Genomic DNA, 66,455 nt, shown 5'->3' on the forward strand with positions numbered 1-66,455 from the left:
AATTGTAGCGCAAATAATGTTAAATTGGAGGTGTAGCTCAATAGGAGAGCTATGTATGCATGCCGGAGGTATAGGGTTTGATTCCTAGCGTTTCGTTTGTGTTTTATTAATTTTATATTCGCACAAATAGAACATAAACATTATTAAACTAAATTATAATGCAACTCAATTCGTGGACCGCTATATATGCATGCTAGAGGCAGGGGGATCGATTCCACGCATCTCCAGTACGGTTTTTTTTAATTTGAATCTATTGACACAAATAGAGCATAAAAGTTATTAAACTAATTATAATGCTAATTAGATATAGTTAAGGATGTAGCTAGATTGGTATAGCACTATGTATGGCATTCTAGAGGGTTGGGGTTTAATTCCTCGCATCTCCAATATATTTTAAAATTTTAAACTATTAAATTGACAGCTCAATTGGTAGAGCGCTAAGTATTTCAATACTAGAGGCAGTGTTCAATTCCTCTCATCTCCAATAATGTTTTAATTTTAATTATTCACACAAATAAAGCATAAATATTATTAAATTAACTATAATGCAAAATTAGACCAAAATTGGGGATGTAGCTCAATTGGTAGAGTGCTATGTATTGCATGCTAGAGGCACAGGGTTCAATTCCTTGCATCTCCAATATGTTTATTAAATTAATGATTAGTACACATTAGATTAAATTTGGGGATGTAACTCAAATAACTGAGCGCTATGTATGCATAACTAGAGGCATAGGATTTGGTTCCTTGCATCTCCATTATTTTTTTAAATAAATCAATATATAGCCACAAAACATAGTATAAACGTTATTAAATTAATTATAGTCCAATTAGATCAATTTTGGAGATGTATCTCAAATGTAGAGCATTATGTATGCATGCTAGAGGCACGGGGTTCAATTCCTCGTGTCTCCAATAATTTATTTTTAAAAAACTCACTCTAGGTTTAGTTAAAGATTGTTAAACTAATATTATAGTAAAAATTAGATTAAATTTGGGGTTGTAGTTTAATTGGTATAGGAATGTATGCTAGAGGGTCTGCTGGTTTGGTTTCTCGCATCTCCATTAAATAAATCCTGGTTGTATGATCGAATGTTTCTATTTTTTCAATAATAGTGGAGTGTTGCCTTTGCATTGTGTCACAAACAAAGACAACGTTCTCACACGTTTGGAACCTTCTTTTTTTTGTCCAAGCCGATTAGAACTAACAAGTCCCGTTTCTAAGAATATCTTAATTTTTTTTTCTGCATAGACCATCAAATTGCATCAGAAAAATAATGCTTCCAAGCGTATGTAATCCACCGGACACTCCATTTATTTATAATAAATTAATAATCAATAAAGCTCTTCTTGCACGGACTGAGCAACTGCAACTACGCATGATGCTTCTGTTCCTCCACGCTGTGCTCTAAAACGGCTGGATCATTTCGAGTATTGCATGGTTCTGCTTGTGTTTTTACGGTAGAGTTGGAAAAGTTTCCGTCACCATTCATTCAAGCATGAGCGTATGAAGAAACCTCTGCCTAATGAATCCACGGGTAATATGTGAAGATGTATCAGACATCAGAGATGGACTCTTCGGTCAAGATCCTTACCGTCTGTGCTCACAACTCATAATTGATAATTCTCTGCTACACTGAACGCACTTGTTGCGCACGTACTGGTAGTGCAGTTGCAGCATGTTGACCATTATTACAGTTTAAACAATTTGCCATCTCAGCAGGAACTTGAGACTGATTCTTGGTGTTGAAGAATTTCCTGTTAATCTGAAGATGGCAACGAAACCAGAGCACCCACTGGCGTCCCAACGCTTTCCTAATCCACAGACGGATTATCCAAATAAGCATTTGGCATGGCCCAATGCAAATCCTTGAAATTGTATCTGTTAATAAACGATACGTGAGAAGCAGGAAACCAACAGCCACGGCCCACTCAAATTCGCCGGCGCCGGTGCTCCTCAAGGCCGCCGAATCGCTCGATTCCACGCCAGCCACCGCGGGCGACGCTGCTCAGCCATCCTCGTCCACGGCCGCGGTGACAGCCCGCCGTCAACTCGCCGCGTCTCCTGTCCAGACATCGAAACCGACAAGGGGATTGGAGGGCGGTCCTGGGCGCCGTCGGTGAGCGGCGGCGGCGGACGGGCGGCGAGAGCGGGAGGAGCCAGTCCAGTACAGGGTGCATTCTGCAAATAACAGGGGTATTTTGCAAATATTTGGATCGCGACTATCAGGAATCTTTTATAAATAGGAGAGGTTAATTTGCCAATATTCGGATCACGATTATTTGTTTGAGTATAGTACAACACGGGATTAGATAGAGTTAGTCGGGATTACGATCCCTTGTACTGTCTTGTCCCTCCAAGTCTTTTAACTCTCATATACACCGGCTGAGGTCTCAATATAATACAATTCATATATTATACGCAATCTATTCCCTCCTACGTTATTGATCGTGATCCGAACCAGAGGCCACTTTGTAAATATTAGGGGGGCCGTGTGCAAATATGGCCACACGGCGGCTGGCGAGGCTGCGCTGTCCCCTCCGGCGCCGCCGGGCATCCGGCGCGAACCTCCGTCTGTCCGCTCTTCTGCGGTATTCCCGCCGCTCAACGCCATAGCTGAGGGCTACGGCACGGAGAGGCGGAGCCATCGGGCAGCCACAGTAACCGCCGAAGCAGGCTCTCGACGCCCATGGCGACCGCACCGGACCGCCCACCCGAGCGAGGAGGTCCCCACCGGAATCGCTGCCAGAGACGCTACAAGCTGCTAGCTCCGCCGCGCATACCACCAGCGGCGCGCCATTTCTTCTTACCCCAGGGCAGTCGCAGCATCTCCAGCCCACACTGAACCAGAGCACATCCATCCTACTGGCCGGCCTCGCCGCCAGCGTCAGGGCATCTTTATCGTGGCTCTGCAGCTGTGGTGGCGCCTCATCGAGCAAAACTTCGGATAAGCTGCAATGGAGGAGCAATGCCGGCTGATGCTCTGGTTTCGGACTTTGAGTTTGTCTGTTACGTTGAAATGGCTGCAGTGTTGAGACATCAGACATGCCTCTGGAGCGAGCATGCCAGCTGAAGGAACATGGCGGGTTGGGCATAAAAAATCTGTCGGTTCAGAACAAGTGCCTGCTGTTGAAGCTTCTTCATCGGTTGCATCGCCCCGGCGACTCTGCCTGGGCCCGTTGGGTTCGCGGACGGATCGACATGGTCAGCATGGCTGGAGATATATTGGGCCCCCACCGGCGTGACCTGGAGGAGCTGCTCCTTCTATACCGCGCTGTTACCTTCAGTCAAGTCGGCAATGGCGAAAACACCTGCTTCTGGAATGACCGCTGGCGTTCTTCTTCAGGAGGTTGTACAGGAAAGGATTCAGTGCCGGGCCAACCTCCTGAAGAAGAACGCAGTGGACGATGCAAGCTGCGAGCTGTGCCGGCAAAGCAATGAAGACTGCAATCACATTATCTTCACCTGCCCCTTCGCCGTGCAAGTTTGGGCGCACCTGGGCGTCGACACAACCGGAGGCAGTGTTGCCTCGCTCTGGACTGTGCCTCGTCCGGCAACAGTCCCGCCCAAGCACTACGACAGCTTCCTCCTGCTGACTTGTTGGCACACCTGGAAACACCGCAACGAAATCGTCTTCAACGGTGCTCCCCCTTCCCTCCGTCGGCTGCTGACGGCATGTTCGCAGGATGCGATGCTGTGGAGCTGCAGATGGCCACAGTCTGAGCGCATGATCGCTGATGCATGGTGCCGAGTTTTTAGTCAAATGTAGATCACTAGCAACACCGGTGAACTCCCCCTGTTTTTTCCCCAAAACCTGCTAAAACCTCTATGATGTAACAAGCTTTTTGGCTGGCTGTAACAGCCCTGATGAATGAATCAGGTGGGGACGCTCTCCCCCCGTTTGACCCTCAAAAAAAAAATATCAGACATGAGCCTGCTGACAATGAACTGGAAAACGGATCTTTCTTAGATGATGACAAGTCATTATAAGTGAGGATCGATCAGACATCAGAGATGGACTCTTCGCTCTTCGGACAAGATCCTTCACCGTCTTTGCTGATAACTCTGAATTCTCTGCTACACTGAATTCGAAACTGAAGGTGGATTCCATCTTCGAACCACGAGTATTGCAGCATGTGGACTGTTACAGTTTAAAAAATTGTTGCCATCATCCATCACAGCAGGAATTTGGTACTGAATTTTGCAGTTGGAAGAAAAGCATTCAGGTTAATCTGCAGACGGCAACCAAGTCAGAGCAGCCATTCTCCACCGCATGCCGTTCTCCACCGCGGGCACCTCTCCACTCCAGTGGACACGAAGACCGTCGCAACTCGCAACGCGGCGGGGGAATCAGGAGAGCAGCGGCCACGGCGACGCTCCATCCGCCGCCGCCTCCGGTGATCCCCCGACGGCCGAATCACTCGATTCCAATTCCAGACCGCCGCGGCGACGCTGCCCAGTCCTCGCCCACGGCCGCGGCGACAGCCCGCCGTCAATTCGCCTCTTCTCCCGCCCAATCATCTAAACTGACACGGGCAGGCTTTTCCGGGGGGGAAGGGATGATGGCAGGAGTGCGGCGGTGGCCGCGGTCGGTGAAGGGCGGTGGCGGACGGTCGGGAGCAGGAGGGTCTCAATCCAATACAGGGTGCATTCTGCAAATAACAGGAGGAATGTGAAAATATTTGGATCGCAACCATTGATCATGAATTCATGATCCAAGACTTGTAAATAATTGGATCGCAACTATTAATCACGATTCATAATTGGAGCGCAACTATTAATCACGTTTCAACTTAGGGGTCACGTGCAAAAACGGTGGCCGGCGAGGCTGCGGTGTCCCCTCCGCCGGGCATCCGGCGCCGGCGGGGACTCCCCGGCCACTCCGCTGCAATTTGCAGTATTCCCGACGCTCACGGCCATAGCCGAGGGCGGCGCCAGCCACTGCAGCCGCCGGAGCAGGCTCTCGACGCCATGGCAACCCACCGAGCCACCCACTCCGGTCAGTACGTCCCCGCCGGGATCGGTGCCCCCTCGACGCGCACGCCGCGGGCTGCGGCCCCGGTACAACCACAGCATCTCCGGCCTGCACTGAAGCTCAGAGTACAATTCCCCAATCACAGAACGAGCACATTAGTTAACAGCGAACCGGCTTGCAGTTGGAAACTAAACTGCTATCTCCAGATACCAACACAACGGCAAACCAGACGGAACTGCAACGTCATTGTTACCGCCGCGACCAAACTATACACGAGTACACATCATACCCTCTCCTACAGAACAGCATGTACAGCATCTACGTTAGGATAAAGTGAGATCTAAATGCTACGCCTAGACGCCTAGTTGTTATCATGCTAGTCCTCGATCGCGCCTTCCGCGTCGTCGAGCAGCTCCGCGCTCTCCTCGAGAAGCTGATCGCACATCTTCAAGAGCTCGTCAGCGAGGGGAGGGATGCCGCGATGGCGGTTGTCGTTGTAAGCGTGCGCGTTCACCGCTATCTGCGCCACGTCAAGCCTGAACGACTGCCTGTTCCTGTACTCCATCTTCCTCACCTTGTCCCTGATGGTAGCAAGGTCCATTGGGCGCTTGACTATGTCAAAGTAGTCAGGGGCATCTTTCTTCATCACCGGTTTGAGAAATAGGTATGATATAGCAGTGTTCCTCCGCAACTGGTCAACTACCTGTTCCAGTATGTTGGAGAGCTCAACCTGCATGAGGATGGAAACAAATTAGTCAAGCTCAAATTTCTCCTCCAGATTAAATGTAATTCAATTTACTATTTTAAGGAATCAAACCAATGCCTAGTGCCCAAAAGATGTCAACCAAATAGCAACAAGTAAGAGCATCAGTCAAAGTAGAGAACATGCTTTTATACAACTAGTCCAAGTTGTGGCCGAAGATACTACAACAGAATCAGCAAGAACAAACTTGGAGACAAATGATACTAAGCATGTGAAGACTAAAAAATTGTACCTCTCCTCCTCTGCGCCGTTTAGATGCTCGGTGTTTTTCAGGTACCCTTCTTTCATTAATGTATGGCCTATGATCAAGGAGGGCATCACCTCCAGATTCAGGTTTTCTCTTTTCCATAATCTTCTGCTTTGCCTTCCGGAGCCCTTTCTCTCTCTTTTCATGTATCCTAGTTTCAATTGGCATCTGTTCCTGTATGTCCCTTTTCCCTTTGAAAGTTATCAAGGATCCATCATTTTCCATTATTATGCGGTTGCTGCTGCTTCTTTCCTCCAGGCTCGACCTACTTCCATGCAAGGAATTCATCTGACCTGATTCTCTATCACACCAGTCTTCTCTGCTTTTGTTCTCAGAAGCCAAAAATTCAACATGTCTTTCTTGGTCTACAAGAACCTTAGGTTGCTTGATGGTGATCATCTTGCAAGGTATATCCTTCCCTAATTCAGCAGGAGGCCGAAATACAACAGATGCCTTTATAGTGTCAGGAGGATAATCATCCCCACATTTGAACTTTACTTGGACAGATTTTTTCTTTTCAATGCATTCTGGCCCTCTGGTTTCAGGAACTTCAGACGAGACCATAGTTGTCAACTTCTTACTTGGCGTCTTTATTTGCATCTGGCTAACTTCATCTAGAGGATTAGACTTGGTTGAATTTGTATCCATTCCAGAGTTTTCTTGGTCCTCCCCATACTTAGGGCACAGTTTGTTGGTCCGAATATGCCCAAGCTATACAACAAAAATGTGGCAAAAAAAACTTAGTCATAATATAATAAAAACGAAGTCATAATATAATAAGATTATTTTGAATTCACTTTACTGTGCCTACCTGACCACAGGCTCCACAGATAAGAGTACCATACTTTCCGCATTGTCTCTTTTCCTGAAAATAAGAAAATGCTGTCAAGATAGGAAGACATGATCAGCTTCGACGTGAATCATAGAACTCTCAACACAAATGCTCAATTTTTTAATTTTAGTTGCAAATATACCCCACTAAAACTTTAATAGGCACCAGACCATGCCAAAAATAAGCGCACAGCAGAATTACCTTACTTAAATTGACAAATTTAAACTTCATTCCCACTACTCAACTTCAATTAGCACTCTCGACTTCTCGAGGCACTTTTTGCGCAGGCTGATGGTAAGGAGTTCACCACCAATACAACATAATCGCACAGAGTACACCGTAGTGATCACACTGAGTATCATTACACAACCAGAGGAACATAATTACATGTAGTAGCATAAGTGGGACTGAAGCAAAACTTGTGTCTAGCACTCAGCGTGACAGATAAAAAAAGCTAATTCAAGCTGACAAGGAAAAAAGTGCAACTGCTTCAAGAGTCACAACGATGGCATGAGCATACCTCAAGCGCATCCATTCCTAGAGCACTCCTTTTAACTAAGAGGATGTCATTTCCATCGAATGTCATCGCAGCCTTCAGTTTTAAGGGCAACCTACCTTCAGCAAAAGAATTCCTGGCCTGCATGCAGTAACATAGCATATTAGTTATTAGAACTTGTTTTCTACCAGTACAGCAACAAATAATAGTAACAGACAAGCAACCGAGGTAGGTCCCAAACTTCTGATGGAGTACTACCTCTTGCACTTCTGTTGCAGTACTACCCTTTGGGGTCAATGCAGCAGAATGAGCAGATGATTTAATCATTTGCCCAGTCTCACTCTGCTTGGATTTAGTGGCACCTCGACCATATATAGATGTGCCATAATTTGTCATATCCACAGGCTGCTTTTTCCCCTTCGTATCATTACCATCATCTGTGACATGATAAACCAACAATAATAAGCACTAAGATAGTCTTTGTTAAGAAAAACATAAAAAAAAGAAATAACCACCTTCAAGAAGTTTTTTTGCCAGAGAGACTTCTTCTACATCGTCTTCAATTTCACCATTAATTTGAGTTCGAGTTGGGCACCTTCTCATTATAAGTCCTCTCATTCCTTCTGCTTTATCATTCCTCAGCCCAGCTTTACCAGTATCTTCATCATCAAATTCTTCGGCATCTAGCAAGTTCTCAAGATCCCCGGCAAATGAGTCGAGATCACTGTTGGCTTCCGTGTCACTGCCATTCTCAACATGATCGACAGCTGAAAGTGACTCAACTTGTCTGTCCCAAATTTCCTGACATTTCTCTCTAGTTTGCTGCTGAAGCTGCATAAAAGACATCCCGTTTCTACGCGCGAACTTACTAACTGGAATTTCATTAATAGTAATTCCCGATATAGCTTTCTCACTTGACAGCTTCCTCACCATAGTAATGCGATCCCACCTTGTTAATTTGTCAATTTGCTCTTCTGGAAGGCCGAATTTTAGAAGCAGCTGTATACAGCAATATGTTAATGAAAAACACTAGAAAGCAAATTGTATATAATTTTGATAGATACAAGAACACAAGAGTCACCAAAGCAAGATGGTTCTCCTTAGAAAAAATATCACATTAATTCACTTTTTCTAACTCTATAGAAAAATATCATATTAAATACTAATCGACGAGAATATAGAAGTAGCTTGGCCAATGTTATGCAGCATGGGAGATCTAATTCTACACTAGTGAAAGCAAAAGTACACTAAATATAACCTGAGTGTTAATGACATGTGGGGTTAAGTGTCACTGGCAATTTTTACAGCCGATAGTATATTGACAAAATGTGAAAATATATTCATCATATCAAGGCAATTGTTTAAGGATCTATATGTGCTTTATTCATAGACCTTAAAAATAAGAATCTCAAGGACTTTCAAATATTAGCACATATATATATGTCCACAGGCAATGCTTACAGTGTGTAGTATTAATAAATCAACAGGCTCTATGGTACCTCTCGGGCTGCATCATTGCTCAACCTGCGGAGATCAGCATCAGTTCCAGTTACAAGGGTACCTTTTGCTGGAGCTGACTTTTTCTTGACATAGCTGAATCCAAGACCACAGCCAGATGGATCACCGAAACCAGTAATTTCTAATCTTTCTATATTTTTTCTGTCCTGCACATGTCCAAGGAAACTAGAATAAAATTTGAGAAAAACGTATATCAACAATAAGTATAGGAACAGGAGGAATTTAACAACATATCCCCACATTTTCCCTTTTATAGAAGAAGGCGCAAGTACCAGTCTGAGTCCTGCAACACTAGATAATTATTAAGAAAGTTGTTTTCAGCCTAGCAAAATTATGAAAGTTGTTTTCAGCCCAGGAAAACACAGAAGACGGAGTGTAACAACTATTCCACTGCAGTTTGCACCAATAGTACTTGGTTTTAGGGCAACATACTGGCATAAAGTGAACAGTAATGATGTCACAGCTCACTAATCATGAGTAGAAGTTTAACAGTATAGTACCTCATTAGTACAAGCAACAAAATTGCTGGTAAGATTCCAGCTAGTAATTTGTAACTCCCTCTCAATATTTGCTGCAGCAGAAAGCTCCATAACTTCATCAGGAAGTTGATTCATGGCGGAAGCCAGTCCAACAGGATGAGTAAGATTTACAATTCCTAATTTCTTGAGACGATACAGACCAGCTTGCATACTGTCATAACAGCATACCTGAAGAATGATATAAACGCAATAACAAGTCATGGCGATAGTTTCAGGGAAGGGCAAAAGAAATACTATTACCAAACATTAGTTTAATTTCATGCTGTAATGATGTAGTTTTTTTACCAAAATCAGTAGGGGAAGCCCCAACCTATTTTGATATAATTTTTTATTCCAAACCCGTTTAATTCGCACCCATAGGGAGTCAAACCCAGGTCTGCTGGATGCTACACAGGTGCTCTAACCATTAGGCTAGAGGCCCTTTCACCTGTAATGATATAATTTCTTTCAACCTTTCAGCATTATCACAATTTCAAGCTTTTGACAATTCAGAGATGCAAGTATGTTTGCTGAAGGCGTGCTTGATTACATTATAGAGACCACTGGCAATATTAACTTGATAATTCTATGAGTTTATTACTTTAGAAAAAAGAAGAAAAATACCCAACAAAGGGTACTCAAAAATGTTCAGTTGTGCCAGTTGGGTCCATGAACTTGAATCGTAGTGTGAAAGAACCTTGAGCTTTCTCAGTTGCATCAATTAGGTTCACCAATCAATTAGTACAGGGATCCTATTAGTATAAATGTGGTAATCCACAAAAAGTTTAATTGGATCATTAGGTCCTTGCATTAGATTATTTTTTGATAAGGATCCTTGCACTAGATTAGTCATCCAGCAAAGGACCCTAACTGATACTGTGTCATAACTCAAAAATAAGAAAGGTCAAGGACCCAACAGATAAAACTCAATTTTAAGGATCAATGTTGCATCTTACAAACTTCATGGTTACTCGGCATCGTTCCAAATACAGTGTTGATCTCAAATGTTAATATTCTAGCCATTAGAACTGATTAGGGGAATATCTTGGCTATCCACCAAAAGCTTGGTTGACATTCTAACCAACCTAATCTTCTTTTAAAAAAAAGGTCATGACCATCTTTTCATCTCTTTTTAAGCACTGCCTAGAGAGACATGTCTACCACATCTATCTCACAATCTCTTTATAAGAGTCCACAATGTTTGACAACTCCCAAGTAGCAAGAAAAGTTTGGGCACCTCTAAGGCTTTAATGCAATCTACTAACAACCCTCAACGGCATCCTGAAATATATAGGAGCGCTGAAACTGGAATCATAGTTATTTACTAAAAATTAAGAACCATTATAAAGAAACTTAGCAACCACTCCCTCTCTTTAGAATACGAGGAAGCTTATCCCAAAACAGAGGGCATACAGTTGATTCCCTAGTTGCAGTTAATAACTTTTTTCCTTCCCACTTTTAGCTCTTTTATATTAATATATATGAAGAGTTCAAGACAAAATGAAGAGATTTTAGCACTAGGCTATTCCACACAACAAGTGAGATCTGCAAGGTCCAGATTTTCTTATCTTCTCTATTCAGAGATGTATGAAAGGAATTGACACCTTATATATTTTGAAATGGAGATACAAGTAATCAATCATGCAGGTGATCCTTATAACCAATAAAATGTGATCAACTCTCACATTTCCTTGAGACATAAGGCTTGTCATCAAGAAATAAATTATCAACACAAGTGTAATTTGAATTGTGTGGAGGGGTATGGGTTTTATAACTGTTTCTTTTCTGCTCTAATGAAATGGTACACAACTCTCCTGCGTATTCGAGACAAAAAAATGAAGAAAACTCACACTTTCTGGTGCTAATAATCTTCTCAGTTCTTCCTCAGATGGAACCTGGAAATCAGGTCTCTGTGTCCAGAATGAATGTCCATACGGTCCTTTCTGAATATAAAAATGCAGCCAAGGTTAAATCAAAAGCCACTAAAATGAAGGATAAATACTAACAAGATGTATTGATACAACTACAGGAGTAACAACGTATGTGATAGACATCTAACCTTCAACTCTGCACAATGCTTCAATCGTTTTCTCACCATAGCATCTGTCAAAGGACTTTGAATAGGTAATTCATCAGCACGGATCTGAGAAATAACACCAGGCCTCTCCCTAGCACGGAACTCACGATAAACATATACAAGCATTCTATCCAGAAGATAATTCTGCACAGTTTTTGTCCCTGGTGACAATACTTCCATATGAGGTTCCTGCCAGGTGAACACAGCAATCATTTATAAATGGCATGATAAGACTTATTCCAAACAGTACAGCTCCTATAATAGGTGAGTGCAAGAAACAGAAACAAGAATGTATGTATGACAATGATCATAATATGTATTTCTATTAAGCTATTCTAGCAATGATGGAAGTCAAGGGGAAAAACAAGTACCATTTACAGATTGATGCTAACTGAAGTGAATATGATCGGATACAATTTCTTTTCAGATATTACAAAAAAAATATGTATCAAAATCAATGTTCTTCAAGTCATGTTCCACAGAAACAGCACGCAGTTTAACAGAACATTTCATTTATGTTATTTCATACTGTTTTTCCTTAACCAATGGCAACAGCACTACCATTTAGGTGCTGTGTATATATCATGGCAGATCACAAAGCAGCTTTTAACATGCAACTTGCAAAGGTAAAACAACACGCTACATTATTGAACTTCATAGAAGAACCAATAAAACAATATTAAAATTCGATGAACAAAACTAAAACAAAGTAATGAAAAAACATAATGAGCAAACGTATATTTTATTACTGTAACAATCCCGATACCAAAAAGGCGCTAAACAACAAACTCTTCAAGCTATGTTCAAAATATGATATACTTGTACGAATTATACCCTAGATAACGCAATGGAAATTTAAGATTATGATCTGAAAGGTACAGCTAGGCAATGTAATACTTCAAAGCATCCATCAAATGCATCCAAAATCAGCTTTTCATTGACCGTGTTAGGACAAACAGCAGGCAGTAACCTGGCAAGATTGCACATCTTGCTGATAGTGACTACAGAATTTTGGCATGAGAGCTTACTTGTTGGCCAACAGCATAAAGCTTATCAATACGTCGAAGGGAAAGCACCCCTTTGGTTGAACGAACTAAAAGATAATCAGTTGATGAAACCTGGTGAGGAAATATAGGTGACCTGTACATGTTTGTTTCAAGACAAGACTGATGAGACCCAGAATGTATGTCTCCCAGAAAAGGAGGTATGTCAGCCGGATCAATCGCAAGCACAGTACCCAGTCCATTACTGTTCTTTTGAAGTGATGTAGCTGTCTCATCAGCAGGTGAAGTTTTTTGGTAATATGTACATAGCCGGGCTCCCATTCCAGCATTTGAAAGTAGTAAAGGTCTCTCCTCACAGTATCTGAATTCAGTGACAGAAAACAGAATTAGTACAGTTGTTGAGGAGAAAATATGTAAGCAAAAAATACTGCCATTTACATAGCACATACAATCTTGAGCATCATCCTGTACCTGTTCACCACTAGGCTAAACTAACAGAGAAAAATTTCAACAAGTAACAAAAAAAAATCCGGTGACTAACCAATTTCCCAAAATTAACAAGCAGATCATATGCCTATTTTACTTGACCAATCACATAATAGCATCATGATCACCGCTTGGCTGAACTAACAATTAAGTTTGCATTTATGTAGAGCCATGGACGTACAAGCTCATTGCCATTAATGCTTCCATCATATGAAGCGAAATAAATTGGACTTACTCCATTAAAAATACATGTCCATCCTTAACGGACAAGTCAGCTTTTTTCCTAAATGCCCCGGGAGGATGTAGAGGCTTGCCCTCACCAGGTAACTTTTGTGCTTTTGGCCATAGATTTACTTCAGAGCGAACAACATGCAGAATCGAGTTAGGATACACATTTTGCATAGCCAACGAGATATCATCCTGAAGCTCTTTTCCAGAACAGAACAACTTTATTCTCTCAGAAGGTTTAAATTCTGCATAAAGTCAGGACATCATAAAAAAGTCAATATATGAAATAATAGACAAAAATAAGCAATAGGAACACAACTGAAAATGAATCCTAACCTAACTTCTTTGAAACTTTTAATTTGACAGAGACCGGAGTTTCGTCCGCGTTGAACACAAGCTTGAATCCTTTTCGTCCCAGAGTCATCAGTATAGCAGTCATTCGCCCGTGGCTAGATGCAACTCCTTGCAGTTGAGCAGCAAGTTTATTTTCATGTGGGTACCACTTAGCTTTTGGTCTGTGAAAGTTTACAATCTCCTTACTGCAGAAAGTAGAAAATTGACAAAAATGATAAGAAATTTAGTGGGGAAAGAACACAAAATAATAGAGTTCAGTAGGTGATATAACATGACAAGTTGACAACAAAGGTCATATTTGGTTCCATTGCCAAGGGGAAAGCATGCAAATTGGGTTTCCTTGCCTAACTTTAGGCAAGGTGCATAAGGATTTCCTTTCTTTTGACGGAGAGCCAAGTTGGCTCTCATCTACTAGCAAGGATTTCTTTGCCCACTATCAAGGTTAAGCAAGAAAGCTCAACTAGGAAACTTGTTAGATATAACCGAGACCCAAGGTCAGAAGTGTCAAGACATGCACCATACGTTGAGCACCGAGCTGTCTCGCAATATGGCATCTGTTCCCATGCTATTGCACGATGCTTCAGCATGTCATCCACAGCAGCAGAAGAATTTAGCTACCATCTTACTCTTAATTGAATTCAGTTGTTAGCATCTTATCTCTAGATTGCATGCATATCTCTGAGTGAATGAAGCAAGAACGGCAAGATCTAAAAATGTAAATTATTTGAGTATAGTTATAACCTAATCTCCAGACTTTTCAAGTTCTAAAGTCACAGACTACAGATAACTTGGTTGTACTATCCAAAAATATGGGGTACAAAGTATCCAAATTAAACTGCGAAATATTTCTCCAAGACAACAGAAGTTTCAAATGTTTCCTCAAGGGGATAGCACCGATAAATACTCTTTGTATCTCACTTTTGAAGTTAATAAAAGAAAATGCAAATAAATTTATTTGCAATTTTGCTGATGCCTAACTGTTAAACATTCGCTCCACTGTAATTCTTATCACCTCAATAAAGTAACAGTACAGAGAAGAAAGATTCACCCTAATAGACGCTTGTGCATACAATAGAAGTTTCAGAGAGGGAAAGGCAGGGTGGCTCATACTTGCTCAGTTTTAGTTTCATGGTTTGCAGCTTCTGGGCTGGAGCAGAATGCACAACCTTTATGTGTATTGAAGCACCTTTTTTAGAAGACGACTTAGCTTGCTGCGACCATTTCCAGTTAGAATAAAACTCGTCATTTGAGATGTTGAAGTGGTCACTCCATGAAATCAATTGATTGTCAAATTTCTCCACCGACGATGCTGAACTCTGCCCTGATTGACTACCAACGCTCATGGCAGGAGCATGAGAGTGGATCAGATCCACTTTCTTTTCATCCAGAATCTCAAATAGCATCCGATCATCCTTAAGATCGAATATAAGTTTAGGCTTCAGAGTATCCTCACAAGGATCCCATATAATGTTGTCCCACCATGATCCCTCTAATAACTCCCTGTTCAGTGAATACAGGTTGTCTAAACACTGCATGGTCTTAGTTTTGAGTGTCCCAGCAATGCTATTTGGTTCTGTGTGGTTATTCTTGTCCTGGGCTGTCTCCTTTGTCAATGCACGGTAGCTGTTCTCAGGGGCATGGTAATTAGAAGCAGCAGGCATTTTAGTAAAACCAAAAGGCTGTATTATTACTGGGGAAACATGGATTTTACTCTTTACATCACAGCACCCAGTGGGATGACCAAAATCCTTAGCACGGTCTTCACTGTGAGTGTCCATGCTCTCTTCATATATTACACAACTTTTTAAGAAAGGCTGACTTTCAGTTGCTGGTGGTGAATCATCCCAAATGATATAGTTTTCCCAATCATCATGCTCAAGTGCATAAAAATCAGGACAAACAGGGGACTGCTTAGCAGTAGGAATATCTTGATGCGAATCTTTCATTGGTTGTTCAGAACGACATGAGTCATTTAAACATAGAGTGACATCAGGAACTGATTCATCACTGTCTCTCTCACCAAAATCTTCATCCATTTTGATATGCTTCAAATTTGAGGAATTATGGATACTGCTTCGAAAAAATACTTCCTCATCTTCTTCAATGATGTCAGCATATTTAGCGATTCGGAGCTCTAGAAGCAATTGCAACCATACAAAGAAGACATCAGATATACTCAAATGTTCTGGCCATGAGCCCCTATCATATCAAGCTTTTAGTGTCCGATAATCTATGATAACCAGTATTCACTCAGCCAGCCCCACCTTTTAAACAGTTTGCTACTTTCGGAACTATATAGTTACGTTCATATAGCAGCAGAACAAAGATCTAATAAATATCATTTTCATGCATGTAGGTTGAAAATTTATCAAATGATCATCTGTCAACGATAGCATTTGCTGCAAAAAGGATCGATCAATACCATAAAAACTATTAGGTCCATAAATGCATACTTTGCAATACCAAGCAATTAAAAGGCTTTATAAGCAATCCACTACATGTCCAGCCAAATATTCAGCGCTTTTAACTTGGATAAAACTATTGAGGACACCTAACCCTCGCATGCAGCATTTGTATTTGGCTTAATGGCTTGGCAGGAATAGCTTTAAAGAAACTGTAAAAACTATGAGTACGTTTTTTTTATTGAAACTATACAGCCGGGGAGACCCCCACTGTGGTAAGATATATTAAAAAACAAAGGAAAAAAAATACTGTAAAGGAGTTAGATACTTAAGGAGTTTAGGGGGAGACCCTAAACTATGAGTACATAGTAAGAAGTTCCAAACACTACTATTACATTGAGTTAGATACTTACCCTAAAGAAATATAGATTGGAGAACAGATAGGCAGTTATAAACACATATTGTTGACACAGCTATGAATAGGAGCAATTAAGTTTCTTTATTTTCAAATTGGATAAGCGGGAAGAATAAGTTATATCCATAAAAGACTGCCATGGTACCTTTCTCAAAAATCAGTCAATAACAAAAAAATTTTAGGGGTGAATAATACCTTTATTTATTGGATGTGTATGGTGATCTGCCTTCCGTTTCCTTGCAGGCTCCTGGATATCAAAAATTTCACAAAACCTCAGGATCACACTCCCATCCTCTATGCACAAAACAGGGAGGGAAACTGCAGTTTCAGACCCGAGATGACCTTCTTCAGTGCCCATTTCTTTCTGCGTCAATATAGACCGTTAAGAAGATGAGATTAAAATTTAGATCCTTATGAAATATACAGGTTGAATAGAAAACGGTGAGTCCATTGGTTACAAGACATAAACTGTATATAACTTGATAAGTAGGGTTTGGTGTCTCATTGAAATGCGGAGCCAGGGCCCACTTGTAACAAGGGCACCAATGTCTTTCATCAACAGAAATGCTTTACAATATCCCCTAGCTAACTTCCTAAAACAACTTTGACGAAGCTGTGAAGGGAAGTTTCATGCATGAATCCCTGACGACCTAAAGATGTACTTAAGCTATACAGGCAGAAAAACACTTCAGTTAAAGATGCCATGCAACAGTTCTAAGATCAAGGTCCGTACTTGACGATACCTGCAAAACTTCATATTCAAAATTCATAATGTTTGAAGGTTCCATAACTGGCTGCTCAGTTAAAACTGCATCCAAAAAGAAAATGACAGATAAAAATATGGCTGTTAGCAAATCAAATATAAATGTAAAACTTAAACTGAAATTCTGTGCTGTTAGCTACAACATTTAGGTTGCTCTGTTTATTTTGAAACATGTTCTCAACTATCAAACTAACTTTTGTGGTTTTAGCAAAAAGTTTCACAATATTCTAACTACATTCCAATCAATAAAAGTGGTATTTATGCTAGGCTTTCACCACAAAAGAAAATGGATAAATGTATGGATAAAGTTCAATTTAGGTTTTATAACATCTGACATTCACACCGGGTCACTACCTGACAAGGGAAAAGGCAGCACATGCATACCCATGAGTAAAATAAAATTGCAAGCTTACATGCGAAGCCTTAAAATATTTGAATTGATAGATGGAAGAAACAGGGGTAATATGGAAACAAAACAGTTGTAAGAAACCGAATTATTGCTAATATAGGGGGAAAAACACAAAAACAACTAGGGGTTTGGTTCAATACCATCTGAAGAGCAATTTTGCGCAACACTATTAACATGGATCTCAATATCATTGGTCGTTTCATCATCCTCGTCATAATTCTCTTCATCAAACACTGATACTGTACTATTGACCAAAGCATAAACTGCATTTGATGAGAAGTAATCTTTTCTGGAGAGCACATTTTCTTCCTCTGTAGTTGCTTCAACTTCAGGTCCATTGTATTCTTCATCAATATCTTCAAAGTCAACAGCATCTTCTGCCTTATCATCATAGTCTAGATAACAGCAAAAAGATCAGGAATCGACTAGTGTGTATGATTAGGTATGGAGAACAGGACAAGGCTGTCAGAAATGGCAAGAGATAATCGTCATTTAGCTTTTATGGAAAAGTTATGCTGCCACTAACCTTGCTCAGAAGGATCAGTCGGTGCTGGAGAAGATCTGATTAACTATATTAGCAAGCAGCACACTGTTAGCATGTTTGACAACAATACAGTGCCAAATTAACTATTACCATGAGATATATGAGATAATAACATATTAACATACATCAATGTCTTCGAGGGATTGAGCCAGGTCATCTGCTAATGCAAAAAGGTGTTCCTTCACATCCTAATGTTATAAAATAGAATTAAGAAAATGCAAAAGTTTGATAGTATTATAATCATAACTACAGAGTTTTGTTGCAGAAAGATTCGATAGAACAGCATATATCAGAAGACATATTCACATATCCCTAGGCTGCATAAGCATAACTGCCTTCTTTCTGGTCACATTTTCTGAAGACCTACGCAGGTTGATGGCTTATACAAATCATGGGAAAATTACAATATATGGACTGACAATTAGTTGCAGCTCGAAGCATAAGGAAAACATAATGAAGGTATTAAAGATTCATATAACCAACTAGATTCCACGCCACACCACAGCAATTGCAAGCTGGCCATAAGTTTTAACATCAAACCCTACATCCATCTCCTAGAGGCATTCAGAAAATGGACATACTCAAAAGAACTAGCTGCATGTCATCTTCAGATAGGATAGAGGTAGCAAGATGAAATAAAGGGACCTAAAATATTCTAATTTTACTCTATCAAAAAAAATAAGAAATCAAAAAGAGAAGAGTTTACCTCATCAAGATAGTCAGCATCTAAGTCACCAGAATCATCTACATTGCCAAACATAAACCCCAGGAAGCCATTCCCGCCACCAGGCTCCTCATAATCCTCTTCTTCATCATCATCTGCAAGGACGGCAATGGCAATAAGCAGGGTGAAGTTAATCAACCTAGTATGGCCAGCATTTCATCAATTGCATACAGCTTGCAATTGATTCAGTTTCAGAGCAATGCTTGTATTAAGACATCCAAACTGTAGATAAATGAATCATGTCAAGTTGACGACTAATGAATACATGGTCCATTCCCAGCAGACAGCAGCTTATGTGAGTTAAAAATTTGAAAATGCCATCCACGAGTGTCAAGTAACGACTCGTCCAATTCAGCACGCAAATAGACACAGAATTGACAGCACAGAAGCACGGTAAACACACGCCCACCAAAAGCACCCCCAACAGAATCATAGTAGAAGTCTAGAACTGCCAGCATCGCAGCAGTTCACGACCCCAGGCACCGACGATCGTCGACTCGAGGCAACAAAGGAACCCAACCACGCAAGCGCCGCACCGGGAGGAGAAGGCGAAGAGTCGAGCTCACCTGCAGCGCTAACGGTCGGGCTCTCGTTGTCCCTCATGGCCGCTGCCTGCGGCTGCCGCGGCCCTACCACTGCCGCCTCCGCCCGCCTCCACCAACCCGCGGCGGCGTCGGCTACTAACCCCGGACCGCGGCGCTCCCGCACCCCCGATCGGCGCCGGAATTTCCGAGCCCTAGCGCTGCCGTGGTTGGATTGGGGGCGAGTGAAAAAGAAACCGCGGGAGGGGAGGGGGAGCTGTGGAGGCGGTTTCGAGGAGGCGGACGCCGAGGCGGTGCGGGGGCAACGAACGGGGCCGGGCTGTCAATCTACTGGGCTTTCGCCGAATGGGCCTCAAAGGCCTGCCGACACCATCGTACCGATAAGGCCCATTCGCACTCCCACTCGGCTACTCCCCTCCCCTTCCCGACTCGCCACCACGGACAGACAGACAGGCTTGGTGGCTGCTCCTCCGCCGCCGCCGCCGCGGCGCGCTTCCCCGTCACTGGCTCACTGCTGGGTGCTTCCCCGTCACTCAAGGTAACAGAAAACCTCCTTGTGCATCCCCCGAGTGCTGGGAACTCAGATCTCAGGGAGCGTCGCTGTATTCTGGAACCATTTCTCACCGAATCTCCCCCCAATTTTTGCTTGGGTTTGGTATTGCGCGCGCCGCCATGGACGTGAACGACGACGCCCTGGGCCTCATCCTCGAGCGGGTCGACTCTGGGTCGACTCGCACGTGTCCCTCATCGCGCCGGGGCCGTGTGCAGGCGGTGGCGCCGCGCCGTCGCCGACGCCGCCTTCCTCCGCCGCTACCGCACCCTCCACGCGCCACCCGCCGGCAACTACCACAACGAACGATCCTCACTGAGAACGAGCCACGGACGACCGGTGTTTGTCCCCTCGTCGGCATCGATGGTGGACGCCCGCCACGTCTCCCTCGATTTCCTCCCGGACGTCGCCGGCTCATGGATCATCGTTGACAGCCGCGGCAGCCTCCTCTTGTTGTGTCACGCGGATTTGGTACCCTTTCCTGTAAAGTTCCGGGACATGGTCGTTTGTGAACCCCTGACCCGGCGCTACAGGAGGATCCATCCACCGCCAGACTTCGGGTGCTTCTTCTTGAAAAACTACCTCCTTGATGGCGAGGCCAATGAGGCAGGCGGTCGCATAAGCATGTCCAACTTCAGGGTGCTATGCATGTTCCAGCACGATGATGTCATGCAGGGTGCCTTGTACACAGTTGGCTCATCATGGAGCAAGAAGAAAATCGACCACATAGAGCCAAGCTTCAAGATCATATATCTTGTTGGCCGCGCGGGGGGGCTGCTGGTATTTCGTCCAAGGCAGGGCGCTGATCATCCTAGATGGCAGCACCGGCGATTTTTCCTCCTCTGAATTGCCACCCTTGGTGGACAATTGGTCGTCTCACGCATGGAATGTTGACTTCTTCATCACCAATGGTCAAGACGGCAAGCTGCGCATCTTCACCGTGGTTGATGACACCATGAAGGTGTTTATAAGGCTCGAAGGTGGCAAGTGGGTGCTAGAGAACAGGGTCTTGCTGTCGGAAGCAACCCGTGGCCTGCCAGGATACAAGCCTTCATTTTTCAGTGGTTGTCCTCGATACGTGTTGACGATTGGCACGGAATTTGTCATCCTTAAGGCCATGGAAGCGTGGACCTTCTCCATCAACCTCGAGACCATGGAGGTGGCGCCCGCCGTTGAGTACATGGGACTGTTGGTGTATGGGTGCGAGCTCCCATGGCCTCCTACTTTGCACGCCTGCCTTGATATGTATAGATGATGCACTGGGCTGGTATGCATACATATGTTTCTGTGATTTTGTGGTTTTAACTAACAAAGGGGGGGGCATTTATTTCTATGTATGATTCATCATTTGGTTTAGAAGATTGATGGGGGATGAAAAACTTTTGTGATAGATTCATGAATCTAGTAACTAATATGAATTTGACGGCTTAGTTGTTGTACACAGAATTGAAAGCAGCTTAGTTGTTGTACACAGAATTGAAAGCACAGCTTCCTATCTATAGATACAGAAATATGGTTTTAATGAGATTTTCACAGCATCATGCATGGACGATGGTCCCTTTAATCATGGTGTTTTTGGTAGAGAAAATGCACGGTATCAACAGTATCTGTGTTGTTGAGTGGTGGAGCCATGCATGGGCTACGAGGAGAAGGGAAAAATTGTACAAAATTTTATGTACTCGTGGAACATGCCGAGCACACACATTGCACGGCTAGCTGATGATCTCTCTCTTTCGTGCGCACAGTGGCTGACTGGCTTGCTGCGCACGCACACGAACCGCAGACGTGCACAAGAGTGTGAACCGTCGGTGTGCCTCATGCATGCATGCTAGATGACATGCACGTTTATGAAAAAGATGATCGATATAGGCCGCTTGGTTGCTGGCCACCGCCTGCCACGCCGCAGGTGGGGCGGCGCCATAGTGGGGTGGCAGCTGCTTGGTTGCTGTGCCACGAAAGCGACATCAGTTAAAAATGCTCTGCATTCTCGCCATAGCTTGTGGCGCCGATTTTCGGCGCCGCAACTTCGGCGGCAGCGTGTGGCTGGGAGCCAAACACGCCCGCCAAGCGGGTTTTCGCTTAATGGGCCTCAGCCCATCGAGTTGGTCACACACAGTCAAAGGCCTATTGGACCGGCCTATAGGCTTGATGTCTGATGTGGCCCAGTTTCTCACTCCACTCCACTCTTTCCCCTCCCCGACCCCCACTCCCCTCCGCCGGCGATAGCCAGGGCGGCTGCTCCTCCGCCGCCGGCGCGGGCACCGCGGGGCTCCTTCCCACTGCTGGCCGGCGGGGCTCAATCCCACCCAAGGTAACAACAGCGCTCCTCTCGCGCCCGGACTGTCGCCGAATTGCATCTCAGCGAACTTCAGCTTGTATTCTGGGGACCATTTTTCACCAAATCTCCCCCAATTTCGCTAGGTTTTGGTTCTGCGCGCGCCGCCATGGACATGAACGATGACATCCTGGGCCTCGTCCTCGAGCGGGTGAGCTCGCACGTCGCGCTCATCCGCGCCGCGGCCGTGTGCAGGCGGTGGCGCCGCGCCATCGCCGACGCCGCCTTCCTCCGCCGCTACCGCTCCCTCCACGCGCCCACCGCCGCCGGGTACTACCACAACTGCTACCCCCCGATCCGCTTCCACAGGGGTTCGGGTGGCCCGGCGTTTGTCCCTTCGTCGCCGCGGATGGTGGATGCCCGCCGCTTCTCCCTCGATTTCCTCCCGGGCGGCGCGTGGTCTTGGGATATCAAGGACAGCAGGGGCAGCCTCCTCCTGATGGATAGCCCGCTTGCCACAAGCGTCCCCTTCGGCTTCCGAGACCAGCTCGTCTGCGAGCCCTTGACACGGCGGTACAAGAGGATCCTTCCACCCACGGGCTTGGGCTTGGACAACAGGTGCAGCTTCGTGGCATCCTACCTCCTAGACGGCGAGGCCAGCGAGGCGGACGGCCTGATCAGCATGTCCAACTTCAGGGTGCTATGCACGTTCAGCCGTGGTGTTGTCACGCAGGCCGCCATGTTCGCTGTGAATTCTACGTGGAGCAAGAAGAGCATCGACCACATAGCTCCAAGTTCTGTGCTCTCACGGTTGTTTGGTCGCGGTGGTGATTCGTGGTACTTCTACGGTGGAGACAATACACTGATCAGTCTCGATGGCTCCACTGGCGAATTCTCTTCGTCGGTGTTGCCAGCCATCGAAGATTGGGATGTCCTCATATTGGGATCCCGATGCTTTGTCACTGACGGGCGAGATGGCAAGCCACGCATCTTCACCGTGGTCAAGAACACCATGAAGGTGTTTGCGAGGCTCAACGGCGGAGAGTGGACTTTGGATAAGAGAGTTTTGCTGTCGGAAGCAACACGTCGTCTGAAGGCATACCAGCCTTCTTCTTTCAGCCGTAGCCCAAGCATCCTGACAAGTGGTGCGGGGCTTGTTGTCCTTTCTCCACAGTATGGAGGGATATGGCCGTTCTCCATCGATCTTGACACCATGGATTCGGCTCCTGTGACACGTGACATGGGGAAGATGGTGTATCGGTGCGAGCTGCCATGGCCACCTGCTTTGCACACCTGTCTTTCATAGTCTATGCACTGTACTGGTATACATAAACACGCTTCTGTGATTTCACAGTTTTGATTAGCAAATGCAGTAACTGTGCTTTGGGGCTTAGAATTGTGCTGATGCATGTGCATGATCAGTTATTCAGTCGGTTTGATAGAAGTGGAAAGATATTGGTGGCATTGGATTGGCCACTGTGTATAGGTCTATCTGTAAAACTCAAAACAGTGTTTAAATCTGTTTCTTTCTATTATTTGCCACGGCTTAACTCACTCATTGGTCAATTTTGCAGAGACGAGGGTGTTTAATCTGCAAGTGGATGGAGACCCAGTAGCATGACAGCTGGTAGCAGGATGAGTTCTGTCTGCTGACTACTCTCAGGAGTGGATTTGTCGAAGAAAGGGGTTTCTGTGGTTATGTGATGTTGGCGTCTCAAATTGAGTCAAGGATTATATATGAACATGAGTTTGCTGTATGACTTCATGCATCCATTTGTGAGTGCCTGATCTACTAACCTTTGCAGTAGTGCTCTGTTTCGCTAGTGGAGTCGGGGGGCCAACCTGGCTGTCCAAAAATATGTCTGAATTTCTGTTCAGCTCTAGTATGCAATGCAACCAGAGAAAGCTCTTTATTTCTGATCGAGTGAACTGAAGAATTCCTACTTTTGACATGTGAGGGAGACTCTACTTTTGGAGAGAAGTGAGGAAGACATAACGGTAAGCATGGAAAGATATTGATGGCATTTGGATTGGCCGCTGTGTGTTGGTCTATCTGTAGAAGAAACTCGAAACACAGTGTTTGAATTTGTTTCTTCCTATCATTTGCCACTGCTTAACTCACTCACTGGTCAATTTTGCAGAGGCAGTGTTTAATCTGCAAGTGCATCGACACCCGGTAGCAGGACGGCTGGGAGCAGGATGAGTTTTGCTGTGTGTTTGCTGAGTCTACACGCAGGAGTGGACTTTTAGAGGAAGAGGTGTGATCTCTGCGATTCTGTGACGTTTGGCGTCACAAGTTGAGTATTCTGAACATTAGCTTGCTGTATGGTTGCATTTATCTCCTTGCCGAGTATTCTGGCTGATGGAACTGTACCTGATGTATTAACCTCTGCAGTAGTACTCTGTTTCGTAAGTGTGATTGGGGGTCACCCCTGGCTGCCCAAAACTGTGTGTGTATTTCTGTTCAACTGTTGCTACTATGCAATGCAACCAGAAAAAGGCTCTTTATTTCTGATGGAGCGAAACTGTGAAAGTGAACGGAAGAATTCATACTCTTGACACGTGAGGAACAGAGGAAGACATAACGATGGATATCCACCGACACACTCGGTTGGTCAGTTTTTTTATTAAAAAAAACAAAAAACTTGGACGAGATTTGCAGAGGTATCTAGTATTTTTTTTACACGAAGTGGAGTATCCAATAATCTCGCTGCACGTTTTGCTGCTACCTTGAGTGCTCTACTGGAAACAGAACACTGGTGGTGGTTTTTTCTGTACGAATCGATCCACGCTGGCCAGTGGTAGATTTTTTTTTTCGTTGCCAAAATTGTAGATTTTGAAAGAAAGGTCTTTAGGTAAAGATAAAAATCGTACAAACATAGATTCTATTGATTGGAATTGCAAAATCAGGTCCTCCAATTTTGATCCCAAAGTTGCAAAATCGGACGGATGACGCAATCGAGATTTTGACGAGGTGCTAAGCCCACTGAACTGGTTTACGTGGGCCGCGGCTCAAAGGCTAGTCGGCCCAACTCCTCAGACAAAGCCCACTCCCCTTCCCTTTCCCCGACTTCCTCGTCTCCAGTCTCCACCGCCGCGGCCGCTCGTCGTCTCCACCGCGCGCGGCGGCGCACCTCCTTCCCGCTACTGGCACGGCCCGCGATCCACTCCCGGTTCGAGTTACGTTCGTCTTGCATCCCCCATTCCTTGGGAATTCAGATCTCAGCGAACTTCGTTGTATTCTGGGATCCATTTTCACTGAATCTGCCCCAGTTTTGCTAGGGTTTTGCTTGCGCCGCCATGGACGTGAGCGACGACGTGCTGGGCCTCGTGCTCGAGCGGGTCGGCTCTCACGTCTCCCTCATCCGCGCCGCGGCCGTGTGCAGGCGGTGGCGCCGCGCCATCGCCGACGCCGCCTTCCTCCGCCGGCGACTACCACGACGGCTCCCCATTGCCATCTTTCAAGAAGGGTGTGGTTGCGAGAGGGAGCGAAGGACCTGTGATTGTCCCCTCTTCAACATCGAAGGTGGACGCACGCCACTTCTCCCTCGATTTCCTCCCGGACGGCGCGGGGTTTTGGAACATCCTGGACAGCCGCGGCAGCCTCCTGCTCATGAGTCGCAGGGGCTTCGAGCTCCCCTTCCTGGTCATGGCCGTCTGCGAGCCCCTCACGCGCCGCTGCAAAATTATCCCTCGACCGTCGATTTTCGACGATGGTTGCTTCTTCTTGGGATTCTACCTCGTTGATGGCTACACCAACAAGGCGGGCGGTCGCATCAGCATGTCCAACTTCAGGGTTAAGTGCATGCTCCAGTGTGATGGCGACACGCACACCGCCATGTTTACCGCGGCCAGTGACACAGACTTGCTTTGGAGCGAGAAGACCATCGACCGCAATGCACCAAGACGCAAGCTTTCGTGTGCCTTGGGCCATGCTGGGGGCTCTTAGTACTTCTACGTCCAGGGCAGAACTCTTGATCGTCTTAGACGGCAGCACCGGCTATTTCTCCTCCTCCGTGTTGCCTCCCTTGGAGGATTTGGATCTTCACGTATGGAGTTACAATTACAACGACTTCTTCATCACCAATGGTCGCGACGGCATGCCACACATCATTAATATGATTGGTGACACCATGAGGGTGTTCGCAAAGGTCGACGGCTGTGAGTGGCAAGGCCTGCAATTGCCAGTGTACCATCGTTGTTTGTTCAAAGTATTGACGAGGGGCCGGGTGCGGGGTTTGTTGTCCTGTCGCCGCAGTTTGGATAGACCGTGGTCACCGACAAGGCGGGTGGTTGCATTGGCATGTCCAACTAGGCAAGCAGCTGTATTCGCCAAGGGTGGCTAGTCAGGATCCACACCATGGAGCGAGAATTCCATCGACTACATTGCCCGAAGGTTGGAGAGCATGTGCTCCTTGGGGCACGCCGGTGGCTCATGGTACTTTTACACCAAAAGGCAGGACACTGATCGTCATGGATGGCTGCACCGGTGAGTTCTCACGCTCCCAGTTGCCGGTCACCGAGAATCGGGGCCGATGGTGTATCACTGCAAGCTCCCATGGCCACCTGCTCTGCACGCCCTGCAATGGTATATACATGCTTTAGTGATCTTATGGTTTTAATTTGCAAAAACACGGCATTATTTATTTTTGTGATTAAACATCCACATGACGGGTGGGGCGGTTGGGTGAAGCTTACCTGTTCGCTTCAGCTTATTCAGTCGGCTTATCAGCCACCAAACAGTGTTTTCCTCTCACAACAAATCAGCCGTTTCAGCTTTTCAGCCGGCTTATAAGCTGAAGCGAACAGGCCCTTGTTATGGCTTCATGAAGCTAATAATAGCTAGCAAAATGTTTATTGATTAGTCTGTCCGTAGAATTTTAACAGCTCAGCTCCCAATTTATAGGTATCCTCTCAAGATTAAGTTTTTGTTGTGTCTGTTTCTGATTTTTCTTTTGAAAAAAGTTTTCTCACTTAAAGTAATCTTTCAAGGAGATGGTGGAAAGGGCGTTTTTACTTGTCGATTACCAACAATGTGTAGAAGGTACTACAATTAAGTGTGCGCCTGGGCTTACAACTGTGCCCAGGAATGTGCATCAAAATTATAGTTGGTTAGTGCAGTTTGATAGAAGTGGGAAGATATTGCTGGCAGTGGACTGGGAAGCTGTGTTCTGGAATATGCTTCTTTTTCAAAATTGCCTGCGTAACTCACTCACTGTTCAATTTTGCAGAGAAACTAGGTGTTATATCAGCAAGTGGATGGACACCAGTAGCAACAATGGCTCGGAGCAGGATGAGTTTCGCCGTGTGTTTGTTGAATGTGCTGAGAGGTTGTCTTGTAGAAGGACGTGTGTTTCTGTGATGTTAGCATCAGAAATTCGAGCACAAAATGTTATCCGATTATCGACTTGCTGTAGGGTTGTATCCCTTTGTCGAGCTTCTGATGTGCTGAACCTCTGTACTACTGTAGTACTATTTCGTTAAGGCCCCGTTTGGGTCAAGGAATTGGAATCTATTTAATGGAGTAGGCTAATTTATGTTGGAATGTGGCATTCCACAACTTTCCAAAGTTTAGATATAAGCCTATCTTAAATTCATGGGGTGGGAGATGGAAATTGATTCTATAGATTATGGTTATTAGATGGAATTCAATTCTTATAGCACGCTCTTAGACTCGCTTCTCTATAGTAGAAGTGCAGCATACAAGTATCTCTCCCATATCACCAACTATAATATACAACTATATTCTACATACAATTATATTAGCTTAATTAATTTGTGTCTAAATTATGATTATTAGGATGGAATTCAATTCCAATGATCCAAACGGGGCCTAATGGAATTGTGGGGGGAACCCTGGCTATATGTATATTTCCGCTCCTCAAGTGTTGTAAGTTTGCATGCATTTTTTCTAAGTAGAGAAAGGTCTTAAGTTGTGGAGTCTGAACTGGAAAATTCGTGCTTGAGGCAATGCTGAGAATCGGTGCCTGAAAACGCTGCTTCCTTCAATTGACCAGCCTCGACCATTGATCTTCGATCCGATGGCTCTTTCCTTATCTTCTTACTTGATCGAGCATGTATGCTATTTTCTTCTCCGCTGGTTTTATGTGTGCTGATGAATGTGCATCAGTTATTCAGTTGGTTGGTTATGGTTAGTGCAGTTTGGTAAAAGTTGGAAGATATTTGGTGGCAGTTGAATTGGCTGCTGCATTTTGGTGTATCCATTATAATCTTTAAAACTCAAAACATAGCATGTTTCCGGAATCTGTTTGTTTTTCAACTTTGCCTCTGCATAACTCACTCACTGGCCAATTTTGCAGAGGAATGAGTCGTTTCATCAGCAAGTGGATGGGCACCAGTAGCAGCGATGGCTGGGAGCAGGATGAGTTTCTCGATGTGTTCACTGAGTGTACTCTGAGAAGTGAAGTGGTAGGACAGAAGATTTTTCTGCGATGTTAGCGTCAGACACTCGAGTGCACAACGGTATCTGAACACTGACTTGCTGTAGGGTTTATACATTGTACCTCAAGCACAATGTTTCGTTGATGGAACTGCGTTGTGGCAACCCTGGCTATCGAATAATATATGTACATTTTCTGTTCCAGGTGTTAACTACTAGTTTACATACATATTTGCAACCATGCATAGCTTATTAACTTTTGATGGAATCTGAACATCAGATTCCTGGCTATGAGGAAGATATCTAGCTGGAAGAACTTGCAACATTTGGTCGAGGGGAATCCTATACAGGTGGTCGACCGACCGGAAGCTGAGGCCTGGCAGTCCACAACAGCCCAAATCGAATGACCTACAGACCGGGAATATAGTAGGTAAGAATTTTAAAGGGCATTCCATTGCTTGCTATCTTCAGTTATCAGTCACAACCAAATGATCAAAGTCAACAGAATGAAGTACCAACCGGGAATATAGTAGGTGAGAATTTTAAAGGACATCGACAGCCTAAGGGCTCAAGGTCTTCTCTTTGTTGTCCTTCTGCTTCCGCTTATCAGTTATCATGAGGCGGATGCAGTAGCAGTACCCATACATGTTTTCAATCAGAAGAATTAGACTCTGTATAATCTATACACGGTTGAAATCTTCCCTAGTCATTTTCCATAAAGATAACAGTGCAGTGGGAACATCCGTGGTCAAAAACTGAACACAGATGCATCAATACACACATTCACAGCGCTATGCTGTGCAAGTTTGCCATCCAATTTACCGTTTTATTAGTAGGATATAATTCAGAGCTCACCACTTCTTACCACTCAGATTTGATTAGACCTTTTTGTTTTTCCGGCACTATAAGATTTCATTAGATCTGAAGCAACATTGTACTACCTGTTTAAAAGTGTTGACCCATAACATCTGTTTGTTTTATAGCACCGAGGCATCTCATCAGATCAGTGGTCATGATCTGCATTATTGCCTGCCCCCATTTTGATTATTTTGGTTATCTGCCTGTCTTATCGTTTAAATTAACTAATGAACTTGTTTCAAAGACTTGACCGAAACCCATTTTTTTTTCAGCTTTGACATAGAGGCATCTCATCAGGTTGGTGCGAAAATTATGTATAAGAAGGCACAAGCATCACACAAAGAAAGATGCACTCAAATGTTGTGGATCCTCAATATCAGCAAGAAGCAATGAACTGATGAAAATCCCTGAATTCCCAATTGCATAGAGAGCAGGCGTCTTCTGGGCTAGCTTAGCTGCTCTGGTGTGCCGGGAGGTCCTCGTGGTCACTTAGGGTACGCAAATCAACAACACCATCCATCATTGCAGATCTCTTCCTTCTTCGTCTCGCCGCTTGCATCTTGAGTTGCTGACCTGCCCTTCATTCGCATCTAATTTCTCAGAACTTGTTGTGTCCTCGAGATGGTGAAGGGGAGGAGGTCCAAGAGACGGAGGTGCCCGGCGGCCAGCCTCACCGATGACCTCATTGTCGAGATCCTCTCTCGCCTCCCTGCCAGGTCGGTCTGCCGCTTCAGGTGCGTGTCCACGGCCTGGCGGGACCTCATCTACGCCAACCACAGGAAGCTCCCCCAGACCCTGGCTGGCTTCTTCACCATGCACGACGGTGAGGGCTCGATGAGCTCAGTTCCACATTTCACCAATGTTTCGGGCAGAGACGGCCCTTTGGTCCCCTCCTCATTTGAGTTCCTGCCAAACCGCGTCTACCTTCAACACTCTTGCAATGGACTTGTCCTTTTGAGCTACTGGCCCAACCAACCCGATGACCTCTATTGCTTCGTGTGTAATCCGGCCACGAAGAAATGGATGCAATTGCCGGGCTTCCTTTTTGGAGGCAGGTGTTGGGGTTTAAGTCTGGGTTTCGACCCCATTGCCTCACCCCACTTCTACGTGTTTCAGCTCTTTGAAGACTATCGTAACTTGGTCGCCGGAGTGCAGGTATATTCATCCGAGACAGGACAAACAGTTGGTGAGGAGACTGAATGGGACAATAGAGTAATTGGCCGTTGTGCTCCTTTTTCAGTGAGTGTCTTTCTGAATGGATGTCAACATTATCTGACCTATGATCCTGCTATAGCTGTGGTGGACACTCGGGGGAAATTACGCCGGAGCATACCTGTTCCTGACAACAAGGACGATGGTTTCATCCACCAGTCTCAGGGCCGTTTGTACTATGCCAATTTTGAGGCAGATGATGAGGATGAGGTGGTTCGGCTAGTGGTTTATGTTCTTGAGGACTATGACAACCAGCAATGGACATTGAAGCATTCAGCTGAAGCAGAATATGTTCTTGGGCGGACAAGTTCTAACCTTTTCCGGGACTTTGAGTTGGTCGCAATTCATCCCGACTGTAACATCATCTTCTACACTGTTGGGTGGGATAAGACACTCATGTCCTATGATATGGACCGTCGGCGGGTTCAGGTGATCTGCACTCTTGGGCAGGACACTCGGGAGCGGTATCTGCCGTACGTGCCATCGTTTTCGGAGTTGCAAGCCTTGCACGCATGACACCATTTTATAGCAAGTGGCGGGGCCTCAATAGGACTCAGATACATATGATACGAAGGTGTTGGGCCTGTTCGCTTCAGCTTATTCAGCCGGCTTATCAGCCACCAAACAGTATTTTCCTCTCACAACAAATCAGCCGTTTCAGCTTTTCAGCCGGCTTAACGACTGCTAGTGGGTAACTTGTCTTTCGTTACTGGAATGATGAGTTAGCAACCCAAGAGAACCGTTGTCATTTTTTCTGCTACCTGCAAAAGCTCGTCGTCTTCAAGAGTCTCAACTGAATAATTCCTCCTGCCTGAACCATGGAAGTGTGCACCTGCAGGTAAAGGGCATTGGACGGATGACGAAGCTTCCATGGCCGCCATTGCCATATCCGTGTAGAATGTAGTGGTTTCAGTTCGTGGTAAGCGCAGTTCCACAAAACTGAATTTTACTCCTAACTGGCGCCGGAGTGAATTTACCTCCTAAGGGCGGCGTGCTTTCAGAGTGTATTTTCTTTGTAAGAAGTTGTTGTACAGAATGGTGTCTGAATTTACCTCCTAACTTGTGACGTTGCAAGTTGCGGCTCTTTTATTGAGTACCTGATGGATTCAACGTCTAGATCTCCCTGTTTCATTGATGCAAGTAGCCTTGACCCTTGAGTGAGAAAAAAATCCTTCTCTTTTTTTGAAGAGGTGCTACTGTCGGCGGTTCTTGGAACCATCGCGTAGACCTTATTTTTCTTGCTTGCTTTTGTTTCTCATTAGGGTTAGGAGGGAAATGCATAAAATGATATTGTTATTTTAGAGGAAGAACATGATTACCATCAGAGGGGGCATCACCCAAGCCAATTTTTTTTTTTTATAACCACAAGCCAATCTGACTGAGGTAAGGCGTGCTGGTTTCAAGAAGGCCTAGATTAGTCAGGATCCGGTTAGTGAGTGGGCCAGATCTTTGCCGGCAAGGCAAATGCAAAGCGCCAGAGCCCAACCCACTCTGGCTCTGCGACGGGGATGGTGCACGCGCGCACGCCACAAGACACGCACTCAGTTTGTTGCAGTCCCGCCGTCTGCCTCCGGCCCAGAACGCGGATGCTGGATCCCTGGGCTGGGCCAGTGGTCCGCAACCATCGTGGGGCCGACGCCTAATTTAGTCAGCAAAGACTCGGGTTGACTAATTTAATCAGCTCTATTATGTTTTTTTTCCCCCTCTTCTTTCCTGTTCCTGGGTTTATAGCTTCGAATCAAAATGCGTCTTAATCTGCTGACGTCGAAAATCGTGAGCTCATGACGTCACGCGCGCACAGTTTTTCGCCACGTGCACGCCACCTCGTGGACACGCGCCTTCTCACTGGCCGGCGGGCCCCGCTCCGTGGGCACCTTGTTTGTGGCCGCAGCGAAAACGCTTGGCGCCATTCTCCGACCTCCGTCCTCATCGCTCGCGCCATTCTATCACACGGTAGCTTCACAGGTAAGGTAAAAAATGGCAGCACCTTTTTTTTTTCATGGAACCACGCTGTTAATAAGTTAATCTGAACCCAGCAAGATGACAAAATACGCCAACCTTCCAGAGAGAATAGAATAGCTGTGACGGTGGCTCGCTTTGCCGGACTCAGCTTCCGATGGTGAACTTGAATCTTGACGAGAAATGCAGGCGCGGAGACAGTGATTTCTTCTCTTTTCTTTTTTTTGAAATGTTTACTCTTTTCAAATTCGCATATATACGTTGCCAAGAAAATAATAAATTCGCGTATAAAAGGATTCCTGATGTGTAGCGATTTGTCACGCCGTCTTTTCACCTCCTCGGCAAACCAACCAGCAAACCTCCCACCCTACCGCGTCACCTTCACGCACCAACCGCGGTGAAATTTGTAACCCCAAGACAGGTCACGGTTAAAGTAGAAAAAAGAACGAGTGTCAGCTTCACAAGCTAGCTTAGGAATGGAGCTTAAGTTTAGTCCGTGTCACATCGGATATTCGGATGTGAGCTGATTACAAAACTAATTACATAACCCCTAGGCTAAATCGCGAGATGAATCTATTAAGCCTAATTAATCCATCATTAGCGAATGTTTACTGAAGTATCATATTATCAAATCATGAACTAATTAGGTTTAATGGATTCGTCTCGCGATTTAGCCTAGGGATTGTGAAATTGGTTTTGTAATTAGCCTATATTTAATACTCCTAATTAATGTCCAAACATCTGATGTGACAGGGGCTAAAATTTAGCTCGGGGATCCAAACACCCCCTTAGCTCTCTTTTTTTTCCTTTTTGTCGCCACCTGCGATCTCACTTGATGATTCATAACCACGCAGGGCGGCACGTTTTGGCTACTACTCCCTCCGTTCCAAATTATTATTCGTTCAAAATATTATTCATTTTAACTTTTTTTAATTTATAATTTTTACATGAAAAAATCAAAACAAATAGTAATTTAGGACGGAGAGCTAAAACAAACAGTAATTTGGGATGGAGAATAACATTTTGTTTGGCGCCATTTGCTCGAATTAACATCTGTTATTAGCAAAGCTAACTCCTAGGCGCTTCTTCCTTCACCCACCGGTTTGTATCGACTCTTTTAATTGCCTACCGGCGTGATTGTGACCGACCCTATAATCTCGGAATGGTTACAATCGATTGTGACCGATCTTTTTTTCTTCTTCTCGTGGTTCTCAGACAGTAGACGACAGTGATGGAACCAGCAGAGTCGGAGACGAAAAAGGCAGGCGTCGTGGACCCGATCCTGTCACCAAGATTTGTTCACGTACCACTCCAGGATGCGTGGCGTGTTCGTGAGGTGGCGCGACAGGAGCCCGTAACGGCCACGATCAGGTCCACGACGCGCGCCTGCACACCCTTTGCGGTTGCTGCTGCGGTCACCGCTGACGTGGTACGAACGCGCCACCGCCACCAGCGTTTTGGTCGTGATCGTTTTGGCGGATTTTAGCATCGGAGTCTCCGAGAAAATCGCCGGACAACCTTTGTCGGTGTTAGGAAGCTGTTCGGCTCAATTCATAAGGCAGCTGAAAAGATGAAACGATTAATTTGTTATGAGAGAAAAACATTATTTGGTGACTAATAAATTGACTGATAAGCTGAAGCGAACGGAACCTTAATAGTCCCTAGCCTGTGGCTCGAGGTCGTAGTTTTCGAAAAAATTCGCAGTAGTCCCCTATCCTGTGCCTCGAGGTCGTAGTTTTCGAAAAAATTCGCAGTCTGTGTAGCAAAACTCAACTTTTAAAACCTTGTCGACTTGTCGTGCAAGGCCGCCGCGTGCATGCGCCACCTGTGGGGCCACACTGGCACGTCGGCCCTCCACCGTAACACCCGTCCGTCGCTCGCTAATTGCTTGCTCGATACGCCTCCAAATTCTTAAGCCTGCCGCGTCACCCTCACGCGCCAATCGTGCCCAAAAATTTAAACCCGAGCTGATGAACCTCACCAGTTCTTTTGTCGCCATGTGGAGTACCGCTGCGATTACACTCTCAGCCTCACCTTCTCTGATCCAGAGCTAGCAATGCAAGCCACTACTAGCTAGTCATCACGCTATGCTTTACAGGTCACCTGAAAAACGCCCAAATCTAATCTGACCTGCTCTGAACGTGAACCTCTTTCTTAATTTAACAAAAGGCCATGATGGCGCACCATGCATCTTTGTGGGACCCACCGCTGTTAACTTAATTGAAACCCAACAAGGACCCTTCGAGAGAGAGCGGGGAAGAACACAGTGAGGATCACTCGCCGGATCCAACTTTTCCAGGATCAACAGCCTTGCGCACTACTATCCCGCCACGCGTTGTGGCCAGACAAAGCTTTGAATTCTCGGGAATTCAGGGGAGAAAGTGACTCAAGATAACAAATGCTTCAAACTTTTCTTGCGAAATTCAGGCGAGAAATTAAAGTGACCTACAATAAATGCTTTCCAGTTTCCATGATAATCCAAGCAAAAATGAAATAGGGTCCATCTGTAGTACTCCCTCCGTCCCAAATTACTATTCGTTTTAAGTTTTCTAGATACATAGACTTTGCTATGCATCTAGATATACGCTGTATCTAGATACATAGCAAAAGCTATATAGACGCACTCTAAGATTCTGAGCTACCATGCCGATTTACTGTAGCTTTTGAATTTGGTTCAATACTCGATACGGCATTATTTTGAGCATAGTAGGAGACAATATTTTTTTCATTATTACTTTAGGTTAATATTTTTGGTTTAGGCGTGCGTAGCGCGCCAATCTGACTAGTTAAGGGCTAACCTCCATCTCATGACTCTCTTTGTAATGAGTCGGATTACCACCCGAGTCGATTTCCGTTCAGACTCCGCAATGTGGCCACTATTTATCAGGCTGTCCTGTCCAGATCACAATCCGATACGGATACAATCGAGGACCTCGACTACTACTCGGATCCGGACAAGGAGACTCCTTTATTAGGTCCGCAGTAGGGCCTAGTAATCACATTAACTCCCCAAGGCAGATTCGTCTACTAACCCAACATAAAGCCACCCACTCTTGCCAAAAACAACGATTCGCGCCTCATCGCCTACCTTGACACTCTCCCGTACTAGGAGGGAGCTCCTCTGTCACCCATCTACGAGGTCACCACGGAGGTCATCACTTCAAGCTCGGGAAGCCACTCTCCAGAGCGAGAACTCTTCGCTGTCATTACTGGACAAGAGGATGAAGAAGAAGTGTAATGGAACAAAAACCCACGACATGAGCGTCACCTGGATGACGTCTCGTAGGATGAACTCACCGCTAATGTTGTCGGAGAAGAGATCAAAGCTCAAAGAACTCAAATCCGAGCAAGAAATGCTGCAACAGCAGAGCGCCGCCGCCGCCTTGCAGCGGACCTACCAATCCAGAACCTGGATAAAGCCTTTGAAGCAGTTCATATGCGTCACCATCGTACTCCCCTAGCTACTGTCGCATTTATTGATCTCATGACCCGCGCGATGCCTCAGAACAAGTACACAAGATAGTTGGCTGAACTGGTGGAACTCGCATATGAACAACTCGATCAACAGAATCCGATATAGTCAGTCCAACACTCCCCATCCAGCGACATCAACATGGCAGCAGCCATAGAGACCCTCCATCCAGACCAAGTCAACTCGGAGACGCCAGACCAAGCCAAGCTGGAGTTGAAGGTAGTCGAGCAGGATCCTCGGGAGGCTGTGGCCACCGTGGGGCTAACCCAAAGACTGAACGCCCAGTAAAAGACCTCTGCAACAAGATCAACACTAGTTGTGACGTCCATACCATCATCGACAGACGGTGCCGCGAGCGCAAGCAAAAAGTCGAACATCCAGGAGATGATACTGACAGGTTCCCCGCCTTCTCAAGACGTGCGAGGAGGACAACTCTATCCGAAAAGTTCAAACCCCCGAGTATCACCAAGTACGATGGCAAGCAAATCCAGTCCAATGACTCCGGTGCTACTCGCTATAAGTACAAGAACACGGGGGAAACGACGACACCAAAGTCATATACTCCCCCATCTGCATGGAGGCGGCACCACTCACATGGCTCGAATCATTGGATAAGAACTCCATCGACTCGTGGAAGGACCTCAAGGTAGCGTTCACCAACAACTACACAAAGGCAATGCAGCATCCTAGCAACAGGATCAACTTGTCTCAAGTTAAACAACAAGAAGGCGAGACCTTGCGGAGCTACTTACGTCGCTTCTTCGACAAGAAGGCTACAATCATGGATGTCATGGAGCGTGACGTTATTGACTGCTTCCAGAACGGCCTTCACAACCGCCGAATGTTCCATGACTTGGGCAGAAGATGCCCCGCTGATATCAAATCTCTCAAGATCATGATACAGACATGGGCAGATGAAGAAGATAGGGAGATCGAATGGTTCGAGTCCAATCGCAACAAAGAGCCAAAATAGCAACAATCAAAACAACGGCTAAAGCAATGATAAGAACTGCAATGATCGCCCCCAACAATGATAACCAAACTAACTACTTGGGAGGTCACAACCGCAAGCGCAAGTCAGACAATATTGTCGTGGCAATTTCGCAGTCATCCCAGAAAGGTGGTGGCAAGAATCAAGATAGACCCTCATTCAACGAGCTCCTGAAGAAACAGTGCCCATGGCACCCATACCTCAACCACTCTATGATAGATTGTTTCAGTCTATGAAGAGTCATGAAAAACCTGCCAGAGCCATCTGGCACCAAAGAAAAGGGCAAGGCTAAGGAAGACAAAGATGATGGTGATAATGGCAAGTTCCAGAACCCATCAAACACCGTCAACGTCATCTTCGGCAAAACCCCGAGTTTTACTACTAAGTGGTCTCGGAAGCTCATTCTTCGAGAGATAATGTTCATTGAACCTGCGATGCCAACGTTTCTCAAATGGTCCGAGGTGCCAATTACCTTTTACAGAAGGACCAATGGACCAATTTCTTAGACCCAGGATGGTATCTCATCATCCTGGACCCGGTTGTCGCTGGCTCCAGACTTACTAAAATACTCATCGACGGTGGTAGCGGTCTCAATGTCCTGTTCACCAAGATACTGAAGAAGATGGGTGTGGCGGAACCACCTCGGATTAGCTTGATTAAGCAGAGTTGAGCCTCCTAACATGCGACACTCCTGCCTAACTCGAGCTAACACGAAGCGCCGTCGGATTTCATCCGATTTAACCACTTTAACAGGATCGAGTTCAGCAAACCCACACAAGGTGAGCGGTTACAGAGAATACAACAAGTCCACCGAGTTAAACAAGTTTTAACCATTTTAGTTCAACCATAAAGTCCAACATTAGAGTTTACAAAACAAAAGAACAACAGAGAAAACACTAGCGGAAGACTTCGTCGAGGTCGGATATCCTGGGCGAGGCCAGCCAGAACATCACTGGATACTCTCCTCGCCGTCCGAGGAGGGGTCCCACTCGACCGTCCAGCCTGGCGGGAGCTGGGGCGGCCAAGCACCAACCAGAGAGGGGTCGGACGCAGCGACTTCACCTGAAAACAGAAGTCACAACAAGGCTGAGCTACTAAGCTCAACAAGACTTAACCGATAGGAGTAAGGACTACTCCTCCTTCTAGACATGCAAGGCTTCTTGGCTGAGGGGTTTGTTTGCCAAAAGCACTAAGTAAAACCTATTTTCAAGTTTTAGCTCCGGTTCTAAGTTTATTAACCGGTCTAGGTTTTGCAACCTATTCTAAGCAACCATAGAGCCAGACAAGATGTGTAGATATAACAACAACATTGCCATCATCAGATTCCTCATTTACTCAGGGTGACATAGCGATCAAGCAATCTCAAGCTGTGAGAGGCAGACGAATCGATTCGAGTTCTTTAACCATGCATGGTGAACCTAGCCTCACGACATCCGCGCACCCGGAGGTCGCTTCCTGTGTCGGCCTTCCCCATCAATCCCCTAACCCGTGTCGGGCCCATTTCCTTTGGTGCAAGGTTCCACAAACCCGGCCTCTGCCGTCCTGTGACCACACATTGCCACCACGTGCGACAACCAGCAGGGGAAACTCCGTTCCAAGAACAATGGGGCGACCGCTCACGTCTAGGTTCAATCCGGTACTAGGCTTCCTCATCCCATACTAAGTATGAGGCTAGTACTTTCAAACACTTGATCACGAACACCACCACTGTCGGGCCTTAGCAGATTTCATAGACAGACGGGGCGACCATCCGACCACCAAAAAGTTACCCAAAACCCTGCCCCATCCATCGTCCTTATAGTTATAACAGGAGAGTAAACATGCAACTCCTATAACTCGCGAGTGACAGGAAATCACTCGGCTTTTACCGTTTTTTCCTAGTTTAAGCAATGCAGCTACTCGGTCCAACAGCTAGTGCTCAGATCACTGGGATAACTATGTTATGCATCTAGGGTTTCACATAACTCCTATACGTAAATGCACAAGCATGTTACAGAAGGCATGCGCAAGTCTGGTAAAACACGTAGGACTTTCATGCAACCGGGGCTTGCCTTCAAGCAAGGAGGACGGGAACTGCTCGGCTTCAGAGGCGACTTCGACTGCGGAGGGCAGGAGCTCGGCTACAGCTTCTTCTTCTGGCGCCGGGTGAAGCTCGTAGAAACCGTCGGCGAGGTGCAGCTCTACACGAATGCAATGCAAGGGTTAGCTTAGAAAGTTAGTTCAACAGCAACACTGGCTCGCCTGAGCCCAGAAACTCGCGACAAAGAGCAGGAGGTTATGGTGGTTCGAGAGCTGATGATGATCAAAAGGTAAGGGTAGGAAGGAACTAGTGGTCTGATCCTTCAACTAGAGGATGTGAGAAACCAGGGGTCCTTAGACGCAAGCGCTGAAGGGTTCCCAAGTTTTACACATACACCCTCGAGTTGAAGAAAAGATCACAGCCAAGACCTCGGGCGAGGCGGATAAGGGTCGGCAGAACAGACAGGGTCGGACGAGACGGAACTGGGGTCGGGCGGATAGGAGGGGTCGGGCGAGGCGGAACTGGGGTCGGCAACTCACCTTCTTCCTGAAAGGAAAGCTTGGGGTCGGGAAGAGGCAGACTTGGGCAGAGGGGCTAAAGCTTCGAGCAAGGCTAAGACTGGCAATGCTCCGGCGGCGGCGCTGTTTCTTGTGGATCACAAGAGAGCTCTTACGCAGCACGGGGAGCAAACTGCTGGGTGACTTGGAGGAACTGAGAGGGAACTGGGAGAAGAACTTCTCAAGAACTGGGTGGATGGCGCTAGGAGCTTGAGCAGGGAGCTAGAGAAAGCTAAGGGCAACAAGAGCGGAGGGAACTCCGGTGACGGGGGCATTCCTTTTATAGCTGCTGGGGGTAGAGGAACGGAAACGGCGCGGGGAGAGAGAAGGGGAGCGGCGCGAAGGCCGGGGAAAGCAATGGAGTGCTCTGCCGTGGCGGCGATTGAGCACAAAGGGCGGTGGTGCAGAACTCCGGGGGTGACGCCAGCGATCATTGCGTTCTACCGTCAGGGCGGCGTAGGGGCGGGTAGACTGGTGGTTGGGATTTGGCGGAGAGCGGGCGTCATCGTGCGGAAGAGGTGATAGAAGCGACCGGTTAAACGGCGCTAGAATCGAGGGCGCACAGGTGAGAGGACAGGCGGACGCGGGCGCGGGGGAGAGCGCGGAACAACAGATTGTCGGGCGGCGTCTGACGGAGCGGGAAAGGAACTGTCGCGGCCGCGGTCGGGGTTGGCGGTGGAGGAATCGTCGTGTAGCGGCGACCGGGCGGCGCAACTGTGGCTGAAAGGGACGGAAAAGACGGGCGACATCGGGCTCTGGGGCCGGGATCTGGTGGCGTGATGATGGGCGCGGGAGGCGAGGCTCTGCAGAAAGGGGTGCAGAGGGCTTCCGCTGCTATTGGGGAAAAGGGGCGCGGGAACCCACTCTGCTGCTTGCCAGAGACAAAACTGAGCGATGGCGTCGGAGAAGATGAGCCACGCGGCAGGAAGACTCTGAGGCGGCCATGCAACTCGAGTGCGGCTGTCGCGGGGGATCTGGAAAAAGATCTCGCGGGTCCACCTGTGGATAGATCTGACGGGTGAGAAAGATCAGCAGGATCCGGCGGTGGGCTGAGCTCGCCGGGGTCGGAAAAGGAGCGAGGCGGGAAGGGGTCGGATCCAGGGGTCGGGATCGGCGGAAAAACTGGGCACTTAGGTGCGGTCAAGCAAAACAGCTGACTAAGGTTAAGGGCTGGGATCAAGCCTAACTGGAAAGGCTTAGGGGTCGGTCGTTACAATGGGTCTCGACGTCACCGATATGCTCACCTAATGAACTCTCCGTTCTATGGGATCATCCCGAGCAATGCGGCTGTACTCCTCGGTCAGGTAGTTTTGCCAGTTACCATTGGGACAAAGAACACTACTGGACAGATACATCCGATTCGAGGTATCGGACTTCGAAACATCGTACCATGCCATCCTCGGAAGACAAGCATTGGCCAAATTCATGGCCATCCCGCACTATATGTACTTAGTACTCAAGATGCCGAGACCTAAGGGAGTACTCTCTCTACGGGGAGCCTTGAAGAGGTCATATGACGCGACACAAAAGCCGTGGAGCTAGCAGGAACTACCCAAGTACCAAACTCGATGATGCAAGTCTTCGCCGCATCCAAGAAGCTATCCCGTTAGAGCTCGAGATTCCAGAAAAGAAGTCGGGGTCAACAAGGTTAAGCCGGCAAGTGAAGTAGATATCAAATCCATTGACCTTGAGACTGGTGATAGCTCTAAAATAGCTCTGATTGGCACAGGGCTGGATCCTAAATAGGAAAGCGCGCTCATCTGCTTCCTCCGGACCAACGAGACATTTTCGTGTGAAAACTAGCGGACATGCCGGGCATGCCCAAGGAGTTGATCGAACACTCACTCAATGTGAATCCAAAAGCTACACCAAAAAGGCAACGCCTACGACGATTTGTCCAAGACAGAAGGGAAGCTATCAAGAAAGAGCTAGTCAAACTACTCGCGGCAAGCTTCATAAAAGAAGTTTATCGTCCTGAGTGGCTCGCCAATCCTGTCCTGGTGCAAAAGAAAAACAACAATAAGTGGAGGATATGTGTTGACTACACAGACGTCACCAAGCACTATCTAAAGTATCCCTTCGGGCTCCCAAGGATCGATCGAGTCATCAACTCCGCAGCTGGATGCGCCCTCCTCTGTTTCCTCGATTGCTACTCGGGGTATCACCAGATAGCTCTCAACGAGGATGACTAGATCAAAACCGTGTTCATCACGCCCATACGGAGCTTTCTGCTCCATAACAACGTCTTTCGGGTTGAAGAACGCATGCACTACTTATCAATGGGCAATCCAGGAGTGCTTTAAGAAGTAGCTACACTGCAACGTGGAGGCGTACGTGGACGACGTGGTTGTAAAGACTAGAAATCCCGACGACCTAATTGCGGATCTAGAAGAAACTTTCACAAGTTTGTGAGAGTTCCAGTGGAAGCTCAATCCGACCATGTGCGTCTTCGGCATTCGCTTCGAAAAACTACTCGGGTTCATCATTAGTCCCGAGGCATTGAAGCTAACCTCGAGAAGATCTCCGCCATCACTTACATGCATGCCCCATCAAGCATCAAGGACATCCAGAAGCTGACAGGATGCATGGCGGCCCTCAACAGATTCATCTTAAGGCTTGGAGAATGGGACCTACCCTTCTTCAAACTACTCAAGCGGCAAGACAACTTTCAGTGGACCGAGGAGGCAGATCAAGCCCTACAACAATTAAAGGACTTCCTATCAAAACCACCGGTCCTCACGGCGCCAAACCCCAATGAAGACTTACGGCTCTACACCGCCGCAACTACTCACATTGTCAGCACGGTGATTGTGATTGAAAGACCGGAACCAGGACATGTATTCGTAAGCGATGTGCTGTCAGATTCCAAGAATAGATATCCACCAGTCTAGAAGCTGCTATACACGATACTGCTCACCTCCCGCAAGTTACGACATTATTTCCAGGAGCACAAGATCTCTGTTGTCACCAACATCCCCCTGGGAGAAATTCTCCACAATCGGGATGTAACAAGAAGAATATCTAAGTGGATGGTAGAACTCGGAGTATTGCCCCTAGAATTCAAATCAAGGACTGGAATCAAGTCTCAGGCTCTAGTCAATTTCATGGCAGAGTGGCTGAAGAATCAACTACCAACGCCAGTAGAGCGTCCAGAGTGCTGGGTCAATGCATTACTCAAGCTCGAGGGCGTCGATGCAGGAGTACTCTTGATATCTCCCAAAGGCGAACAACTCAAGTACGTCCTGCAAATCTTCTGGGAAGTGTCCAACAACGAATCTGAATACGAGGTATTTCTGCACGGGTTCCGTCTAGTAGTCTCACCAGGAATAAAGCGATTACTAGTCTATGACGACTTACTGCTGGTGATCAATCAAGTCAACGATGAGTGGGACCGCCATAAGGAGAATATGGATGCATATTGCCTAGAAGTACGCCAGCTAGAGAACAAATTCTCTGGTTTGAAGTTCCGTCATGTAGTTTGCGACAACAACGGTGCCGTGGATGTCCTATCCAAGCTTGGATCTACTCGTGCTCAAGTTCCAGCAGGGGTATTCGTCCATGAGGTACATAAGCCATCCATAATAGAGCCGGCACCATCAACGACCACTGATCGAGGTTCTACCACACCATACCGGGAGGTCATCATCATCGACATAGATTGGAGAGTCCTCTTCATCGACTACATCAAAGAGCACAAGTTACCTTCAGACAAGACAAGCAGAGCAAGCCTTACGATGCAGCAAGAACTATGTTCTAGTTGGAGACAAGCTTTATAGAAGAGACGCATCGTCAGAAGTACTCATGAAGTTCATCTCACGGCAAGACGGCAAGGACATATTGGAGGAGATCCACAAAGGCATTTGCGGCAACCACGCGTCCTCATGAACAATCATGGGTAAAGCTTTTAGATCAGGTTTCTATTAGCCTACAGCTCTCGCTGACGCCGAGGAACTAGTTCGTCGATGCAAAGGGTGCCAATTCTTCGCCAAGCAGCAGCACGTCCCTGCCTACAAGCTGATCACCATACCACCCTCTTAGCCCTTTGCGTGCTGGGAGCTAGACATGATTTGGTCCACTACCCATTGCGCCTGGAGGATTCAACCGAGTTTTGGTGGTCATTAACAAGTTTACCAAGTGGATCAAGGTGAAGCCAATGCACCAAAGTAGACAGAGTACTCGACTTCCTCGACGAGCTTGTTCATCGCTACGGCTTCCCCAATCGTATAATCACAGACCTAGGTTCAAACTTCAACAACCATGGGTTCGGGGAATAATGCGAGAACAATGAGATCGATGTACGGTATGTCCCCGTCGCTCATTCGCGGGCCAATGGCTAGGTTGAGCGCGCCAATGGGATGGTACTGGAAGCTCTCAAGAAAAAGCTGCACGATATCGGAAACACAAAAGGAGGTAAGTGGTTCAAAGAACTACGCAATGTCCTCTAGGAGCTCCGTACCCAGCCGTACAGGCCTAATGGGCAATCGCCCTACTTCCTGGTCTACGGATCTTTTTGGTTTAGGCGCGCATAGCACACCAATCTGGCTAGTTAAGGGCTAACCTCCCTCTCATGACTCTCTTTGTAAATTGCCAATCCCAAATACCTATCTGTTGTACATATATCTATGGGCCAACTAGAAGGTTTGGACAGTCCTAAATATGGGGCTGGACACCGAGACGCATTTGATACGGAGACCATGGCGCAGGACGGTGTAGTCTACATGGAAAGACAGGAACTAGTCGAGGATTAAGAAAGTAGTTGTTGTAATAAGAGTATAACTCCTCTAGTCATATCCAACTACTATTCTTGTAACCAACTGACCTGAAACCCTACCCCCGATAATATAAGGCGAGGCAGGGACCCCCTCCAAAACGATTCAATCCAACCAACACACAGGACGTAGCGTATTATGCAATCAGTGGCCCGAACCTATCTAAATCGTGTGTCCGCATTTACCTTCGAGTTCCTGATCTCGACGAGCCCCACTAACCAAAACACTACCTCGGGTACCCCTTCAGTAGGTTGCCGGGTTTAAACACCGACACTAATCACACAACAACCTAAAAAATACGTAAATCCTTAATCTTTCTAGTCGTACTAAGCAGCTGATGTTAGAGGTATAGAAGTTCAAAATGAAATAAGCGCAAAAGGAGGAACTCGCATTCGGTAAGGCTAGTCTTAGTGGCAGTTTCATGGGCACTGTTATCTAGACCGCCACGTCAGCTTTTCAACATGATGAAACTGCCATTCTCAATGGGTAGTTTCACGGGCACAGTTTCATAGACAAGATGCAGCATTTAACTCTTGCATGTGTTGTGATCAAATGTGGCATGAGAACCATGTACCCTTTTGTCAATAAAACAAGGTTCTATTTCAATTAACTTCAATATTCGTACGATATTAAATATTCGCATATATGAAAATGATTACATATAGTATATTTAAAATTGTAGACCTATTAAGACGACGCTCGTTCTTGTTCCAAATATGCTCCACCAAATCTTTTTTTAGCACTCTCTCAAATGGAACGTAGTCTTCAGGGGTGAACTCCGGTTCTTCAACGCTCACTGTACTAGGAGTTTCATTCAGATCAAGATTCTCTTCAATGTCTTCTTCTTTTTCATCTTCAACTATCATGTTATGAAGTACGATGCAAACTACCACCACTTTCTCAAGTTGACCACGGTCATACAGCCAAACTGGTCGTTTCAAAATGCACCATCGATGACGCATTATACCAAATGCGCATTCAATATCCTTTCTCATCCCTTCTTCTTCCTGTGCATATAACTTGTCCTTCTCGGTGATGGGCATGGATATTGATTTCACAAATACAGCCCATTCCGGGTATATCCCATCTGCAAGATAATAACCCCTATTGTATTGGTTCCCATTGACCATGTATTGAACTCCAGGAGCTTGCCCCTCCAGTTCTTTTATAAACAGAGTAGATTGGTTCAGAACATTGATGTCGTTGTTAGAACCTGCAACTCCAAAGAATGCATGCCAAATTCAAAGATCATGTGATGCCATGGTCTCAAGTATTATCGTTGGGACTTTCTGATCATCTCGTGTAAATTGGCCCTTCCATGCATTTGGACATCTTTCCCGGTGCTAATGCATGCAGTCAATGCAACTAAACATTCCATGGAAACCTCGTCTTTCACCAATTTTGAGTAGATGCTCAAAAATCCTCTATGCTGGGGCATCTCAAATATCATCCACCAAATACATCTATAACACCTTGGACAAAATTCTTCATCGCCTCCATTGCAGTTGTCTCACCAATCTTCAGGGACTCGTCTAGATGATCAGCTGCACTGCCATTAGCCAACTAGCGAATAGCCGTAGTACACTTATGTAGTGGTGTGAGTCCTTGTCGACCGAGAGCATCCACTCTCGTAGTGACGTAATTAGACCAATTGCCTAACTCATTGACAATACGTAAGAATAGTGGCCTAGACATACGAAATCTTCAGCGAAAAATATTTGGCGTATATAGAGGATTCTCAGAGAAATAATCATCCACTAGACGCTAATTGTACCCTCTTGATATAGTCCCTCAGATGCAATCGATGATCCAATGCAATTTGTGCAAGGTCTTCGATGCTACCCTTCACGGCCACCATTGCCTCATCGATTAAGTCATCAACGAGGTCGTCCACTGCGATGAACTCATATAAAGAGTCGGCAATGTTGGAGTTGCTTGTCGGATCATCCTCTTCGTCAGACATTGTTTTCGTAGTTGACTAAACAAGAGGGCGCATGCCCAGTGTAAGTTTCATTTGGTTTCATGGGTCTTGGTAACTATGTCAGGTAGGTTTCATGGGATGAAACTCTCCTCTTCTCTCTCCTCATAATTAATTTGACAAGTTAGCAGTTTTGCTGATATGGTATGAAATTTAATGTCCATGAAATCCCATGACACTTAAAGACTGCACTAACCGCCAGCTAACCGATGCTGCTCTGACGATGCTCTCATCCGTTGCATCTATGGCGACTGACTCTGCTTGCCTTCGCCTGACGGTGCGGCACTTGGGAAAAGAAAAATATCTGTCAGCTTTTGTGAGCAAAATTCCGACAAGATTGACCCTTCGAAATCCCATCGCACAAAGACCACCAAGAAAGTGCACTGACTGACGCCGCTATAAGAAGGGGGAGAGATGGGCAGGAAATAGGTGGAACAGTAACAATTCGCCGCTCCTCTCAGGCTTCTCCTCACTCCCCTTCCCCTTCTTGCATGCCGATCGCCTCCAAGCTCCTCTACTTCCAGCACCGCCCCACGCCGGCGCCGCCGGACCCGGGACCCTCGCCGCCGGACCCTCGCCGCCGGGCGGGCCGCGACCCCTCCGGCCGCCAACGCCGCCGCAGCTCCCTCCCCTCCCACCACAAGCCGGTGAGTCCCCAAGAAGCCACTGACGTTTCGTTCCTCCGGTTTCCTGCCGTTTGTTCGCTAAAGCTCCGGCCTTTTGTACGTTTTTTTCTGAGTGAAGAAAGAAACTGAGGGCTCTTCCAGTTTTCTTCTAGATTCCAACCTCCGCAGTACAGCTTAGTTACAACTTAGAGCATGGTGTGGATTATTTTTTTTTTGGTTCTGCGATGCTGGATTAGTGTTCTTCGTGTCTAGGTCAGTCTGAAAGTAATGATTTCTGACACGAGAAATAGAGAGCTAACGAGTTATGGTGCAGGATGTAAGCGTAACTGAGAGAGAGGTTGTAGCTTTGAGGGCGAGAAGAAGTGGATGCAAGTAGCGATTTATCTGAGAAGGGAACAGGGGGTTGTCATGGCAATTCTAATTTAGTAGCTCACCGTGTGTCAAAGTTCACGTTTTTATCATGGAGGTTGGAGGGAGGGAACCCTGGTGGGGAATTGTTGTTCTGAACTGCTGAAAGTTTTAGATGTCTAGTGTAGACCCTGATGTTGTATTCCACTGCTATGAAGTCTCAAGTTGAAATCATGCAGCTGGTGTGGTAGAAATTACTAGTTCACAGAGATGAAACATGGTGTGTAGCTATGGATCATCTGTGCTTTGTAGTATGCTCCTCGTTTTCCTCTGCCTAGATAGATGTTTGGATCACGCGAAACCAAGAAACAGTTTCACGGTAGTTTGGTAGCCGATGTTTTTTTCAGAAACATCGAGGAGATCATCAGCATTCCGGAATATTCTCAGTGCTTGAAAGTTGGTTCATATTCTTTCTTGAACTAGGCAGAGTATGTGCTGTAGTAGGAAGAAACCTTACTATGGTTTCGAAAAAGGAAACTAAGAACCGGTACTTATAGTATTATCAAGCAGGCAGTGAATGGTTTTCCCAGAAAAAGAAGATTCTATTAAACCTAAGACAGAGCGATGAGTCATGAGTGCATGGCAATGATAGTCTCCCCAACAGCTAATTTCTGACATCAATGAGCTGTGGCTTTAGTTCAAAATATTAGGCCAAAGCTTTAAGTGGGCCTGTACTACTGGTAACATTATCATGCGAATTTCTTATGTGTTTCCTTCATGTTTACATTTGCAAACAAAGCTGCAATCTTTTCAGCTAGTGTGATCATAATGACAGACATTTGTTTTGCTTTATCCCTTTCTCTCCAACTCCAAGACACTCGTACTGCTTAGATTTTCGAAGACCTAGCAATAATTTTGTTGAATCCAGCTCCAGACTAACAAACTAAATGCCAATTCATGTATTAGCCTATGGTGAACCAATCAGATTATTCCAGTGTTGAATCTTCTCTTTATTGTCAATTGTCATTGGTTGGCCATTGTTCGTTATGTATAATTCAGAATTTCTTTGCAACAAGCATGTTTCTTGGTGATGTTCAGTCACCAATTAATGACATGTGGACATTATGTCGACATGTTTTATTTTCTTACTCATCTTCAGTGATTACCACATCGTTCCTAACCTCTATCAAATACGAAAAGCAGGGCCAGGAACCTATTCTAGGGAGCCAAAGAGACGTTATCAACTCTCTCGGAACAGCTGTAAACATAGCAGAGCACGCAGCAGCGATATCCTCCAGCGCAAGACTAAACCGCAGCGCATCGGACAATGGCCGTCTTCCTGACGCTGTTCAGCAGGCCAGGGAAAGGCTCCTCCAGCGGCTCAACAGCGTGGACTTATCAGGAAGAAGCAGGTCCGCATCAACTCTTAAGCCTGTCGCTCTTTCTACGTATAATCTGAACGAGACATGGACGTTGTACCGAACCTGACATGTACACGCGCGCTCTACTGTTGTTGTTGCAGGCAAAAGACATGCACATCGGAGACCATCTGGGCTGGAGCTGGATTAGGATCAGCTCGCAGCCCTGCTGACTTCTCCTCTGACTGCATACTGGGCACACTAACCAACTGCTTCCAGCCTGGTGACTGTGACTCCGTCGCGGCCAGCAAGGTTGAAGAAGGCGGCACGGCGGAGCCTGACGCCATTAATGCGGATGAGCGTGCGCCCATCACGGTGTTGCTCTCCGAAGGCCAACCCGTCGTCCCTGAGCTTGAACGCTCAGCATGCAGCGGAGGCGCAGAGGAAGAAAAATGTGACGGCCGTGGTTGCGAAGCTCCAGCGGAGTGTTCCATATGCCTGGAGCGGTGCGGCGGCGCCGGTGGCGGCAGCGATGGGCTCACCCAGCTGCGCTGCCGGCACGTGTTCCACTCGGCGTGCCTGGAGCGGTGGCTGCGGTCCCGCGGCGACTGCCCATACTGCCGGGCCGCCGTGCTCCGCTCCTAACAGAGACTGCAGAAACTGAATGAGGATGACCACATAATCAAACGGCGCAGATTACAGATTACTGAACCTCCCCTCTTGAGACTTAACCATGTCGCTGCTTAGTGCTTACCCCTTGTACTGTTATACTATAGTATGTTACCCGTTGAGTTTCGATGAGACTGAACTCTGCTTCTGTGCGGCTTCAGTGATTAGTAACTTTTTTTTATGCGTGCCATGTCTTGTTTACGCACTGCACTGGTCACTTTGCGTCTGTGCATGGCATGAGAGGAGAAATAAGGTGGCTGGTGTTGCATCATCATCCTACTCCACTGAAGGTTGTGTGTGCTCCACGCTCACTGCAAGCTGTTGCGTAGTGCAACCGTTTCTGTTCTGTTCCTTTTGTACGCCTGCAAGTGGATTATAGAGAATCTCGTTCTGAAGAAGACGCCTGTGCAGCTTGATCCGGATGGATACCGGAGAACGGCAGCGATGCCTGACGAGTTGGGTGACGACGGTAGGCATCAGAGCTCGTCACTTGTTCAACGTCGGTCTTGTTGACGACGCAGCTCGATCAGCGATTCAGCGGCCGCCAGTGCCATTTGAGATCCTCCCGCCACGGCTCGAGCTGCCGGAGAAGGAGACGCCTGACCGTGAGAGAGAGAGAGAGAGAGAGAGAGAGAGAGAGAGAGAGAGAGAGAGAGACTCCTACTTCGTACTCCGGAGCGCGTGGCTCCGCCGCCGTGGCCCGGACCAGATGCGCGGCGCGTTTGATCCGCTGGCCGTCGCCGTGTCCGTGCGAGGGCGGGCAGGCAGCCGTTCCAGGCGCGGCCGTCTTCCGCACGCCCGCGTGGTGGAGCAGCCGCGTCGCGCTCCGACGGCCAGCGAACGGCGGCGAGGAGGCGATCGGTGTTCTGTTTTCCGACCGGTGGGTGGACGGTATTTCTTTCAGTTACCGTCCACCCCCTGGGGTTGCGGGAGCCATCAGATCGGCAACGAGCGGCGGGATCCGACCCGAGGAAGGCCAGTGATCCACTGATCTGTGTGGGCCGAGCTCACTGAGCTGTGGCTGCTGTGCTGGACTGCTGGCGCGCGCGCGGCCCGGCCTCCGGCGACGACCGGCGCTGCTGGACTGCTGCTCAAGGCAAGGGGGCCACGGGGTCTCGCCTCGCCGGCGGCCTCCACTGTCGGCGGCCTCAACGACGACGGCCACGGCGGCGCGATTGGGGCCTCGCGCCCCGTCCACCATCGGCTCGACACCATCGAAGGGCAGGCTCTTCACCACCAGCCTGTGTGGCTTATCAGCGAACTGCCCGCTTCATTCGTTCTTAAGCCCCAGGACGTGCCCGAGCCATCGTGCTGCAGCAGGGGGTGGCCCCCGGCCGTCCGCCGAGCACAAGGAGATCGACGCGCATGCATGGGCGCCTCCATTACTGCGGCTTGCTTCGTTAATGTAAGAGCTAGCTAGCTAGCAACCTGCCGAGTGCCGGCGATTCGCACGGGCTCCTCTCTTCTTCCCCGTCGCCGGCCGAGTTTCTCCGATCAATCAGTCCTCGTTGCTGCACGCGCATGCCATAATCATCAGATGAACAGAGGACCGATGCCACGAGAGCAGAGCGGCCGTTGATGACCCAACTTGCAGGCACGTGACAGCCACGCTCATCACCATGCGTGCCACCATGTGTCCATGTCATAACTGAGAGCTACTAGCTACGCTGTTGAACTGCGTGCCACCGATCGAGAATGCGGCGGGTGTGCTGACGTCGACCGTTGCCCTGTTTTTGTCGGTCGTATCAGCCGGCTTATCCGAACAGTATTTTTCTCTCACATCAAATCAACCGTTTCAGCTTTTCAGTTGACTTATAAATCCAGTCGAACAGGCTACATGGGACGGCTCTATCTTGCGATTGACACCAGCACCTCTGTCTCTGCAGCCCGGATCGTCTCTGCAATCCAAGATCGCTCTGTCACTGCAAGTACCCTTGAAACAAGAAGGATAAAAATGGTGATTGAGAATTTGAGATACAGCAACGATGCCTCATTTCTTTCTCCCGTTGCTCCGTGATTGCAAGGAGCCAAAGACCTGCCTATTCCAAGGCTGACACCAACAGCATGGATTTGCTTCCCGCTAGCTAACACATACCCGCAGAGATTGCCGTACCGACCTGCATTGGAGCTAACCTATGCCAAATATGGTCAGCTCTTGGCTGAGTTACAAAAGGTGCGCATACTTCCAATATCCCAGATGAATCAACATAGAGTAAAACATTTTGAGACACAAATCAGTTCTGAATGCATCGGTCACCAAAAATATCGAGTGAAATGAGCAAGAACAATGTGCTTTTAGATGATGCCAGAACATGTAAACCCCTTGAGGACCGACACCACGACTGAATCAGTCAAAACCCTGTCAAGCAAGCATCCCCGTCAGATCGACCGTCAGCAATTTCGGCGGCCACCTCACTCACACGGCCATACAGCCAAGGTTCCCAACCAAGTATCGTTTTTTCCATTGAAGGGGGTGCATGGAGCTCCTGTCCCGGAGCGGAGTTACCGCGAAAGGGAAACGAGCAGCTGTGGTTGGCCGCTGCAACATCGTGGGGCTACCCGTATCCCTGCTCCTTCTCAAGGCAGGATCGGTAGCCGTCGGATCGGCAGAACGGCGGGATCCGACCCGAGGGAGGCGAGCTGCTGCCGCGTCGTGTGGGCTTGAAAGCCCAAGAAGCAGCCCCAGTGACCCGTGTGGGCCGTGGCTCGTGATCCGGCGGCCTCCACGGGTCCGCGGCTGGCCTGCTGCTGTGTTTCCGGGACCAAAGCTCCGAGCATCTCCCTGACGTTTCGGCGTCTTGCCATTTGTTGGCTTCATCCAGCTTCAGGTTCTCCTCCCAGATGTATGGTCCATTTCCCGTTTCCCCGCTGCCACCAAATTAAAAGCACTGTAGCCTGTAGGAGTAGTAGATGTTTTGTGGTGACAAGTGTCACTGCAGTCGCACTCGCACTTGCACACGCTGTAGCGTAGCGTAGATGTGCACTAGGCGTTACTAGCATCGACCAGCACGCAAAGGATGATCCTCTGAAACCAAAAGATGGATCGCCATTATTCTGCCATCAAAGTACTGGATCTGAAAGCTGAATGTCATTCACCACCCTCTGCATGCAATATAATCTGGGTATCTCATTAACAAGCTGTGAACCTTAGGGGATGTTTGGATCCTGGAGCTAAAGTTTAGTCCGTGTCACATCGGATATTCGGGTGGTAATTAAGAAGACTAAACATGAGCTAATTACAAAACTAATTGCAGAACCCCTAGGCTAAATCGCGAGATAAATCTATTAAGCCTAATTAATCCATCATTAGCGAATGTTTACTGTAGCACCTTATTATCAAATCATGGACTAGTTAGGCTTAATAGATTCGTCTTGCAATTTAGCCTAGGGGTTGTGAAATTGGTTTTGTAATTAGCCTATGTTTAAAACTCCTAATTAGTGTCCAAACATTTAATGTGACAGGGCTAAAATTTAGCTCGGGATCCAAACACCCGAAAAACTTCGAGTATTCAATGAATATAATTGGCCCGGATCGAGATGACTTCGTTGGGTTCAACCATTCAAGGTTACAAGTACTAAAATACGTTTTCTAAGAAAGAAATTGTACTAAAATACGTAACCCAAGCTTGCATGACCATGGCTTGGCTCTGCGTGCGTGCAAAAGAAGCGCCTTTCCCCCCCTCTCTCTCTCTCTCAAAAAAAAAAGAAGCGCCTTTCCCGCTTTTCCTTTGCCAGCCACAGCCAGCCATTGGCGTTTTCCTGCTGTTGCAATCGTGCTGCTAGCCTGCTATGCTATAGAGTATAGTAGGCAGCTGATAATTGTAAAATCTTTCAGGAGTCCGAGCTACGAAGCCCCGGCCCAACGGTCGACATTTCAGCATGCAGTAAAACCTGTTTTTTTTTTAATCTAAGGAGAGTAAAACCTGCTTATTCGGTGGGAAAACGCGGCCAAACAGCCTATATCCCGATGATCTCAATGCAAAGCCTGCTGGGATCCTATTCTGCCCGCGTTGCAGCAATACCCAAGGGAATTCTCTATGCGCATTCTGTTTTTGTTACAAAGCACAAGATGATGAATCACCTCGACAAACAACCCTAACCCCTTGGTTCCGGAGAAAGGCCCAAGCAACCGTACAGTACACGAGAAAGAACGGGAGAGGGGGCAAAAAAAAAAAAACGTCAAGAAATGCTTCGGAGATGTGTTCTTGGCAGTCCAGCGGGGTCCACACAGGGCATCACCACAAGGATTCTGCATTAGCAATCTGCCAATCTGCTTCCTGGGTGCGGTAATTGTGCTTTGCATACGTAGCAATAAAAAAATAAAAACAAAATTGGTGCAACCATTGCGAATAAGAAAAAGACTCTGCTGCAGTAGCAATGGTAATCATAGGTACTACTAGCACAATGTGCTCCAGGCAACACCAAAATACAGCGGTGTGAAAGTTTCGCTTGTCCCCAGCTCTACTCCATGCAAAAGCGTACGTAGCTGCTGCTCCCAAGCGAAGTACTGCACGTCTACACCACACTCTGATCCATCTCTCTTTCACTCGCTCTACAGCAGCAACGGTTACGGCAGTGACATAATAACAGCGGCAGTGGACGACTGACAGGTGCGCCCCACCGCTCCTCACGCCAGGGACGGGCCCACCGCCAGCGAGAGCAGCACCAGCGCCGCCGCCGCGGCGGATGCCGCCGCACCTCCCGCCGCCGCGCCGCTCTGCAGAACACAGACGAGCCCCACGGGGCAGTGAGTCAGTGAGCGACTACTCATCAGAGTACATTGACCACGTAGGAGGAGTAGTCTACAGAACACAACACAGCGCAAGGTGTGGCCACGTGCGGGCCCCGGCCGTCAGCGGGGCGGAAATTTATTCGCGCACCCCACGCGACCGTACCCTCGCACGAACGGCTACTGGCAGGCGGGGCCCGCGGCGCGTCGAGACCGAGGGGTAAGCTGCCGCGCGGGGCCCGGGAGGCGCGTCGGTCTCCGACGCTTTGACCCGACAGGCGGCAGGCATGCCCTCGCTGACGCGTGGGGCCCCGCGCCGCGCCCTTGCCTCGGGCTCCGCGCTCCTCGCGGCCACGGGCCCTTGGGAGCAGGTGGGGATCAAACGCAGTGGAGTGGGGAGGAGACGTACCATCATGTCGGCGGTGGAGGGGCCGGGTCCCGGGGCGAGGCCGGCGGCGGCGCCGGTGGACGGGGACGCGGAGGCGAGCGGGGGCGACGCGGGCGCCACGTGCTTCTTCTTCATCGGCGGCGCCGGCTTCTTGCTGGGCGCCGGGGCGGGGAGGACGACGGGTGCGGGGGCGGGAGGGGACGAGGTCGACGGCGCGGGTGCGAGCGCCGGGGGAGGAGGGAGCGTCGTCGGCGCGGGCACCGGCGGGGAGAACGCGGCGGGAGGGGTGGCGGCGCGGACGACGGTCGCAGGCGCCGGCGCGGTGGACGGGGGAGAGGGGGGCAATGCCGGCGGCTGGGAGGAGGTGATGGGGGCGGGGGTGGGCGGGGGCGGGGAGGTGGTAGGGGGGGAGGTGAGCTTGGTGCCGGCGTGGGAGGGGGACGCGGCGGGGGAGGTGGAGATGGGGGTGTTGCTGGACGTGGGGGGAGAGGACGAGGAGGATGAGGAGGGGCCTGGTGCGGCGGCGGTAGAGGAGGAGGAAGAGGATGTGGGAGACTGAGCGGCGGTGCCGGAGATGGATGGCGCGGCGGCCGGCGACTGCGACGAGGCGGTGGCGGCGAGGAGGAACAGCAGGAGGAGGCGAGGAGCCATGGCGGCAGTGTGACTGTGTGAGAGAGAAGTCTTGTGGGGAGTGACCACGCTGCAAGCTGAGCTGGTTTACTAGTAGGCGTGGCAGTGCAGCGAGTGAGACTGTGAGAGTGAGAGAGAGAGAGTGGTGAACACTGGAGCAGAGTAGCAGGGTTAAGGCTGTGCGCCTGGGCCGTGCCTGTGTCACTCTGTGTGTGGGCATGTGAAAGGACTCGGCTTTGTGGTGTGTGGTCTGGTCACTGATCAAAGGCTGAAGATGCACTGCAGGGCTGCAGCAATGAGTACATGAACCAAGGAGAGTTCTAGAGAAAGAGATGGAGGGAGAAAAAATTTACTTGCTCAAGGTTTTCAAAGGAAGGGTACCGGTGGCGAAGCTGGAGCAAAACGGAGGAGGTGCATTTGTCTTGCGGGTGCATAGTTTTAAGCTAAGGAGAGTGCATATACGGTGAAAAATTAAGTATAATCACTGTTTTTTGCACATTTGGGGGTGCATTAGCACCCACTGATTGTAGTGTAGCTTCGCCCCTAAAGGTTACTGCTCACAAAGCCACCAGCAACGTGTGTGTAGGAAGAGGATCAAGGGGGGAGCTTTGGAAAAGAGTGTGGTAAGTAAGCAATCAACTGCATGATGGTGATTAGTGATTGCATGATTAGCACGAGATGGCCTAGAATGCTAGTGATCTCTCACAAGCCACAAAGCCACAAAAAGAGGCATGCTGATGAGGGTCTACTTTGCCTTTACCTTTGCTCTTTGTTTCCTGCTTTGTTTGCCTTAAGTGGCAAGCAATGCCAAAGATGCTTGAGGTACTAACATTAACAGTGCAAAGGGAAAAAGGGACTGCAAATGGAGACTAGGCCTCAACCACACTCCCAGGCCTTGCTAGGCCCAGATAACAGTTGGAGCTGTCCTCTGGAGGCCCAGAAATGGCAATCCTTTGTTGGCCCAATGTGTGTAGTTGCGAGGTTGTTGACAACAACAAAGTCACAAAACATCTTGCGAACGCATCCCCAATCTAAATTAGCCCAATACGGCAAGCCCGCAATGTTTTCTTTTCCTTTTGTTTTTCTTACGGAATTTCTTACGGCAGGCTGCAATCTAAACCCTTGTTTTTTTCCTTAACGTCCCTCTGTTTGTCTTATGGTACATATTTGTGTAGTGCCACAATGTGCTCATATGATCCATATATTTGTGTAGGAATTTATGTGTTTTATTCTGTTTATTGTTCTTCTTTCTAGTCTATGATCCGGTAAGTAATACATGTCACTGTACGTCTGTACTCTGGATTTTTTTTTTGCTCCAATCAGTAGTAGTAGTATCTTGCTGAAAATCTGAAATATGTTACAGTGAAGGAATAGTTGCAGTTACACCAAAATTCACGATGTTGCTGCAACAAAGAATCATTCTACTTTGTTTTTTTTTTTGGAGAGGACACTGCTAATTTCTGTCTCAAACAAATGACACAAGAAAGTGCATGCATGGGGGGAAAATGGTACAAGATAGACCGGGAGATTGAAATTAGGAGAGCAAGACAAATATCAACACCTAGTAGAACACAACTGCCTACGCACACCATGATCCGCATCACTCGCGCTGCTGCCGTGAACACTGCTCGTCTGAACACTATCACAACACAGGTCAACTGAACGGGATCCAATTCCCACACACTCTCCATCTCTGTCCTGCTCTGCATATGCATCCAGCTTGTGTCCTGCACGAAGAACCACTACCACTCTCAACTGAACATCAAGCTAACATCGTATCTCATGCAAGAACAGTAGGTGAGCCGGTCGTCTTTTCTGATGTAGACCTGCATAGGATGCTGCTTCCATACAACAAACGGTAGTAGTGGCATACAGTTGCTAAAAGAACCCCTTCTTTGTTCCCACTCTGTTGCTCGCACGATCTCCAATCGAGTTTCATGCACCAACCAACTCATCCGAAAGCTCAGGCCGTTGGTTAAAACAAAAGCGCAGCCACGTTAATTTCATTCGCCAACCAGTTCACTCCAAAAGCTCGATGGTAACTAATAAGAAAACCAGTCCCAGACTGTTCAATATACAACTGCAACTTCTGTGGTGCAAGTGCAACCATCAAGCTACCAGAAAAGCCACGATAGATTCTTCTGCATCTTTACCCAATAAAAACTCCGAGACATTCTCACTCTGCAACAAACAGTAGACCAACCTTTGTCCATGACCACATCACACACACCCTGCACTTTACAGCGGAGTGCCTGCAGAATGCTTCAGGCTTACTCCCACTTTGTTTACCACCTTTAACCACTCTTTACCCCAGAGGCATCTCTTGATCATATCTCTGACTGACTGTCTCTGGATCACATATTCACAGTGACCTCATCTCATCCCTGCACCAGGTAAATTTCTTTCAGTTGTCGCCATGACACCACGCCACCGGCAACGCCAGTGAGCTCTGAGACGCCACGCCAGGCACACCATGGAATGAGATGGAATGGAATATTATCAGTTAGCACTGAACAAAGCGCCCTGCAATTGCACTAGAGGGGTAAAGGTGGCGACTTTTTTTTGGGAGGGGACCTTTGCAACTTTTTCAACTAGCCACCTTTTGATCAAGACTTTTGCCGATGCCACCCAAGTCAAAAGAGTGAGCAATTCAGTGCCCTACCTAGCTCTCTCCAAGCATGATTGATCCCTGAATTTTTGTTGTGCAGAGTAGCCCCAAGACTCTAAAAGGGGGTGATGGCCGTCCTAACAACCTTCGATTGCTCATGTGACTCTCTTGTTGTGTGGTCCTTGAGTCCATGGAAACGCAGAAAACGGGTCGCGGAAAGCTGTGGAAAATTTGCTGGATTCATGTGTGTTTGATTGATTTTGGTGATGGATCTGATTGAATTGCAGCGCCTTTTTCGTGCGTTTTTCTATTCGGATCGCGTGCCGGTTGAACCGCGTGGAAATAAATGATCAATTAGCATCAATAATTTGATTCGCTGTTTTCACTGTTGGTGTTAAAGCGAGTAGATTTGACATTGTTATTGCCTGCTTTTTCGTGTAGCAACCTTTTGTAGCCTTTGTTCATAGGAGGGGAGCTTCATTGTCAAACTAGTATGCTCTGTGCGATCCTGTTGTAGCATGAAAGTGCACAATTTAAACTTCAAAAACTATTTGGAAGACCGGAATTGGAAATGTGGACACTTTACATGAAATCCATATGAAGGATTGGCTTCCACAAAATCTGGGGAAATTTTACGAGATCCAAATAGACCTTAACAATGGTGTCCAACGCTGAGAGATGTGATCCATTCCCAGTTGCTCCAACGGTCATGATGCAAGCTAACGCACTCGCACATCTGGAGGGAGAACAAAAAAAATTCTGCAGGTACTGATGCAGAGGTCCAATCTTCAAGAGTTTGACTCAACAAGGAGCTAGGGCGGTGAGAGTACTCCTACAAGTACTTTATTTAGTTTTAGACAATGGTCTCTTCTTCCCAAGGAGAACACACAGCCCTAAGAATAAAGCTATTCCTTCCATGAAGAAAGATGGGGGCAAGCAGGAGCAAGGCCATCAATGCCAATGGCATGACGGTGATGGCATGGCCATGGTGCTGGAGCCTGAAGCTTCTCAGGGAATGGAGCACAAAGCAAAGAGATACTCCTAGCAAAGTGGCAAAGCTAGCTATCACAGCTCATAACAAAGATAATACTTGTATATATATGCATCACAGCACCTGAGGTGAAGCACATGGGGACCCCATGTCATCATACAAATGAATCATACTCCCCAGCATACTCCAGACCAAAGTTGAATGCAAGCTGGGGGCAAAAAGGGCTACATTGGTGCTGCATTATGATACTGATGACAATTTAACATTTCAGGAAGCTAATGATATGGGCTTTAGCATACAAAAGGGAGAAAAGAGAATAAATGAGTGCACAACAAAAAAACAATTCAAGCCATGATATTCATAGAAGTTTTGGCTTACATCAAACTTCTGTAGAATACAACCACCATCTCATACTAAATAAGAGAGATGTGAAGGAAAAGGGTACACAGCCTGACCCCCATCAGGACCACCCACAGCTTACATAATTCCCCCCCTAAAAGTTAGTTTGACCACAGACTATCACCAACCCAACCGTACTGGACTGCTGCTAATTAGACTCAACGACGATGAAATCACTCTCAATTGCCTGCGAAGAAATCCTTCTTCCTCGCTGGCCTCCGATGATTAGTGTGACTATGACAGAAAGAAGCACCACCGCCATGATCCGTATCATGTGGTTAGATGGAGAACACCCACGGTTCTTCATCCATGAGGTACCGACAGAAGAAAGACACAAGTTACAGACAAGACTACCTACTACCAAATCTCAGGATGAGATCAGCCAGGATTCTTCACACAAGGCCTCCTCTGGGATATGGAAGGCCATGTGAGCGCCTTAAGCTTCCTATTTACAGAGGATACTTGGAATGGTAAAGCTCCAAATCCTCCTTAGCTCTTTGTTTCTCTACCCTACATCCATCAAAATCAGTCAGTTGGAATGCAAGAAGCTGAGTATGGACGGGCTACCAATCACTTGCAGTCTAGCTGTAGGGCTCCACTCCACGCAACGTTATCATCCGCCTTCTCTAGAGCTGCAACCTTAGCACGATGGCATGGGAGAAGACCGACCTTGCTCTTCTCACCTTGCGGAAGCTCAACAGTCTCACTGACAGATCCAGACTTGATATCGGTGGGCGGGATGAAACAATCCATGGAGAGGCCAGGGACATTGAACGCAACCTCCTCAATACTCCATGCCTCCTCCATACGAGTCTTGGTGTGGCTCATAGCCGCCTCCCCAAAACGGAACAGGGTCACGGCTGAGCGCCCAGAATGTGCAATCATAATGCCCTCAACTGGACGGTAGTCCTCGATGAAGGAATTGATGGTAGTCTCCCAGTAAACTGCATCTCCTCCTGTTGTTGACTGGATTCTGGTGAGGTGTGAGTCCTCAAGATGGACAAGAAGCCCGGTCTTCTGGCTGAAGTACCCAAAAAGGACATGCCGGATGATCTCTGCAAGCCCCTCGCTGCGCGCTCTCAGCATCTCAGGATCAGCACACAGCTTCAGAATGAAGCAAGCCTCCCCATTCACCTTCCTCTCGCCAATGCACCTTGCACCAGCAAACATGCTTGCTGCAGTCAACGGATCCAAGCCCTACAGAGACAAGGAAGAACAATTTTCAGACAGATTCAGGCTCCTTCAGCACTGAGACAACACAGCTACAGACATGGTCGTGAAACCGGTTTACACCGCCGTCATACCTGAAGAGCACGGCGCAGTGGGCGAACAGGGCCCTTGGCGGCATGCGCGCCGAGCCATGGTGTATGGCGCCACACAAGCTTGCCGTTGCAGCCGGCGTGCACCTTGCTCCCACCGACGGCCAACTCAATGTACCACATCTCCGGGGCCATCTGCCACAGCACGAACCGGCCAGGCTCAGCCCGTTGCGCCGCCATGCGGTTCCTCACGACACGACCACCGGTCTCGAACTCAGTAGCCACCATCCGCACCTTGCCCATGGCGTAGGCGTTCCGGATAGAGGAGAGCAGCCTCTGCCCGCCGGAGGCAGCTAGGTACTGCTGCAGGATGTACTGCGCCGACGAGGTCTCCTGCGTAGAACACACCAAGAACTCACTGTTACACAGTTGTACTGGTACACTAAAGAACCAAAATTTACAGCGAATAGCTCAGCTAATCATTCTTCAAGCGAATAATTCCCCAGAAACGATTACTGCAAATGGACGCTGCCTGTCATATCACAACAGGTAAGGAAAGCTACCTTTACAGCCGCAATGTGCTCAGATGCCAATATTTTAGGAAATGCATGTAATCCCCCAAACACATCACATCAAGAACCCATTTTTACAGTGTTTTCTGTTTCCCATCCCCTAGGGAGCCAGCAAACAAGCTTAGTGGAATGTATGTCAGAGGAAACATCAGACAAAAGCTTCCCCCCTAACAAACTGAAGCAGAAGCTCAAGAACGCAGTAGAGAAAAAGACAGCAATTCGAGCTAGAAGCAGGCACATTCAGCAACCAAGAACTCAAATCTTGACGCCGAGACTCCAAAACACACAATTTTTCGGATTGGGAATTTCACCGAGCACCTGATTGAGTTCAATCTAGCGCAAGAACCCGCACGCGAGCGAAAAGCAGGAAGTGAGCAGCTGATTCTTACAATGGGGGTGTCCTTGATGCTGAGGTGCGGCAGCGGCTCGGCGGCGCAGACGTGCACGGGCGCGAGCGGCGCGCCCATGACGCCGAGCAGCAGCCTGAGATCGTTCCGCCTGGCGGCGCCCGCGTCCGCCCCCGCCGGCGCCGGCGCGCGCGCGAGCTGGAGCTGGCCGCGCACCCACCGGCCCCACCCCTCCCTCCGCACGCCACCGCCGCCCGCGCCCGGGCCGGCCTCCGGATCCGGGCCCTCCATGAGCGGCGCGAGCGCCTCCCCAGCTCCTCCGGCCACGCGCAGTGCCGCCGCCACCTCGGCCGCGTTGGAAGCCGACCGCCGCCGCGCCCTCGCCGGCGACAGCCCGCGCGCCACCTCCTCCCGCAGCGCCGAGAAGAAGCCCTGCTTCTTGGTGTCCATGGCGGGGGCGGCGAGGAAAGGGAAGACAGGGACCTGTTCGCGAATAGCGGAAACCTCGAGCACCCCCTGGAGAAGGAGCCCCAGGCAGTTGCGGTGTTTAACAAAACAAGGAGCTTGGGGGCGTGGAGCGGAGCGCGTAATATATGGGAAGATGAGGGGGCTAAGCGGAAGAAGACAAGGAAGGAGGGGAGCAGAATGGAGGCGCCGACTGCGTGAAGCAGCGGGAGTGAGGACTGCGAGGGGGTTATACGGTTACCAGTGGACTGAGAGGATTCTCGTCACCGTCCGGTGAGCCTACCGGCATATTCAGCAATGGTACCTGCAAGTGCTGGCTTTTGGGCTTTTGGAATGCAGCTGTTCTAGGGTTGCAACTTGCAACTTGTGCGTTTTTTTTTCATCTTCTTCGTTTTGGTATGATTTTGGTATGATTTGTTTATTTCATGCCTTTTCATGAGAATTTGGGATTTGATTAGAGACGTAAGGCTTAGAAAGCCATGAGTTAGAGTGTTCAGATTGTGATTCGAATGAGATTGTAATAGCTAAATACGAAAGGTGGGTTATTTGTAACAAGGTGAAATAAGGTTGGATTATGACACTTTGTAATGTTGTGCATGATGGGAGTGATGTTACGTACATTTGTATTTGTCCTGACAATCTTATCCTCACAAAGTTTAGAGCGTGATAAAATAGCAAGCGCGAAATCTTTAAATATCTCTGCTTCAAGCTCATCGATGTTGACCAATATCGATATGATGCGGACAACTTCATACACATTCCTTTGCCATATTTGCAAAGAGACAAGAATAAGTTGATCTACATCAACCTTGTCCACAAATTCTTCGTCACCTCCAATCTAGCGGATATATAACTTCCAATCTAACGGATACATACATCATCACACGTAGATATGACACAAACTCATAACACCAGTTATCCTCCAGCTTTGTTTTTCCAGCAAATAGCTTTGCTTCAGTTTTTCCCTTGCACAAGTGGCGACATCAAGCGACCGTAGCTTATTATAAAAAAAACTGTAGCTCCACAGAGAAGAGCAGAAAAGAAAATGTCAAAAAGGCTCTAGGCCTACCTCAGCATCTCTGTCCCTTCGTGAGGTGAGCATAGCCACTAGCCAGCCCTGCCATGTGGGCTCGGGTCGCTCCTTGACGGCGCCGTTAGCGAAGCTTCTGATGCCCTGACGGCAGCTCGCACGGAAAACACACCTCACCGTTAGTGGACGTGATCGCACTCCCCATCCCTTTACTCCGTTCCCATTGGCTGGATGGAGTAGCAGCCACTCCTAATCCAGCTTAGATTAGATTCACATAGGCTTTAGTTAGCTTTAAGCAAGTGGCCTAATTACCTTTGCTCCTCTTTAATTACGGCCAAAGCTCAAAGAAGCCCATAGCATGCTATGATGCTCTTTCAATTTCCCACTTTTGTTTTGTGGAATAATGCCGCCTTACACTCTGACGAGAAAAATATACGCGTTTTTAAGACCGCCCATTACTGTGAAACGGCCTTTACGAAGTTAATGACAGCTGAGCAAGGAAGAACATGAGATGATGACAAAGTTGAATTTGCTACTAATCACTGCACCTAATGCTCATGGGTTGAAGTAATATAATGTAAGTTTTAAAATGGTTTTTTCCTACTAGTTACATGCACTAAGTAGAAAATTAACTTGCAAGAGGGCGTGCAGGCTTCTTGGAACTTCACTTCCGACCGTTAGAGGGGATCAGGGAAACCAAATATATTTTCAGCGACCTCGATGCGCACGGAGATAATGAAATTAGATCCCGTCAAAACAATCTCGGTTGTCGCGGCGGGGGGGGGGGGGGGGGGGGGGGGGGGGGGGGCTGACAAGTGGGCCCGGTAGCAAAACGACATGGGCGACACATCTGACAATTTGGAGTTACTTATAGTTCGGTCAGATTATGTTCGTACGCACTCGGAATCAGTTTAGAATTGGCAACTTGTACGGGCTGCGCGCGCGCGCGTGTGTTTGGAGTGCACGAACTTGGATTATTTTGCGTTTGTTCAGGGTCATTACCTATATCCTGAAGGTATAATTTCTCATGAGCATGCGTGGTATGTTAATCACTCTCTTTGGTTGTTGATGTCACTCCGCAGCATGATGACACAGTAGGGCCACAAGCAGCACAAGAGTCCAGTTGATAAACTTTTGCAGGAAACCGATGTAGTTTAGGCCCCTTTTGTTACTTTGACTTATTTTTAGCACCCGTCACATCGAATGTTTCGATACTAATTAGAAGTATTAAACGCAGAGTATTTATAAAATCCATTACATAAGTAGAGGCTAAACAGCGACACGAATCTATTAAGCCTAATTAGTCCATGATTTGACAATGTGTTGCTACAGTAAATATTTGCTAATGATGGATTAATTAGGTTTAATACATTCGTCTCGCCGTTTAGCCTCCATCTGTGCAATTAGTTTTATAATTAACTCATATTTAGTCCTCCTAATTAGTCTTCGAATCTTCGATGTGACACAGACTAAAAATAAGCAAGTTGAACCAATAGGGTGCACAATGTTTTTTTTATTATTAAAAACTAAGATATCACACAGGCTTTTGAGTATATGTTAGGATACATGTAAAATTAATTAATTTGTTTAGTTAGACACTATTGGTTTAAAAATTACCAGCTGATAACTTTATATAAAGCATTTTTTATGTGTTTATCTTTTGAGAGCAATCGGCGGTAGTTTCTACTTTTTAGCAACTGTACAGTGATCAGAATTTGGAATTAATGGGGATGCGGCAAGATATATATCGAATTATATTATATATAAGCATGGGAATGGAAATGGAGTTCGTATACTCCATCCGTTTCAAAATATAGATCATTTTGATTTTTGTAGATACATAGATTTTGTTACGTATCTAGACATAACATAACCCTATACTTAGATGCATAGCAAAATCTATATATCTAGAAAAGCTAAAAACGACCTACATTTTGGAACCGAGGGAGTAGTTGAGAATGCCAAAACTGTCTTGGTTGAATGGGTGTCAGCTCACAAGTGGGTCCGTCGGTTGAGTTGACTCATAGGCGACATAATTTTCAAAAAAAGGAAACTCATAGGCGACATGTCTGACAACAGGAGTTCCGTATAATTCAGAAAGATCTTATTCGTAAGCACTCAGAATCAACTTCGAGTTATATTGGCAATTAGTACAAGGCAGTGTTTGGCGTGCACGAACAATACATATATAGTATTTGCTAATTTTACGGGTCATTACCTATCCATGAGATACAATAATCGCTTAGAAGCATGCGTGGTTGGTTAATCAATCTGTTTGGCTGTTTGTTGATGTTAAGTAATCAAGCTCGACGCCGCGAGGGCATGATGACAGTAGGGTCACAAGCAGCACAAGAGCGCAGTTCGTGGATCTAAATCTTGCAGGAGGCCTATGCATATAGTATAGTCCACTCTATTTTTTGGCCTATACGGACTTTGATTAACAGCACACACATGGTCTCTGAACATGAGCAGAATATATAATCAATAGAGTTGATTCAGTTGACTACTGAAATTTTAAAATGAACTAATAATGTAATAGTAAGCACAATGTATTTTTCATGTGCTTAATTCTGGAAACAAATAATTTATGATTGTTTAAGAAAGTTCATGGTAACCATAGTTGACATATAGAACATATTATTAGTGGTTATAAAAGAATAATTGTAACTTTTGCTGTAGGCCCTCAAATAAAGCACTTCCAATCATATCTCTCTATTTCAGTGGTAGTTGTAAAATAACATAACCAGGGTTCTGGCTTTAAGCTGGAATTTTGTATTTTCCTTTTTATTTTTGCCAATCAAGAACATGATGAGAGTAGGGTCACAACAATCACAACCAACAAGATGTGGTAGAGTACTTATATGTCGTTCAACACGCGGTATTTTTTAGCTTAATTCGGATACAGACTTCGGCTAATAATCAGGTATCAGGTACAGATGACTTGATTTAATTATGGTCATGTACAGTTAGTTGAGATAGTTTAGTTGACCCTGGAAATATATGATGATCACTAATTTAGTCACTCAATACATTTTTCATGTGCTCCTTTCTTGGAATCAATAATGTGTATATAGTCATTTAAGCAAGGGTGGGGTGTCCACATTGATTGAACTGGGATATTGCTAATAAAGAATGAAGAAGCACGATATATAGAGCCACTTCAGGATTAATTAGTGGAAACAGTAGGGAAAATAAGCTAATTTCCCCCACAATTTCTCCAAGCATCTAATAGAGTCTCTCTATTCCACTGATATCCGAAATAACCGGATAAGTATCTAAGTACCATCTAGAAACAATGCCAAGCCACACAGCATGTTAGAAAAGAGGAAAAATTCGCAATAAAAAATGCGCACTCCTTTGTTTTTATTGATTAATGCATATAATATTTAAACAACATCCAAGATACCAAGAATTGTTTTTTGACATGAAGATACTCGAATATTAATGGAGAAGATAGCGTGATGGGGCTTCACCAAAATTAAGTAGCCATTATAATGGAAGGGGTAACTTTCACTGTGGTTCGTCCAAGCATTTCAATCAAATCTTTCTGTTTCATTATTGACTTGTCAAATTAAGGCAAACAGATATGCATAAGGGGCACACACAACAACAGTGACACATTCACATTTTCTTTACTAACCCTGTTTCAGTATCAGAATAAAGTTGGTGTATATATAGCATTTTCTTTTATGTTTTA

General features: G+C 46.9%; 7 protein-coding genes, 1 long non-coding RNA gene and 1 pseudogene across 8 annotated transcripts; 5 read left to right on the plus strand and 4 right to left on the minus strand.

Annotated features, from left to right (window-relative positions):
• The first annotated feature begins 3,299 nt into the window (after nt 1-3,299).
• LOC140222299 (uncharacterized) lies at nt 3,300-3,770 on the plus strand. The gene has a single exon (XM_072292461.1). The coding sequence runs from the start codon at nt 3,300-3,302 to the stop codon at nt 3,768-3,770; it is 471 nt and encodes a 156-aa protein (XP_072148562.1).
• Nucleotides 3,771-4,661: 891 nt separating this feature from the next.
• On the minus strand, nt 4,662-19,359 carry LOC117847976 (transcription initiation factor TFIID subunit 1). The gene is made up of 21 exons (XM_072292462.1): nt 19,323-19,359; nt 18,739-18,851; nt 18,533-18,586; nt 18,158-18,220; nt 18,015-18,057; nt 17,629-17,883; nt 17,060-17,124; nt 16,512-16,680; nt 14,610-15,633; nt 13,482-13,684; nt 13,153-13,390; nt 12,456-12,792; nt 11,410-11,616; nt 11,201-11,293; nt 9,333-9,539; nt 8,814-8,978; nt 7,867-8,313; nt 7,746-7,751; nt 6,798-6,851; nt 5,972-6,697; nt 4,662-5,706 (listed from the first exon to the last, which is right to left on the minus strand). Exons 1-21 carry the CDS (start codon nt 19,357-19,359, stop codon nt 5,353-5,355), a joined length of 4,860 nt encoding a protein of 1,619 aa, XP_072148563.1. The 3' UTR covers nt 4,662-5,352.
• Nucleotides 19,360-22,002: 2,643 nt separating this feature from the next.
• LOC117850543 (uncharacterized) lies at nt 22,003-24,635 on the plus strand. Its single transcript, XM_034732393.2, has 3 exons — nt 22,003-22,159; nt 22,270-24,121; nt 24,265-24,635. Exon 2 carries the CDS (start codon nt 22,293-22,295, stop codon nt 23,427-23,429), a length of 1,137 nt encoding a protein of 378 aa, XP_034588284.1. The 5' UTR covers nt 22,003-22,159; nt 22,270-22,292; the 3' UTR covers nt 23,430-24,121; nt 24,265-24,635.
• A 1,839-nt stretch (nt 24,636-26,474) lies between these two features.
• On the plus strand, nt 26,475-27,650 carry LOC117850900 (uncharacterized). Its single transcript, XR_004639389.2, has 2 exons — nt 26,475-26,711; nt 27,355-27,650. It is a non-coding gene; the product is annotated as an uncharacterized lncRNA (long non-coding RNA).
• Nucleotides 27,651-29,696: 2,046 nt separating this feature from the next.
• On the plus strand, nt 29,697-31,386 carry LOC117850438 (F-box protein At2g23160). Its single transcript, XM_034732264.2, has 2 exons — nt 29,697-29,875; nt 29,984-31,386. The coding sequence occupies exon 2, from the start codon at nt 30,003-30,005 to the stop codon at nt 31,107-31,109; it is 1,107 nt and encodes a 368-aa protein (XP_034588155.1). The 5' UTR covers nt 29,697-29,875; nt 29,984-30,002; the 3' UTR covers nt 31,110-31,386.
• A 13,604-nt stretch (nt 31,387-44,990) lies between these two features.
• Nucleotides 44,991-46,324, minus strand: LOC140222300 (protein ALP1-like; annotated as a pseudogene).
• A 425-nt stretch (nt 46,325-46,749) lies between these two features.
• On the plus strand, nt 46,750-49,521 carry LOC117847553 (uncharacterized). The gene is made up of 3 exons (XM_034728772.2): nt 46,750-46,986; nt 48,517-48,725; nt 48,836-49,521. The coding sequence occupies exons 1-3, from the start codon at nt 46,831-46,833 to the stop codon at nt 49,314-49,316; spliced, it is 846 nt and encodes a 281-aa protein (XP_034584663.1). The 5' UTR covers nt 46,750-46,830; the 3' UTR covers nt 49,317-49,521.
• Nucleotides 49,522-53,690: 4,169 nt separating this feature from the next.
• On the minus strand, nt 53,691-55,351 carry LOC117847628 (uncharacterized). The gene is made up of 2 exons (XM_034728868.2): nt 54,479-55,351; nt 53,691-54,057 (listed from the first exon to the last, which is right to left on the minus strand). The coding sequence occupies exons 1-2, from the start codon at nt 55,106-55,108 to the stop codon at nt 53,968-53,970; spliced, it is 720 nt and encodes a 239-aa protein (XP_034584759.1). The 5' UTR covers nt 55,109-55,351; the 3' UTR covers nt 53,691-53,967.
• Nucleotides 55,352-59,011: 3,660 nt separating this feature from the next.
• On the minus strand, nt 59,012-61,945 carry LOC117850029 (uncharacterized). The gene is made up of 3 exons (XM_034731808.2): nt 61,306-61,945; nt 60,390-60,737; nt 59,012-60,282 (listed from the first exon to the last, which is right to left on the minus strand). The coding sequence occupies exons 1-3, from the start codon at nt 61,711-61,713 to the stop codon at nt 59,656-59,658; spliced, it is 1,383 nt and encodes a 460-aa protein (XP_034587699.1). The 5' UTR covers nt 61,714-61,945; the 3' UTR covers nt 59,012-59,655.
• Between the last annotated feature and the right edge of the window lie 4,510 nt (nt 61,946-66,455).

The sequence above is a fragment of the Setaria viridis genome, chromosome 3 (assembly GCF_005286985.2).
Source record: "Setaria viridis chromosome 3, Setaria_viridis_v4.0, whole genome shotgun sequence".
Taxonomy (NCBI): Eukaryota; Viridiplantae; Streptophyta; class Magnoliopsida; order Poales; family Poaceae; genus Setaria; species Setaria viridis.

Coding starts and splice junctions, on each gene's coding strand:
- LOC140222299 (XM_072292461.1), top strand. CDS start 3,300: ATGGCGAAAACACCTGCTTCTGGAATGACCGCTGGCGTTCTTCTTCAG.
- LOC117847976 (XM_072292462.1), bottom strand. CDS start 19,359: ATGAGGGACAACGAGAGCCCGACCGTTAGCGCTGCAG. Junction 16,681..17,059: donor TTGAATATGAAGTTTTGCAG/GTATCGTCAAGT, acceptor ATATTGACGCAG/AAAGAAATGGGCACTGAAGA. Junction 8,314..8,813: donor GCAATGATGCAGCCCGAGAG/GTACCATAGAGC, acceptor TGCTGTATACAG/CTGCTTCTAAAATTCGGCCT.
- LOC117850543 (XM_034732393.2), top strand. CDS start 22,293: ATGGACATGAACGATGACATCCTGGGCCTCGTCCTCGAGCGGGTGAGC.
- LOC117850438 (XM_034732264.2), top strand. CDS start 30,003: ATGGTGAAGGGGAGGAGGTCCAAGAGACGGAGGTGCCCGGCGGCCAGC.
- LOC117847553 (XM_034728772.2), top strand. CDS start 46,831: ATGCCGATCGCCTCCAAGCTCCTCTACTTCCAGCACCGCCCCACGCCG. Junction 46,987..48,516: donor TCCCCTCCCACCACAAGCCG/GTGAGTCCCCAA, acceptor TACGAAAAGCAG/GGCCAGGAACCTATTCTAGG. Junction 48,726..48,835: donor GACTTATCAGGAAGAAGCAG/GTCCGCATCAAC, acceptor TTGTTGTTGCAG/GCAAAAGACATGCACATCGG.
- LOC117847628 (XM_034728868.2), bottom strand. CDS start 55,108: ATGGCTCCTCGCCTCCTCCTGCTGTTCCTCCTCGCCGCCACCGCCTCG. Junction 54,058..54,478: donor CCTCCACCGCCGACATGATG/GTACGTCTCCTC, acceptor TGTGTTCTGCAG/AGCGGCGCGGCGGCGGGAGG.
- LOC117850029 (XM_034731808.2), bottom strand. CDS start 61,713: ATGGACACCAAGAAGCAGGGCTTCTTCTCGGCGCTGCGGGAGGAGGTG. Junction 60,738..61,305: donor GCATCAAGGACACCCCCATT/GTAAGAATCAGC, acceptor TGTTCTACGCAG/GAGACCTCGTCGGCGCAGTA. Junction 60,283..60,389: donor CACTGCGCCGTGCTCTTCAG/GTATGACGGCGG, acceptor TTGTCTCTGTAG/GGCTTGGATCCGTTGACTGC.